At 40.4% G+C, this 69,107-nt stretch overlaps 1 long non-coding RNA gene across 1 annotated transcript; it reads right to left on the bottom strand.

The window, feature by feature from the left end:
* Nucleotides 1-11,416: 11,416 nt before the first annotated feature.
* Nucleotides 11,417-58,573, bottom strand: LOC140190784 (uncharacterized). Its single transcript, XR_011883685.1, has 4 exons — nt 58,487-58,573; nt 55,402-55,431; nt 18,869-18,930; nt 11,417-13,963 (listed from the first exon to the last, which is right to left on the bottom strand). It is a non-coding gene; the product is annotated as an uncharacterized lncRNA (long non-coding RNA).
* Nucleotides 58,574-69,107: the final 10,534 nt, after the last annotated feature.

Here is a 69,107-nt window from a genome sequence, read left to right as displayed (position 1 = left end):
TTGAAAACGTTCTCTCTACATTCACTCTATCCAGGTCTGTTAATGTTCAGAAGTTTTCTGAAAGCAGATTCAATCAGAAGCAGTAGTTTCTCATATCCATTTCATCCTCTTCAGAGCATCCTGTGAATTGATTCTTGCATATTCTCATGAGCAGTAACAACAGCCTATGCTATCTCCGGACCACTTCTTCTGTGTCTACTGTTACCTCCATGCTGTTATTCTGCTTATCTGACACCCATCCTTGGGGTGTGCTCCAAACGCCGCAGTTAAACATTTGGAAGATCAAAATCATCATCATTGGCCCTTGCCAATAACTCTGTACACCTGTAATTGATTTCCATGACCCTCCCTGAGCACTGTTTTATGTTGAAATGAACTGCTTCAAATCTTAGTGTCCTTTTGATTTTTACCTGTCCTCGTGATTCAATATCCTTTCCATCACAGACATTCCTCCTCGCTCCAGGGTCTGCCCTCTGTTTTCCCTGTCAATCATGCTTATCACCTCCTACATCAGTAAATCCAATGGTTTTCTGACTGATTTTCTAAACCTTAAGATCTTTAAATGTTCTCTCTCTTACTTTCTTTCTCACTTTCTGCCCTACACCAAATTCCTACCTTTGCTGATCTCTATAGGCTCCCAGTCTCTCAGTTTTGACACCTTACCACTGTATACTTGTAATCTCACACTCCTTCAGCTATTTCTCTTGAAGGACTCTGTGGACAGCTCTGCAGCTTTGACCCCAGAGAATGCACTTTCACTTGTTCTGAGTCAAACCTCTGGCATTTCTGCACTGAACCTCTCCATGTTCATTAAGACCTCTCTCACTATTAATCCTATAACTGTAGAATTAGTGTAACTGGGTGGTTAATAGTCAATGTGGACTTGGCTGGCTGATGGGCCAATTCAGTTCATGAGACTGCTCTCATCTAGCTGCTCTGTCAATATTTTAATTATTTGTTTTCAGGCCTTCTTCTTTGCCAGTCGTTTCATAACAAGTCTCAAATGTTCAAGAACTATCCAGATTATGGTAAATTAAGGTGGCAAAAGTAGGTAAAACCTGGCATCCTTGACAAGATGGTGCCAGCAAACAATGAAACAAATGGCAACAATCTGCAAACAGTTCATGAAACTACATCTTCTCCTTTCACATGTGATTCTCCCACTAAACTATATACATTGTTTTGTCAAATAAAGAACCAGTAATTTTCTCCGGCAATTTCGTTCATGCATCAACAGGGTGATCGATGTGACCAGGGCGCTTCAGTGAAGAATTGCTCTGCATGTAGCCTGCGGTGGACTAATGACACAGTGCTAAACTGAACTAAATGGAATACTATTGGACGCCTGGTTTGATGTTTGATACTCTTTGTGTTGCTCGCTCACTTTTTGCCGTTTGTGCAATTTGTTCTTTTTTCGTGTGATAGGTGTTCCATGTTTTCTTGAACGGATTCCATGGTGTTTCTTTGTTTCAAGACTGCCTGTGGGAGGGTGAATCTCAGAGTTGTATTCTGTGTACATACTTTGATAATAAATGTACTACAAATCCTTTGAATTTTGTATGCAGTCCAACAGTGGTGGTGGTCTGTACGAATTTTGTTGAGCCATTTTTAGATGTCCTTGGCTGCTAAAGGCAGAAACTTGAGGTGACCAGAAAGGTAGATGTCATTCTTCAATCTGCACACCTGGCAAGATGTAGAGATGCAGTAGATAAGTCCTATCTGACAGAAGTGGCACAGGTTGTACATGCTGATCGGCTTAGATCTGTACATAACTTTTGAGAGTGTTGTAATTGCAGATGTTATCCAATCATGCAGTAATCCTTATCCACAGGAATGTAGTATTTTGAATTGTGAATGGGGACATAGTCAGTCCTATAACTCATGCTTCCCAGACATATCCTTCATTGCAGGAATATTTTGATAAGAATAGAGGAGCAACATTAATGATTCTATAGCAAGGCAGCTCCAGGAAATGAAAACAAAATACAAGAATTATAATGCTCAAGAACTCTGAATTATGATCGCCTCACAAAACGGCAATTTGAAATGCAACACAAAATTACTTCCATTCCTTTGACATGGAGAATTAAAACAAACTTTGCCCATTCAGCAGTTATACACTTGGCTTTTACAGGCAATGTTTCAAAGCCCAAAGTAAATTTATTATCGAAGTATGTATATGTTACCATATAGTACCTTGAGATTCATTTTCTCTAAGGTGTTTACAGGGAGAAAAGAAATACAACATAATTTTGCAAAAAGCTATACATAAACAAAGACTGCCAAGCATCAATGTGCAAAAGAAGACAAACTGTGCAAATAAAATTAATACTGGGAACATGATTTGTAATATTTCCTTGAAAATGAACCTGCAGAATCACTTCAGATTCATGGAGAATGGAGTTATCTGCACCGATTCAGGAGTCTGATAGTTGTAGAGTGATAACTATTCCTGAACCTGGTGGCTTGGGACCAAAGGTTTCTGTACCTTCTACTGATGGCAGTACCGAGAAGAGGGCATGGCCTGGATGTTGGGGGTCTTTGATGATGGATGCTGCTTTCTTGTGGCAATGCACCATGTAAGTGTGGTGGAGAGGATTTTCCCTATGATGGACTGGGTTGTATCCATCACACTCTGTAGTTTTTTCTGTTCTTGGGCATTGGTGTTTCCATAGCAAGCCATGATCCAACCAGTTGGGATCTTTACCGTGCATCTATAGAAGTTCGTAAAAAAATTTTAATGTCATGCCAAGTCTGCTCAAACTTCCAAGAAAGTTGAGGCGCTGTTGTACCATCTTTGTTTTCACTTTTGTGCTGGTCTCAGGACAGATCCTCTGATATGTTGATGCCACAGAATTTAAAGCTGTTGATCATGTCCATCTCCGTTCCCTGGATGAGGACTGCCTCATGGAATTTTTGCTTCTTCCTCCTCTACTCTATAATCAACACTTTAGTTTTGCTGATATTGAGTGACTGGTTGTTGTGGCACTACTGAACCAGAATTTCAATCTCTTTTCAATATGCCAATTCATCACCACCTTTGATTCAGCCAACAACAGTGGTGTCATCAGCAAATTAGGTATAGCATTGGAGCTGTACTTAGCCACACAATCATAAGTATAAAGTAAGTAAGTTCATAGCCCCGTGGTGCTGATAGTGAGTGTTGAGGGGATATTGCTGCCAGTTTGGGATTTGCCAGTGAGGAAATTGAGGATCCCAGTTGCACAGGGAGGTACCAATTTCTAAGTCTTGGAATGTAGTGATGAGTTCTGAGGGGTTGATAGTGTTGAATTCTGAGCTGTGGTTAATGAAGAGCATCCTGACGTATGCATCTTCATTGCCCAAGTGTTCCAGAGCTGAGTAAAGAGCCAATGGAAATGGCATCTGCTGTTGATCTGTTGTGACAGTAGACCAATTGGGGTGGATCCTGGCCACACCTCCAGCAGGAGATGAAATGCTTTATGACCAACTTCTCAAAATACTTCATCACAGTGGATGTAAGAGCTTCTGGATGAAATTACTATGGAATTCTTCAATCTGCTCACCTGACAAGATGTGGCGATGCAGGAGCCAAGTCCTATCTGACAGGAGTGGCACAGGTTGAACATATTGATCATTAGTGGTTCGGCCTAGATCTGTACATAACTTCTGAGAGCGCTGCAATTGCAGGTGTTATCCAATCATGCAGTAATCCTCCTTATCCACAGGAATGTAGTACTGTGAGTGGGGAAATAGTCAGCCATATAACTCGTGCTTCCCAGACATATCCTTCATTGTAGGAATATTTTGATAAGAATAGAAGAGCAACGTTAATGATTCTATAGCAAGGCAGCTCCAGGAAATGAAAACACAATCCAAAAATTATAATGCACAAGAACTCTGAATTATGATCACCTCACATAATGGCAATTTGAAATGCAACACAAAATTACTTCCATTCCTTTGACAGGAAGAGTTAAAACAAACTTTGCCCGTTCAGCAGTTATACACCTGGCTTTTACAGTTTTGAAATTGCTATGGAATTAGTACTGAATGTTTTATTTGCTTAATAGAGTGTAAATATACTAGGAAGGAGCAACCTACTTGCTATATATCTTCTGACCCTATTTCCCTTCCTAAACATCCTCTCCAAATTCCCACTGTGATGATCAGAAAATTATTCATGCCCAACATTACAACCAATTTCAATTGCCAGTAGCACAGAGGTGGCTTCCAAAATTGTGGTTTGCACCAAATGAATAGCTGCCCTCTGACCTACATGCTTTCGGTAGAGCAGTGCCCACAGATTCTTTCTGAGTACAGTAATTAAAAATATAATTTATTTTAATTCAACTAAGTCATGTGTTTTTAATTGGTTACTAATATCCTGCCTTTCTTCTTAAAAATAGCTAGCCCTGGTTAGAATTTAGGGACAAATTCAACATCTGCAAGACAAGGGAGTCAATTGGCAACCATTAACAAAGCACAATCAAGGATTAAGAACACCTGTAAGAAATATAGTCTTTAAATAGCTACACTTTATTTATAGCCCTGTGGATGGCCTATATCCAGATTTAACATTATCCCACAACAACACTGCCAGAGTTCATCACTGGATTATTCTTCTCCTAATGATGGCAGAATGCAAAGGTGGAAGATTGCCAAAATAGGTTCCAGTCATTTGTGAGTCAACAAGTTGCAAAGAAATTGGCAGACCCCAACCCAGCAGGTATAGCTGCAGAATTAAAATATGCTTCATTGGCACCAGCTGTTGCTAGTGTAGGTACAAAGTCTGCTTAGAGACTAGTGGATGGAGCTACAGGAAGATATGCATTTAACAGCTTGCTCAAAGTTTGACATTATTACCGATCAGACAGTATCTGCTCTCATCTTCTCCAGGTTCCTTATAATCTCTACATTTTCACTTGAAAAGTGGATATTAAAACACCCATTCTGCTCTTGTTTGTTGGCTTACATCATTGCCTTAAATGAAGAAAGAGGAGATCACCAAAGCTTGTTTTTGTAATGCAATGCTTTTGACTCAGTAGAAAGGACCGTCTGGTCAAATTGCCCATTAAAAAGTATACTTATTATTTTTATTTCTCCATTTTTATTTTGGCCAATTTGGGGCAGCACAGTAAAGCAGTGGTTAGCTTAACACCACTGACAGTGTTCAATTCCAGCATAGCCTGTAAAGATCTGCTCCATTTCGAAGCGTCGAGGAAGATTGAAGCATCAAGACAAATGCAAAGGTGGTCAGCGGTTGCTCCCTATGGAGGCCACAGATCAACAGCGGTTAGTAGCTGGATTGGCGGTATGGTGGCAGCTCTTCACAGATGGATTGAGTTCGAGCAGTCGCTCTCCTTGATGCTGACGGGAGGATGTTTTCAAAATTCTAAGAGGTATGTGATTATTGGACTGTCATTTATACTGCTCACCTTCAATTTTCTGTGATTTCTCTCTGAGTGCCGACTGGTGGGTTGGGGTTCTGGGTGAGCGATACGTTAGTTTTTGTGTGAGGGAGAGGTTGGGAATTTCTGGTCTGATGTTCTTGTTAGTTTTTCTGTGTGGGTGACCTGATGGTTTTTATGTCTGAGAGAGGGGGTTGCAGGTTTGATGCTATTATCACTTTCTTTTTCGCAAGGGAGGTGATTGGGGGCTTTGATGTTCTTGTTGCTATTTTTGTTCGAAGGAGGGGTTTGGGGGTTTTTGATGCCCTAGCTGCCATGTTCCAGGGGGACAATCTGTGAGCTTTTTTGTGAGGGTGGGGTGTGGGATTTGGGGTTTGCGAGATTTGTTTCTTTTACCTTTACATGTGGGGAGGGGAGTTGAAGTCTTTTCTTTCAATGATTTTTCTGTATTTCGTGGCTATCTGGAGAAGACATATCAGAATTGTATTGTACATGCATACTTTGACAATAAAGTTAACCTTTGAACCTTTGACGGAGTTTGTATGGTCTCCCTGTGGCTGCGTGGATTTCCTCCAGGTGCTCCAGTTTGCTCCCTCATTCCAAAGGATAGTAGATCCCTGCTGCACCTGATGACCTTGTGATCTCTGTATCAGAGGCCGATGTTAGGCTGTCTTTAATGAGACTGAACCCCTGCAAGGTGGAAGGTCCCAATGGAGTACCTGGTAAGGCTCTGAAAACCTGTGTCAACCAACTAGCAGGAGTATTCAAGGACATTTTCAACCTCACTGCTAAGGGTGGAAGTTCCCACTTGCTTCAAAAAGGCAACAATTATACCAGTGCCTAAGAAGAATAATGTGGGCTGCCTTAATGACTATCGTCCAGTAGCACTGACATCGACAGTGATAAAATGTTTTGAGAGGTTGCTTATGACCAGACTGAACTCCTGCCTCAGCAAGGACCTGGAACAATTGCAATTTTCCTATCGCCACAATAGGTCAACAGCAGACGCAATCTCAATGGCCGTCCACATGGCTTTAGACCACCTACGTCAAGATGTTGTTCATCGACTATAGCTCAGCATTTAATACTATCATTTCCACAATCCTGATTGAGAAGTTGCAGAACCTGGGCCTCTGTACCTCCCCCTGCAATTGGATCCTCGACTTCCTAACCGGAAGACCATAATCTGTGCTGATTGATGATAATATCTCCTCCTCGCTGACGATCAACACTGGCGCACCTCAGGGGTGTGTGCTTAGCCCACTGCTCTACTCTCTATATACACATGACTGTGTGGCTAGGCATAGCTTAAATACCATCTATAAATTTGCTGATGATACAACTATTGTTGGTAGAATCTCAGGTAGTGACGAGAGGGCATAGAGGAGTGAGATTTGCCAACTAGTGGAGTGGTGCCGCAGCAACAACCTGGCATTCAACCTCAGTAAGACGAAAGAGCTAATTGTGGACTTCAGGAAGGGTAAGACGAAGGAACACATACCAATCCTCATAGAGGGATCAGGAGTAGAGGGAGTGAGCAGCTTCAGGTTCCTGGGTGTCAAAATCTCTAAGGATCTAACCTGGTCCCAACATATCAATGTGGTTATAAAGAAGGCTATACTTTATTAGGAGTTTGAAGAGATTTGGCATGTCAACAAATACACTCAAAAACTTCTATAGTTGTACTGTGGAGAGCATTCTGACAGGCTGCATCACTGTCTGGTATGAAGGGGCTACTGCACAGGATGGAAAGAAGCTGCAGAATTTTGTAAATCTAGTCAACTCCATCTTGGGTACTAGCCTACAAAGTACCCAGGGCATCTTCAAGGAGCGGTGTCGCAGAAAGGCAGCATTCATTATTAAGTACCTTCAGCACTCGGGGCATGCCCTTTTCTCATTGTTACCATCAGGTAGGAGGTACAGAAACTTGAAGGCACACACTCAGTGATTCAGGAACAACTTCTTCCCCTCTGTCATCTGATTCCTAAATGGACATTGAATCTTTGGATACTACCTCACTTTTTAAAAAATATATAGTATTTTTTGTTTTTGCCTGTTTTAAAAAATCTATTCAATATACATAATTGATTTATTTATTTATTATTATTAATATTTTTATTTTATTTTCTCTCTGCTAGAATATGTACTGCATTGAGCTGTTGCCGCTAAGTTAACAAATTTCCCGTCACATGCTGGGGATAATAAACCTGATTCTGATTCTGATTAATAGTCACCTTGGTGTATTTGGGCAGCATGGGCTCATTGGACTGGAAGGACCTGTTACTGTATTTTATCTCTAAATAAAAATAAAAACAAGAATAAAATTAAGTACTTATGGGATTGATCAGAGCCCAAGTAATATAAAATGAAATAAAAATTAAGTTTCACACACATTTGTTGTTACTGGAGTTTACTCATCATTATTTAAACTCAATGTGCAAGTACCAACAATTTCAAAAGAAAAATACTTTGTTGTGAAAAATGTCATCAAACATCACTTTTCAGACATTTTGGGAGAAGCAGTGATGGCCTAAGGAAGGGAAAGAAAAATACAATAGATGGATTATCACCACTAACTCAGAATTTTACAGTGCCTTTAATACTGTACAATATCAGAAGGTGCTTCTTTGTTGCGTTGCTAAATACAGTCTGGTAAAAGGCCACTTGTGTTGATGTTATTCCTTATAACCAAAAGCTTAGTTAAGGAGACTTCTTAAAGTAGGATGTAGAGATAGAGAGGCAGAGAAGTCTAGGGGGTGAATTCCAGACTCTAAGTGCTGGGCAGCTGGGGGCCAGTTGTATAGCAGGTAAAATTGTTTGCGTGCAACAGGTCAGAATATTGAAAGACTGAGATTTGTTTTAGTACAAGAGGAGATAAAGATGAAAGAAAGGGGTGAGACTGTGGAGGCAATTGAAGAGCTGGTGGGGAGTAAGGAGATGCCGTCAAAGGGATGGCATTACTTCGTACACAAGAATGAGTCTTTTGTTCACCTTTATGGGTTGATTGAAGGAGAATGGATAGTAAAGTTTAGAAGAAACAAAAACATTGTTTATAGTTTCAGGAACAGATGAATAGATGCAGTGTGAAAATAGATGTTTTGCAGTGAAGAATTAGGTCGTAAGACAAGGGCAGAAGTAGGCCACTTGGCACATCGAGTCTGCTCTACCATTCCATTAAGGCCGATTTATTATCCCTCTCAACCCCATTCTCCTGCTTTCTCCCCTTGATCTTTGATGCCCTGCCTAATCAAGAACTAATCAACCTCTGTTTTAAATACACTCAATGACTTGGCCTCCACTGCCATCCGTGGCAATGAATTCACAGATTCAGCACCATCTGGCTAAAGAAATCTAAGCAAGATTTATTAGAATGACAACAACCTTGTGCCTTTACCAACCTTTACCACCCTCTTGTCTAAAGCAATTCAACCCCATCTCTGATCTAAATGGATGTCCCTCTGTTCTGAGGCTGTGCCCTCTGGTCCTAGACTTACACACTATTGCAAACTGTCTTTCCACATCCACTCTATCCAGGCATTACAATATTTGATAGGTTTCAATGAGATCCCTCCTCATTCTTCTTAACTCTAGCGAGCACAGGCCCAGAGCCATCGAACATTCCTCATTTGTTAATCTTTTCATTCCTGGAATCATTCTCATAACCTCCTCTGGAATCTCTCCAATGCCAGCAGATCTTTCCTTAGATACAGGGCCCAAAACTGCACACAATACTTCAAGTATGGTCTGATCAATGCCTTATAAAGCCACGGTATTACATCCTCGCTCTTATATTTTAGTCCTCGTGAAATGAATGCTAACATTACATTTGCCTTCCTCACCACAGACTCAACCTGCAAGTTAATCTTTAGGTATCCCTGCACAAGGATTTGCGTCCCTTTGCACCTTTGATTTTTGAATTTCCTCCCGGTTTAGAAAATAGAACACACCTTTATCCCTTCTACCAAGTGCATGACAATACACTTCCCTATGCAATATTCCATCTGCCAATTCTTTGCTCATTCCCTCCATCTGTCTAAATCCTTTTACAGACTCCCTGATTCCTCAACATACCTGCCCTTCCATCTATCTTTGTATCGTTTAAAAATGGCCACAAATCCATCCATTCCATCATCCAAATCACTGACATATAATGTGAAATACAATGGTCCCAATACCGATCACTCCAGAACACCACTATTCACTGTCAGCCAACCAGAATTAATCCCATTTATTATCACTCTGACTCCTGCCAGTCAGCCAATCTACTATACAAACTAATATCTTTACTGTTATACAAGTAAAGAACATTCACTGACTCTCCTTTGTCTGTCGTGCCACCTATTTCCTCAGAGAATTCCAACGGATTTGTCAGGCAAGATTTCCTCTGAAGGAAACCATGGCCTCCCTTATAATGCACCTCCAATTACCCCAAAACTTCATTCTTAATAATGGACTCCAACATCTTCCCCAACCACTGAAGTCAGGCTAAGTGGCCTGTAATTTCCTTTCTCCTGCCTTTTCCCTTCTTAAAGAGTGGACTTACATTTGCAATTTTCAAGTCCTCTGTAACAATTCCAGAATTGAATGATTTTTGAAAGCTCATTACTAGTGCTTTCAGAATCTCTTCAGTCACCTCTTTCAAAACCATGGGGTATAGTCCATCTGGCCTGACTTGGCAGACTTGGTCTGAAACTGTCAAATGATATCAAGGATGTATACCTTTCAGCTCAGTCTCAGACAGTTGTCAGGAGAAGGACTGGGTCAGAACCCGGGGGAAATTGATTTCTAGCATGGACCAAAGACATTGACTTCTGTTCCCAATCTATCATTGGAAGAAATATCACTGAGAGCTGGAAACTGATGTGCAGTTTGATATTTTTTGCTTAGCAAATGGCTTGAGAGAACAATTACTACATATTAAAGGATTCTGAGGCAAAGACTTAGCTAGGAGCATTTCATCCAATCGCCCAACAACAGTTTTTTTTAATTGGAGGATCGGGAGAAGGTTGAGGTGCTTATTTGCTTACTTTCTGATCCATTGATCTTGTAAGACTTCTGCTTTGCCATTGGGTTCTCTGTGCCTCTTTGCTGTGAAGAATCAGAGGAACCTTTTGGCTTGTACTTTAGCGAGTCGCTTTTGCGAACAGATATCCAGGCACTGAGATTATGAAATAGCAGGAGGCCTCTGTCTTAGTGAAGATCATGTGTTCACTGTCTTACTGAAACTCTAGGAATGGAGAATAGTGTCTGTGTTCTGTCTCACTGAAGCCAAAAGGGCAATCCACCCTGTGATGGAAGGAATGAGATTCATACATATTCTGTGGTAGATTTCACAGACAGAAGATATGTAAAAGCCACATGTTGATTGAGGAGAAATGCTGTTAAAACAGACACATTTGAGATTGGGCCAACAACAAGTAATGTGAATAAATAGTTTTTATTATGTTTATTGTGTAAGTGAAAAATAATCAAGATTAACAATGGATGAGAAATATGAACTACTTGCAAATAACTGTTTCTCAAACATTTCCAGGGAAGAATATTACATGCCAGATTTCTACACATGGATTGTAGTAACCCTAACAGATTGGAGACATATATTTCACTTTTTGGCTGTGGGAAAGAACATGACAGTGGTGTTTAACACAAGCAGACTGTATTTGTAATATGGAAGGGATGAAGAAGCAATATGTTTCATACTTCACTCTATATAAGCTATTATAAAGTACATAGTTGGCTGTTATAAATGCCATGGCATATACTTGAAGGTTTGCAAGACACTTAGAAGTAGGATATTTTAGAAATAAGGTACTTCTGAACAAAAGAGAATAATTTTCATAAGTGAGATAAATAGCTTCTGTGGTGATCCATTGCAATTCCTCTTTAATATTCAATATACAGAAACCTGAATAACAAAGAAGTTGTTTCATTTACGTTGTTTTCACTTTAGCGCATATCTAAATTCATACATACATTGTAAATAAAGTAAATAAAGTATGCATCTTTTTAACTACTTAGATGTGATTTCTAGATAAAATGATACAATATTTGGAAAAACTCTTTCATAAGATAGCAAACTTAGAAATCTGCAGCTCAAAGTAACACAATTTGCATAATTGCCATATGCCAGAAGTGAAGCCCTTTCAATGAAAGAACTACAGTATGTTACAGTTCTGAATACATAAACTTAAACCATCTTGGCTTGACTGATTTGCAGTGAACTGCATCTTGAAGCCAGCAATTAATGCACCACCAGAGATAATCCTATGCTTGTGCTAAAGCAAGAGAAAGTGAGGAAAAAGTAACAGTTTCTGCCCAGAACATAAATTTAGATCTTGCCTATATATAAAGTTTTATTTCTGTGTGGATCAAGGCAATTTTATTCTTTAGAGATGCTCTCCATTATGCAGGACTGACCCTTGTTATTTATCTAGTCAGGTAACATTCTCACTATGGAAAGTCCAGACAGTGTTGCAGCAGAATACTGAAGTCCAATGTTTCTAAAAATTGGATTTTGACTTGGAGATTTTTTATTGGTCTCCAGGGCTTTCATTTTGGGACGTTATTTGTTGCAAAAGGCTGCATTCTATTAACAATAGCATTTTTCTCCAATATGTTTTTCATTCAGTTGTTCATTAATCTGTTTTCCATTAATTGCTTCTGGTAAACTGAACAATTTCTTAGGCAGTGTTATTCTTAGATTTTAAGGTCCTTCATATCTTTAACTCCTTCTTTCCTGTACAACATAGAGTCATACAAAAGTACAGCACTGAAACAGGCTCTTCAGTCCATCTAATCTGCTTTGAACCATTGGCCTGCACCGGGACCATAGCCATTCATAAATATATTTATTCAAACTTCTCTTAAACATTGAAATGGAGCTCACATGCCTCACTTGTGCTGGCAGCTCATTCCATGCTCTCACGACCCTCTGAGTGAAGAAGTTTCCCCTCATTTTTCCCTTAAATCTTTCACCTTTCACCCTTAACCCATGACCTCAGTGGAAAAAGATAACGACTTCTGAATTTGTATGGTTATGTGTGTATGGATTGGAAAAACAATCCTTAACACATATGTTAAAAGCTTTTATACTTGAAAACTGGATATCAATTAATTACTCCAGATTACATTTCTGTTGCTTTATTTTGATTGAACTAACTTCACTTCCATTTCAGTTCTGTTAATTAATGGTGCAATTGGTGAGTAGGATCCAACAGACATATTTATCCATGAAACATTAGAATAAGAGCAGAACACCCATATAAATTGAGCAATATTACCATTCTGGATGTTCCTAAAAGGCACAATAACAATCTTTGATTTGCTTTATAAGTCACTTGTTGTTGAAATCTTTCCTATTCAAAACCTTAAGAAAAAAAATTCAGTACTGAAAATTTGGAAGTTTTAGAGAAGCATTTCCCAGATTCTACTGAAGTTAACATTATTCATTGACAAATATTTTAAGCACTTAGCACTTATGCCTATACAGCAAAGATGAATAAAAGCGAGTATTACAGAATGCTTTCATCAGTGCGAGGTGACAAGAAAATCTTGGATGTATATTACAGCAGGAATATATAGGGGATAGTATTGAGCTCTACTGCTGCAAACAGGAGGAAACTACTGCGGCATCCACTTTTCATTCAGGAAATAGAAAAGCAGTCAGCTCATGAGAAGTTCCCTTCTATTTGACCAATATTACTAAATGCAGAAAGTTACTTTATTTCAGATAAATTTTACATCTACGTGACCCAAACGTGCTTGAATATTTAGTGAAAGAACACATACTTCTTTCCCTGTCAACTTCTTTCGCAAACAGGTATAATTTAACAAATAACTGATTATATGTCAAGTATATTATTCATACTTGTATAATACTTAGTATATTATTTAATATTATGTAGCACTGGAGGCATCATGATTGAAAACACCAGCAGCTTGTTGAACAGCTGCCTTAAGAATCAGTGGTGGGCTTTTCTCCCCCATTGACTTAGCTAAATGCCAAGAGGGTTGTTACCTTTCTTTGTCATTGCATCTTATGTTAGCTGATACAGACTTGCAGATATTAATGGAGAAAGAACTCCAACTTTCATGGCTCCATCATTGATATAATGTTTGAATGTGTGGCATTAGAAAAGACAGAGGGGAAAAAGAATAGTTTAGAAAATGATTTGTAGAATAGACTAAATATCTATAATCTACTATAAACATGTACTGATTTTGTATTATATTAACACTGCATTACTCCTTTATGTGGAGTAATATAAGCACAGAAAAGTTTCAGATTTGTACTTGCATACCTTTAACATCCCAGCAAAGGAAGAAGAGCTTTTATTGGTTCTTATTCTTCACCGATATAAAACAAGATATTCTGGAAACACTTACATTAACCAATCAAAATGTACTTACAAAAAAAAACACATGCATGTTAAAGCCAATTGTCAACCATGAATTATTTCAGGATAAGCTACAATAAATCTATTTAAAGAAATTGATTTAAAGCAACATGTCCACCAGATTTGAATTCCAAAGATGCTTCAGCATCAGGGCTCTGTATAAAAGTAGCAGTTTTTCTAAAAAGAAAGGCATAAAATTTAATTAATTTTTAGACAAAGCAAGCCATTGAACTTATCCATATGTCTGAGTCAGTTTTGCCATTAAACTTCAAACAACCTTTGGCTCTGTAAGCCAGCTGCCCATCAAAGACATGAATTTTAGGGGAGGTAATTTTTGTGAAAATGTGCTTGGGTGCCAACAGTCCTCCAAGGTGGCCTATCTGGGGTCTGGAGGTGAAACAGTTGCTGTAACCATGTTTCCTGCAAGATGTAAATTTGGGAAAAAAATGGCTACCTTGGGGCTATTCCTGGAGGTGCCTGTTACCATTCATTAATGAGCTCAGGCAGAATTCTAATGTCAAGAGCTGGTCTCAATTCCTTTTCAGCTGCTTGTGAGGAAATACTGTGGAGATTTTGGTTTCATGTGGTACTTCAAGATGTGCTCACCAGTTCATATTTACATGCCATTTAAAGCTATGGAGAGGACAACAAAAGCTAATCAGAAGGCTTTCTGGGACCAATCTAACAGGTGTTTATCAAAGATTATAGAATATTTATTCTGGGAATTCTTTGTGAACTTTATCAAAAATGAGTAGGGGAAATGCAGATCCCTATTATTGGATTCTTGTACAAGGCACTAGGAGAAAACAAGCAGTTCATCGAGGGAAGCTTGTTAGAGATTCTACTTAGTATGCAGGACAGAGATTCAGTTGCTTATTTTGCCCAGTGGTGTGTTTCACTCAGTTTTTTTCTTGGATTAAGAATGCTTTGCTCTCAAAAAAAAAAAAAAAAAGATTGAGAACAGTATGTCTATATGTATGATTTGTGAGATATCTCATGCATGACAAGACAGACATTACAACTAGGGCAGCGGTCCCCAACCACCAGGCCATGGACCGGTACCAGGCTGCAAAGCATGTGCTACCGGGCTGCGAGGAACCGATATGATTTGGCGATAGGAGTCAACTGCACCTTTCCTCATTCCCTGTCACGCACTGTTGAGCTTGAACGCATGCAAGGTCATTACGCATGCGTCATCCATGTCAGCGTGGGAAGGAGATCAACTCCTCGAGCTTGCAAATGACGGCGGGCTGAAAAGTATGTTTGAAATAACATCTCTGCCGGCATTCTGGATTAAAGTCGAGGCTAAATATCCTGAGATAGCCACGAAAGTACTGAAAGCATTGCTTCCATTTCCAACATATCTCTGCAATGAGTGCAACGAAAACGAAATTGCGGAATAGACTGGACATAAGGAACCCCCTTCGAGTATCGCTGTCTCCCATCACCCCTCGATGGCACCGTCTTGTTGCAGGGAAACAAGCACAGGGCTCCCACTGATTCAGCGATATTGGTGTGTTGCAATGATTTTATATGTTCATACGGGGAAAATATGTGCTGTGTGTTTAATATCCAAACGTTACTTAAAACGTTATGATGCTATTGACTTATAAGTGACTTATATAACCATATAACAATTACAGCACGGAAACAGGCCACCTCTGCCCTTCTACTCCATGCCGAATGCTACTCTCACCTAGTCCCACTGACCTGCACTCAGCCCATAACCCTCCATTCCTTTCCTGTCCATATACCTATCCAATTTTTCTTTAAATGATAATATCGAACCTGCCTCTACCACTTCTACCGGAAGTTCATTCAACACTTACTTTAAGCTCCCCTGTCCTCCCCTGATAATTGACTTATCACACTATACTCATGCGAGGGAAATATGCGCTGTGTGTTTAATATTAAATTCGTTAGATAAACCCTTTTAGAAACGAAACTGAGTGTATTAGCCGCTTATCACCTATATTCCGGTTGTGATCAACACCCCCCACCCCCCGTGCAGAATCGCCAAAAACGATTTGTAGAAAAAAATTGGCAGGTACACACATGTGCAGGTCATGCATGCTCACTCATGCCCGCACAAGGCTTCATGGTCATTGTAGTCTTTCTCGGGGTAAACACAACGTATTTGACTGCTACTTTTGTCCGTTGACAACCCTACCCCCCCCCCCCCCCCCCACCGGTTCGGCTGGTTTGCAAGTGTATTGTCAATAATAAACTGGTCCGCGTTGCAAAAAAGATTGAGGACCCTTGAACTAGGGGATCACTATGACCAGTTAGATCACTAAAATAGACTTGTTCTAATTATGTTCTTTCCTGTAAAAAGTGTGTTTAATTTATGTTCAGATAATATTTTCTCTTGTAAATGTTGCTTTAATGATGCCTATGATCTGCTGCAAGTTAAGTTTTTCATTGCACCGGTTCATACAGTTACTTGTTCATTTGAGTTTGACCTAATCATGATTAAAGTTTGGCTATTTAAAATGGAAGGAGGATTTTTTTTCTTTTCTACAGTGCAGTGTTGGTCAAAAGGTGTATACTAGTTAAAAATGGGAAGGGGGAGTCATATGGAAGAGAAGTGGGATTTAGGGTTCATGTTTACAAGCTTGAGAAAGCTAACAAAATATTGGGGTATGTTGCAAAATCTACAAGGCTTCTTGTCAACTTAGAATAGTATCCTTTGAATGAAATGTTAGTAATTCCACATGGAGGAAAAGAAATTTGGATTCGGTATTGTAAAAAGACGTTTTAGATGGAGCACAGATTCTCTAGGGTGTTCCCTGTTTGAGGAAGAACAAATGTGAGACTAGACTTGAAAATCTGAGCCTTAAAAAATATAGACATATTGAAGACATAATACAGGCTTAATTATAACTAAATAAAATCAGATTAAGAATGTGCAGGTTGTATCCAGTCAATGAATAATACAGAAAAAGGCAACATTGATGTTGCTAATGTAAAAGAATTAGCAGAGAGAATAGAGACATTGGTTTTATGCAGAGATCTGTGCAATGCATTATCAGAGATAGCAATTGAAATCGAGCCTACATTAGTGTTTAAAAATTGACTAATCATGCATATGGAGGAATATTAAATTCTGGGAACAGCAGAGGTACATGAAATTAGGATAAGTGGGTAAATTGAGCATGGGAGTGGGCTTGATGTAAATATGTTTTCTTGTTTTAAGCAACAAATGTCTATAGATGTGTGGTGGATAGTATATTGACTGGCTGCATCACACCTGGTATGGAAACACCAATGTACCTGAATGGAAAATCTTACAAAAAAAAGCGACAATGGCCCAGTCCATCATGGGTAAAACCCTCCAAACTATTGAGCCCATATACATGAAACACTGTGCAGGACAGCCGTATCCATCATCAGGGACCCCTGCTACCATCAGGAAGAAGGTACTGGAGCCTCAGGACTCACACCACCAGGTTCACAAACAGTTACTACCCTTCACCTAGTAACTTGTTAACCTGTTAAACTCAACTTCAGTTGCTCCATTCTTGAACTACTCCCACAACCAAGGACTCACTTTCAAGAACTCTTCATCTCATGTTCTCGATGTTTATTGCTTATTTATTTATTATTATTATTATTTATTCTTTTTGTATTTGCACAGTTTTTTGTCTTCTGCACACTGTAGTTGAACATTGCAGTTGGGCAGTCTTTCGTTGATTCTGTTATGATTATTCTATAGATTTTTTGAGTATGCCCGCAAGAAAATGAATCTCAGGGTTGTATATGTTGACATATATGTACTTTGATAATAAAAATTACTTTGAACTTTGAACTGTGTATGAAACCATCATTTTCAATAACCATCTATAAAAAGCAATATAACAACTTAGTATTTTTGAAAATTTGATGCACTAAAACTAAACTAATAGACAAGAAGAAAGCAACCAGACAAGTTGCTGATGAAAACAAAAGAAGGGAGAAAATAGAAGCAGGCGAAGGCCACTTGGTCCCTTGTGCTTCCCCCATCATTGAATAAGATCATGGTGGATCTTTTACTTCAGTGCCTTTTTCCCAAACTTATCCCCATAATCCATTGATTCTCATAATATCAAAAAAATCTATTAATTTGACGTGAGTATAGTCAGTAGCAATTATTTTGAGTAGATAATTCCAAACATACGACGTATTTTTGGTGACTAATTTTGTTCTCAGCTGTATTGATTGGCTAACTCCTTATTTTGGGGTTGTGAGCTCTGCTTCCAAGTATCCCAGCCAGAGGGAATATCTATCGAACCCTGTAACGATTTTGTACATAGCCATGAAATCACTCAGGAACACAAGGAAACAGGAGCAGGAGTAGATCACCAGGCTTCTCAAACCTTTTCCGATACTCAATTAATGCTGGCTGACCTAAGCTGGCTTTGACCTGCCAGTGTTCTTTGATTTTTCAAATATCTATTTATATCCATCTTAAATATGCACTCACTGCAACTTTATTAGGTACCTCCTGAACCTAATAAAGTGGCTACTGAATGTATGTTCATGGTTTCGTGCTGGTGTAGCCCATCCACTTCAAAGTTCAATGTGCTGTGTATTCAGAAATGCTCTTCTGTTGTAACACTACTGTTGTAACCAATGGTTATTTGAGTTACTGTTATCTTCCTTGAACCAATCTGGCCATTCTCCTCTGACCTCTCACTAACAACGTGTTTTCACCGACAGAACTCTTGCTCACTGGATGTTTTTGTTTTTACCCCACTGTTCTGCATGAAAGTCCCAGGAGATTCACAGTTTCTGCGATAATCATACCACCCCATCTGACACCAACAATCATTTCATGGTCAAATTTACTCAGATCACATTTCTTCCCCATTCTGATGATTGTCCTGAACAGCAACTGAATCTTTTGACCATGTCTGCATGCTTTTATGCATTTGAGTTGCTGCCATGTGATTGGCTGATTAGATATTTGCATTAACGAGCAGGTGTGCAGGTGCACCTAATAAAGTAAATACATTCAGTGGCTAATGATTGGGCCACCATCACCCTTAAGAGCAGATAATCACAAAGATTCAGTACTCCCTGAGAGAGGAAATTGCTACACACCTCAGTTGTAAATGGCTGGCGCCACCTTGTTCATGACTTTCTCACAAGTGAAACCTCTAATTCTGCAAAACAAGAGAATAGAGACACAGTCTGTTTAGTATTTCCTCATATGACAATCCCATGTTCCCTAAAATCCATATGGTGAACAAAATCTCAGTTTCAGAATAGTTCATGCATACCCTGTCATTTCTCGATACTGTATAATCAAATAGTTAACACTGCAAACACATAAGATGTTTAAAAAGAAATAGCTCAGACTTGCTTATTTCCTATTTCTCGAATACTTGTAAGGGCGTTCAATCTGTCATGCACCTTTGATATCCGCCTGCTTGAAACTTGGATTTATTTTCAATCCAGAATTTTGTCTGTCGTCTTCATCATCTACTAAATTCACTACAGAAATCTGCCAACAATTCTTCAATACCACCTCCTAAACACATGACCTTTGCCATTTACTCAAGAACAAGGTTGGCAGGTGTAACAGAACACCACCACCTGCAAGTTTTCCTTCAAGTTATGTACCATTCCAATTTAGAAATTTACCACCATTCCCTTTTCATCAGTTGGTTAAAATCCTGGTCTGGGAATAGCTTCCCTTCACCTACCACAGGGGTTCAAGATGCAACCAACCCCTGGACATGGAATAAGAAAGAATAAAATGTATGTTTTTGGAAAGTGAGAGGAGGACAATATGCATTGTCTATTTTAAGGAAGAAAGTCACCCTTGGTATTATGGAGAAACAATCAGCTTAAAATATAAAATTTAAAATTGCTTTTAAAACACCCCTGATTTGTGGAACTGGAGACAATATGGATATTCCCTGAGAATAAGCCTGAAAGTAAATGTATATTAAATAGATCTATGCATCTGAAGTCTTAAAATCTGAAGTACTTGATGAAAGTCATTATGTGATCTAATTTACTCATTGAAATATCATAATTCTGAATGAAATTGCAAGGACAGCTGAGAGGATCAGTAGGGTCTCACTTCCACCCATCTGAGATAATTACCAGGAGCGCTACATATACAGGGTCCTTAGTATTGTTAAGAATTCCTCCCATCCATCCCACACTCTCTTTGAACCTTTAACATAACATTAGGACAAGTACTGTTATGATGGAAAGCATCTTATTCCCCATGTGAGACTACTGAACTCCCTGCCACTACCCAGGTTTCATCATGAATTAAGTGCTGGTAGCATTACACTGTCTATTTTTTAACTTGTGTCATAAATGGACCTTATTCTGAAATGTATGTTATTATCTGTTAATTTTTTGTGATAATAATACTTTATGTACTATGTTGATATCTTGGTCCGGAGGAACATCATTTCATTTGGTCATACACATATTAATGGTTGAATGAAAATAAATTTGAACTTGAGTGTGAAAAGTTGAGATTGAAGCAAGTGAAGGATCTTGAAAAGTTCTGATTTCTGTTCTGGAAGTGATACACCATCCATAATCATTTTGAATACCAAATGGTCTCTACTCTTTTAGTATTGGACATATAGTTTCTGTTCTACAACACCTGTGAAAAAAATTTTCTCTTTTTTATGTAAATGTTACATAATAACATAAAACATAAAATGAAGAATGTGAGTTCTTCATGGTACATTTCTTAGTTTCATTATAAGTAAAGATGAAGAGTTGTCATATTTTACATAATTGCAAAAGTACATTAGTAGTTTAAATGTATGATATGACAGGCTTATCATTTCAAATAACCGTCTTCTAGTACATGTCAAACAACTACATTTGTGTTGGGAGCATACCAATGAGTAATTTGCAATTGTTTGATATATTCACCTACATGCACCTGATAAATGTGTAAAAGTACGGGACAGCATTTATCACAAAGTTCGGGCTTTGTGTTCATGAGTCAAAAGAAAAAGAGAATAATAAAAAACACACATTCAACCTCAACATGAGGGTACGGTCAAGAATATTTATAGTCGGATAAGAACTGCAGAAGGTCCTAACGCTATATCAAATGTTAACCAAGCTGACTAGCAAAAGAAACTGACACTCAACACTCAAACTGTTGCTTCAACTCAGAGCTAAACTTATTCAGGTTCCCTGGTCTTTGACATCCCAGATGTGCACATTAATACTTCATTCAATGGGAAGTTTTTAAAGTGAATTTTAAAAATGTAATTAATAAATAGCTTGAGTTTTAACATGATGGTCAATATAAATATTTTCACTGGAAAATCAAATAGCTCATTTGAAGATGTCCACATGTAGCAAAGTTCGTTCAGTAGCAGTTACATCCTTTGATGAAGTCCTTTGAGAAGATGATGATGAAACATATCAACTCCTGCCTGGGGTGTAACTTGGATCCACTCCAGTTTGCCACTGTCAGAACAGGTCAACAACAGATGTTATTTTATTGGCTCTTCAACTCTGGAACATCTGAACAATGATAATGCATAAATTAAGATTTTCTTCATTGACCACAACAGCTCTGCATTTAACACGATCATCCCCTCAAAACTAATCAATATGCTCCAAGACTTAAACCTCAATGCCTCCTTCTGCAAATGGATCCTTGATTTCCTCACTTGCAGACCCCAGTCAGTTTGGATTGACAACAACATCTCCTCCATCATCTCCATCAGCACAGGTGCACCACAAGACTGTGAGCCTGCTCTACTCGCTAAATACTTATGACTATGAGGCTAAGTACAGCTCCAATGCCATATTTAAGTTTGCTGATGACCCTACGTGTTGGCCGGATCACAGGTGGTGAGAAATCAACATATAGGAGGGAGATTGAAAATCTGGCTGAATGGTGACACAAAAACAACCTCTTACTCAATGTCAGCAAAACCAAAGAGCTGATTATTGACTACAGGAGGAGGAAACAGAAGGTCATTGAGTTAGCTCTTATCAGGGGATCAGAGGTGGAAAGAATCAACGGCTTTAAATTCCTTGGTGCTACCATTTCAAAGAATTTGTCCTGGCTCCAGCATGTAACTTTAATTACAAAGAAGGCACGGCAGCACGTCCACTTCCTTAGAAGTTTGCGAAGATTCAGCATGTCATCAAAAACTTTGACAAACTTCTATAGATGTGCAGTGGAGAGAATATTGACTGGTTGCGTCATGGCTTGGTATGGAAACACCAATGCCCTTGAAGGGAAAGGCCTACAGAAGTAGTGGATACGGCCTCCTCCATCACAGGTAAAGTCCTCCCCACCACTGATCAGATCTACAAGGAGCACTGTTGCAGGAAAGCAACATCTATTATCAAGGACCCCCCCCCCCAACCCCATCATCTAGGCCATGCTCTCTTCTTACTGCTGCTATCAGAAAAGAGGTACAAGAGCCTGAGATCCCACACTACAAGGTTCAGGGGCAACCATTACCCCTCAACCATTAGGCTCTTAAGGAGATAACTTTAGTCAACCTCACTAACCCCAGCACTGAACTAATTCCACAACCTGTGGCTCACTTTCAAGGACTCTCAGCTTATTTTCTCAATATTTATTTCTTATTTATTTACTATTATTGCTTTGTGTTTTTTTTCTTGTTTGTATTTCCACTGTTTGTTGCCTTGTTGTTTGTCCTCCTTTGTTGTGCTCTTCCCATTGATTCTATTGTGTTTCCTTGTGTTACTATAAAAGCCTGCAGAAAACAAATCTCAGGATTGCATATGGTGACATATATGTACTTCGATAACAAATATACTCTGAACTTTGAATTCAAACAACAGAAATACTGCAGATGCTGGAAATTCAAGCAACACACATCAAAGTTGCTGGTGAACGCAGCAGACCGGGCAGCATCTGTAGGAAGAGGTGCAGTCGACGTTTCAGGCCGAGACCCTTCGAAGACCCTTCCTACAGATGCTGCCTGGCCTGCTGCGTTCACCAGCAACTTTGATGTGTGTTGCCTGAACTTTGAATTGGTCAGTTTAGCAGTTTTGCCAGATTCTTCATGTAATTTTGCAATATTTAAGATTTTTGATTATCCTTTAAATCAGTTATTTTGTTTAATTTCTCACTGTTAGGAATGCTAATTGTTTAAATATTCATTTAATGTAATTGCAATACAAAGAAATTCTCTTGTTTATTTAAAGGAGTACAGTTATTGTTAACATGCACAATTTATTAGTGTTGTGATAAAATAAAACAACACACACACTATATATTTAGTGTGCAATGGCTTTATCAGCTTTTAATGTGTAGGGTATTATTGAAATTACTTTAGTTTTGACTCCATTGCTTTATGCCTTCATTTACTTTTACTTTTGACTCTACACTGTCTGTACCTTGCAAAACCGGCCTTTTGTAAGCTTCCACAGAGAATGTTGGGAAATTAGGGCCCTTTGAATTATGCTTAATCTTATTTGCAGTTCATATTTACAGTAATGTACTTCATGAAAGGACTATAGGAAATGGGATCGAAATTGAATTACTGTCTCTTTTTAAGGCATAGTTTGCTATGACACTTAACATTGTGGAAGTCACATAAAGATTTAAATCTTCAATAGCCAAATTGTATCCTGTAGCAGTTTTATACAGGATACAAAATTATCCTGTATTTCTCTGTGTAATGCAGGATAACAACACTATCAGTGTTCCCAGATGATCTATTGTGAGTATCCACTATTCCTGGCATTTTAAACAGCATGTATAATCTCTGTAGCCAGCTCTTAAAGGGATATTCAACAATAAAAGCCACACACTTACGAGTCCTAGGAGGAGTGTTGCCAATGAATAAAACAATCGCTCGCTGGTTATTTTGCTTTCTCTTTTTTATTTGTTGTGATTCCACAGACACTGTAGTTCAATTTGTAGATGAATTAATTATGACATTAAAATTCTGGTTCAAAGTTGACAAGTAAATTAATGTGTTTCCTTTTTTATTAAGCATTAATGATAATGTTGCACTTTTAAAGATTTCCGTCACTGCTTAAAGTGCCAATAATAATTACTGTATAGCTTAATAATAGATAATCGTAATTTTGTTGCAGGAACACCATATACCTGAAGAGTTTCCAGTTATAAAATACAGATTAAATTGTTGGAGAAAAGTCTCCTGAGATATAAATCAAAAATGTGTGGGGGAGGTGAGATGGAAAACAGTTCCTGTATTTAATACAATTGGAATTGAATGGAATTTATACATGCATTCATGAATTTTCACTCCTTCAATTTGGAATCAGGTGTGCTTGTATCTTCAGGAAAATCATTGCATCTTTTGACTTTTATTTCAAATATTCTAGATTAAAAATTTAGCTTCTCCAATTTTGGTAGCATTTTTTTAAAATTAAAAAAAAATAGCTTGCACTGCTTGTAGCCTTATTGGATAAAGTTTTTAAAAAAAGCAGATTACTTGTCATTTATAATTAATTTGCATTTAATTAGCAATTCTAAGTAGTGCGGGAAATGAAAATTGTCAAGGTTCACTTCTAATTGAGATGTGAACTTCATGTGAACTGTGAGTGTTTGATAATGATGCTGGGTTAAAAGCAGGAAAGTGCATCATTTTTATTTGACCACATAACTTTCCTATAAATAAGTGAGATCATCAGCTGATTAGACTACTACCATTTGTTCACCTGAAGCGGGGTTCCCAACCTGGGGTCCACAGTTAATGGTAGGGATTCGTGACATAAAAAGGGTTTGGAATCTCTGACTTAAAGCGTGACATTTTCTCTGCATATTGTGAGGTAAGCTGTAGGAATGACCAAGAGATGCATTTTTACAAATTTCATCTTGACTTGCGCACCTCTATTCTGAGCATTCACACAATCTGTTCACATGGGCCAATTTCACCATCAAAATGATGCTTACATCTGGCAGTCCTAGGGCGATATTTTTGTTGACTATCAATATGTGGTGCTATTTTTGAACATCACATCCAGATACTGTGCAAACTGAATATTTGAGTTAAAATTAATTCTTTTCCTTTCCAAAATCTGATACAAGACACCAACACATGTTTATATTAGTTACAATACATTTTATTTATTGATGAATAAAATTACACTGTGCTCCCTATGTTATTGTAATTGTGGAAGTTGTAGTCTTCTGCAACTGGTGTTACAGTATCAGTTCTGGAAGTCCGGTCCCCGTTATACTTGTGGGAGGGCTAAGACTTAACCTTCAATATTATAAATAATGAGGCTTTTGTTACATCTAAGAATGTGGTGAGTGAAGGTTCAGTCTGAACTTGGTGTGGAATGGATTTTAAAGATCTGGTGTATTTTTGTAAACTGTTGTAAACTGCTGCAATTTAGTAGGTCAAATTAGCCCAGGCCAGCAGTTCCCATTGGGTCTGCAGACCCCTTGCTTAATGGTATTGGTCAATAGTATAAAAAGGGTTGGGAAACACTGGTGTAGGCTAAGAAACTGGGTTTGGATAAAGATCAGGCTGGGCAATGGGCATCAATGGAAAGAAATACCTTGGTTTGCCGAAAACATTCTACGGCAAACAAAATGTATTAGTGTAGGTAACTTTGCTGTCATGGAATTCAGAAGATTCACAGAACATGGCAGCAAGGGAGAAGACCATTCAGCCCATCAGATAGTCACAAGGTCTTTTGAAGAGTAACATAGTTAGTCTGACTTGTCTGTTCTTCCCGTCTTCGGTGCAGTTGGCAATTGCTGCTTGTATTTCCCAAGGTGGTATTGTAGCTCTGACATTCCTAATTTTAATCTTACAAGTTTCCAGATTTGATGTTTTAAATTGGGCAAGTTCCAGGTATGTTGTGATTTTATTATGCATAACCAGTTCAAATCATGAAATTTCAAGGGAAGTACAAAAGGAAGCTTTTAATATTGTTGTTAAAAATAAATTCATGCTTTTCTCAAATACACTTGCAAACAGTAGAAAGATATTTGACATCACATGGTGTCAGAAAGCTATTTGGAAGATTTGAGGATGGGACATTAGTTCCCTCTGCCTGCAGCCCGGCTGCCAATTGCCACCTGCTGTGCATTGTGGAAGGGCTGAGGCGATGACACTGGTTCTGCATTAGGGTCCTTGCAAAAGCTTGGTGCAACCATGAGGCCAGCACAGAAAACACTGATAGGACACAGGTCAAGAATGCAACAACCTGGCCTATTTATTCATACTTTTCTTATGAGATGGAAGGTGACTATTTGGCTGAGAGCCCTCTACTCAATCTCTGTCCCTAATTATTATCTTTTTAACCTATTCTCTTGCACATGCTATGCCCCCTACCTCTCCTACCCCCCCATGTATAGAATCAGTAATTTATGAAGGATGACTGACCTACTGATCAGCCTGTCCTTAGGATGTGGGAGAAAACTGAAACAACCTGAGCAAGTTCACAAAGTCACAGGAAGAAAGCTGAAACTCCACATGGACAGCACTGGAGTTCAAAACTGAGCTTGTGTTGCTGAAACATGAGGCAGTCACACTAATTACTGAACGAATGTGCTGCCCTTTGCTTTTCTCTCTCCATAATTTTTGACCATTCCAAGAAACACTTCAGAAACTATTATGGATTAATTTTCCTAATATCTCCAGCCGACCATGAGGTGGAACAATTCTGGAAATAGAGTTGTGGAAAGATTTTTTTGGGGGGGGGCGCGGGGAGGCTTTGGAAATATTTGGAAGCAAAGATGCAAATCCTGAAACTTGTTGGACAGCCAGTCATTACACAACACTGTAATTTTGTGTGAGTCACATGCAGCAAATCTTTTAAACATGGGTTGGTAGAAAAATGGGAGACCAGCCAGAAAAAACTGGAAGTATCAAAGACAGATGTGACTGCTTCAGTGGCAATGAGCAGTGACAGAGGAGAAAGCAATTGGCCATAGCAAAGGAGCTGGTATGATGATGGAAGCTCACCTCAAAGCCTAATGCAATGGTTGTAAGCTGGGAAAACACTCTGAGAAGTCAGAAGCAGTGAAGGAATAGCAAGATGTTGTTCAAAGTTCAAAGCAAAATTTATTATCAGAGCACATACATGTCACCACATATGACCCTGAGATTCTTTTTCCTGTGGGCATATTTAGTAAATCTATAGAATAGTAACTGTAAACAATGAACAACAAACTGTCCAAATGTAAATATAAATAAATAGCAAAACATAACGAGTATGAAATAACAAGATAAAGAGTCCTTAAAGTGAGACCATCGGTTGTGGAAACACCAGAAATAGAATGACTGAAGTTATCCCCTTTTGTTCAAGAGCCTGATGGTCAGGAGGTAGTAACTGTTCTTAAACCTGGTGGTGCGAGTCCTAAGGCTCTTGTACCTTTTACCTGATGGCAGCAGCGAGAAAAGAGCGTGGCCAGGGTAGCGAGGATCTTTGATAGATGCTGCTTTTCTACAGCTGTGTTTTATGTAGATGTGCTCAATGGCTGGGAGAGCTTTACCCATGATGTACTGGGCCCAATCCATTACACTTTGTAGGATTTTCCACTCAAAGGCATTGGTGTTCCCATACCAGGCTGTAATGCACCCAGTCAGCACATGTTCCACCACACATCTATAGAAGCTTGCCAAGGTTTTTGATGACATGCCAAACCTCTACAGACTCCTGAGGAAGTAGAGGCACAGTCGTGCTTTCTTTGCAGATTATATGATGGGTCCAGAACAGGTCATCACAGATAGTGACCCTCAGGAATTTAAAGTCACTGACCCTCTCCACCTCTGATGCTCTGATGATTACTGGCTCCTTCCTGGACCTCTGCTCTCCCTCTCCTGAAGTCTACTATCAGTTCCTTGGTCTTATTGACATTGAGTGAGAGGTTGTTGTTACTACACCACTGACAAATTTTCAATCTCCCTCCTGTATGCTGATTCATCACCATCTTTGATATGACCCTCAACAGTGGCATCATCACCAAACTTGTGTATGGTGTTGGAGCTGTGCTTAGCCACACAGTCATAGGTGTAAAGCAAATAGAGCAGGGGGGTAAGTACAGATCCCCGTGGTGTTCCTGTGCTGATGGAGATTGTGGAGGAGATGTTTTTATCAATCCAGACTGCCTGGATTCTGCAGGGGAGGAAATCCAGGATCCAGTTGCACAAGGGGGTACTGAGGGGGCTGTGATGTGTTAGCTGGGAGATTTACACGTTATTATGGAGCTTGATGTACTTTCAGCAGCTGGATGAAGACGCCTCCTTGGTACATATAGTCACTGTGACAGCAAAGTTATCCAACATTAGTCCAAGTCTGAGAATTATCCAGGTCCTACCATCTGTTGGCATAAGTTATTCTGATATCAGAAGATTTGTGAATGAAATCAAATGCAGAAGTCGATCAGTGAGAAATTTCAGTCCTGATCTTACTTCAGAGGTTAACAAATTTCACGACACATGCCAGTGATAATAAACCTGATTCTGAATGATAGTCATTGGTAAAGCAGATCAAGGGCAAACATTTTGCCATGAGAAATTCTGGCAATTCTATCCTGGAGTTGCATTGAATAGCCCATATCCTTAATTTGGACCATTTCCCCTTTATCTCTCACTGCTCTTGACCTCAGGGTTTTAATTTCTATTTTGGATTTTATCTAACACTGCCTTGCTACCAAGTTGAGCTGTTACTCATCCAGGTTCCCCTCTGCTTTTGCACCTTTTGCTAAAGCCTAATTGGTATGAAACTGAGTGTTGCCTAATCTCTTTCAAATAATTGAATCAGAGGAATGAAAACAGAAAGAACAGGAAGGCTCAAGCCCAATAAGAAAATGGTATATGTGGTATAATTTCAATCAGTGAATATATACTCTATAAATATAATTAACACTTGCTATAAAGTACCAGAATCTAATAACGTTCTTCTATTGAATTTTTATTGTTGTAATTTCTCTTGGTGACTAAGCAATTCAGTAATTTGTTTGCATATTATGTCTATAATGTACAATGAGATGGGTGGTGAATAGAAATTACATTATTCATTGATATCCTTAACTCCATTGATATACTATTTATGTTTGCTCGTTCCCATGGTAACTCCACCTTTGGATATCATAGCTGTTAGTGTAACGCCACTTCAATGGCAGCAACCCAGGTTCAATTGCTCTGCTGTTTGTAAGGAGTTTGTACATTCTCCCTGTGACCATGTGCATATCTTTTGGGTACCCCAGTTTCCTCCTACATTCCAAGCACATATGGGTGAGGAGGTTAATTGGTCACATGGGTGTAAATGGGTGACCAGAAGGGCCTATTACCGTGTTGTATCTCTAAACAACACGGAGGCTGTCTACAAGAAGGGTCAGAGCCGTCTCTATTTCCTGAAGAGACTGAGGTCCTTTAACATCTGTCGGACGATGCTGAGGATGTTCTATGAGTCTGTGGTGGTCAGTGCGATCATATTTGCTGTTGTGTGCTGGGGCAGCAGGCTGAGGGTAGCAGACACCAACAGAATCAACAAACTCATTCGTAAGGCTAGTGATGTTGTGGGGATGGAACTGAACTCTCTGACGGTGGTGTCTGAAAAGAGGGTACTGTCCAAGTTGCATGCCATCTTGGACAATGTCTCCCATCCACTACATAATGGACTGGTTGGGCACAGGAGTACATTCAGCCAGAGACTCATTCCACCAAGATGCAACACTGAGCGTCATAGGAAGTCATTCCTGCCTGTGGCCATCAAACTTTACAACTCCTCCCTTGGAGAGTCAGACACCCTGAGCCAATAGGCTGGTCCTGGACTTATTTCCTGGTATAATTTATATATTACTATTTAATTATTTATGGTGCAACTGTAACAAAAACCAATTTCCCTCAGGATCAATAAAGTATGACTATGACTTGTGATGACAAACTGTGATCAGAAGATTGATGCTGATGAGAGAGATAAGGGAGACAAATGGAGAAATGTTCAAAATGTTAATGAGAGAGGAGAGAGATAACAGAAAAAAAACACAATTCAGAATATTGACAGACCGGTTGCTTTGAACCTGAACTGTTTGAAGTTTGATGGACAGGCGATACCCCAGCAGGGGGATAAAAAGAATAGGTTCGCTAAGGCACGACACACACCATGAGATCACGAGATAACGAGACCCTGGAAGAGCGGTGTGCCCCCACAAGTTGGTGGGAATTTGGAGGTCTGGTTCGAGGGAACTGACCATAGACTGACAGGGTGAAAAGGTATGATCGGTGGGAACCTGGTGGGTGTGTCCGCCCTTGCCTGGGTGCCGGGTTCACCGTGGAAGAACGGTCGTATCCGGAACGGAGGGGTCACAGTCGGTGACCACAGAAGACATAAAAGGGTCTGCCCGAAACCACCTGTGAACATCAAAGGTCTGCTTGAATCAAATTTGCATTCATTCTCTCTCTCTCTCTCTCTCCCTCTCCCTCTCTCCTCTCCCTCTCTCCTCTCCCTCTCTCCTCTCCCTCTCTCCTCTCCCTCTCTCCTCTCCCTCTCTCCTCTCCCTCTCTCCTCTCCCTCTCTCCTCTCCCTCTCTCCTCTCCCTCTCTCCTCTCCCTCTCTCCTCTCCCTCTCTCCTCTCCCTCTCTCCTCTCCCTCTCTCCTCTCCCTCTCTCCTCTCCCTCTCTCCTCTCCCTCTCTCCTCTCCCTCTCTCCTCTCCCTCTCTCCTCTCCCTCTCTCCTCTCCCTCTCTCCTCTCCCTCTCTCCTCTCCCTCTCTCCTCTCCCTCTCTCCTCTCTCTCTCCCTCTCCCTCTCCCTCCCTCCTCTCCCTCTCTCCTCTCCCTCTCTCTTCTCTCTCTCCCCCCACCCCAACGGCACAACAGCAATTACTGCGAACTGTACTAAGCTGAACTGAACTCTGCGTCACTTGAGACTGATCATTTTACCCCTAGACTGCGATAGAGCTTGGTTGGTTCCTATTACCCTAGTTCTGTGTACATGGGTGTTTTATCATTGCTAACCTGTTGCATTTATATCCTTACGATTAGAGTGTTACTTATTTCTTTAATAAAACTTTATTAGTTTCCAGTAATCCAGACTCCAACTAGTAGTCCATTTCTGCTGGTTTGGCAACCCAGTTACAGGGTACGTAACAGACTAAATAAACATTAAATAATTTTGCACATTCAGTAGTGGAGTGAACATACTTTCTAACATTGTATGGCAGCTATAGCTCCATCCTTATACCTTTGAGTCATAAAGTTGTAGATTTATGCCCCTCACAAAAATCCAGCATGATGAAATGCTAACACGGAATTGCAATGTTGAAGACATCATCTTTCACATTCGATGTTAAACTTAGCCACTATCTGATCTCTCAGATGGAAGCAAAGGATGCCAAGATATTATCTTGAAGGAACGTAAAGTATTTAACTCCATTCTTTAGTGAATATTTGGTCTTCAATCTGCATCATCGAATCACATCACCTAGATGGAAGCTTTTTGTAGTTAAATTAGTTGTTGCATTTCCTATATAAAAGGTAACTGCACTTCAGAAGGATTTTACTGGCTACAGCGTACTTCAGGGCACCCTGACGTACTGTATAAATGTCTGGCTTTCATTTCTACCAACTATACAGCTCATTAGTTGATTGGGAATTGGTAAATGGTCATTACCGTGTCTGTTGTGATCATTTCTTTTTCTCCCAGTATTGCTAATTGAGCTTCATTCCCTGGAATCATATTGTTTCATTCCATGTGTTCCTGTAGTTCCTTAATGGGCTATTGATTCAAGTAAAAGTTGCAGGTGTACTTTTCTCAGAGTACAATAGTTCACATGGCAGAGTCACAACATGTGGAGCTATTCAGAAATAATCTTTGGACAATCAGACATTTTACTGTATTTATAATTTTAAACCTGAAAATGACAAAGTACTGTTTTTAATTATAATGTTTACATGTTGAATGTAATAATCAATGCTGTCAAATGTTTTCATTAATTTGTTATGAAACCAAAAAGTTAATTTTGCAACTGAACTAAACATTACACAATTACCTGTGGGGTAGTTTATGAGAACATTTAATCAATTAACATTTTTCCTAGTTATTTTACAATGAGATAAGTTAAGCCTTCTCTTGATCTTAACTCTGATAAATGTGTACATTTGAACTTAAGCATCATTCATTTATTTAACCTTTCCCTGCTATAATGTGATCGAACCACAAACATATGCCGCACAATGTCAAATGTAATACTATGACTTTAGTGCAGCAATTTATATTTCAAACCTGGGAATCGGGAAACGTAGTGTAATTTGGATATTGCAGCATTGGTGAATTGAATTATTATTACTGTTCGTTGAAACAATAGAGCACAATCTGACAGTCAAAGCTGTGCAAACTTTTTTGCAAGTGAAGATGATGATGAACATAAAATCTTTTAATTTGAAGCATGTTTTCCTTTGGAAATAGTTCAGATTCTGTCAGCTTTACTGTCAAAATTGCACCCTTTGATCAGCAGACAGCATTCTTAAAGTGCTAAGACTTTCATACATGTTCCCATGATCAAAGACAGCTGTTAGTGTAACCTGCCAAAGGAATGGGTGAATTTGGGAATAGAACAGGGGGAAAAAAGATGACCTTTGCAAAGGATATTGTTCTTGTTTGTTCTCATCTTTGTTATTGAACTGTAGATTTTGCAAAAACAAAATACAATAGGTTATCACTGAGGTGTTTGATGGGACTGTAGCAGTTGCAATTGTTTTCTGCTCTCTGATAAAGGCAGTGCTTTTCCATAACATGCATTCTTTACAGATTAGAGACGTTGTAAAAGAAATAAATTTCTAAACTTATATTTCCTACTTAAACTTTGTAGGCAGTAAACTATTGGGAAGGAATGAAGTCACTTCGGATGAGAACTTAGAGGTACCTCGTGGGACAGGGAAAGGGGGGAAACTGTTATTTCTATGTAAAACATTTGTAACCAGTATGATGTGAGTTGTTCAAAGTATATTTTATAATCAAAGTACGTATATGTCACCATATACAATTCTGAGATTCATTTTCTTGTGAGCATACCCAGCATATCTATAGAATAATAACTATCAAGGAAAGATCAACCAGAGTGCAAAAGAAAACAAACTGTCCAAATGCAAATATAAATAAATCACAATAAATAACGGGAACATGAAATAATGAGATAAAGAGTCCTTGAAGTGAAAACATTAGCTGTGAGAACATTTCGATGATTGGGCAAGTGAGTGTAGTTGTCCCCTTTTATTCAAGAGCCTGATGGTTGAGGGTAGTAACTGTTCTTGAACCTGGTGGTGTGAATCCTGAGGCTCTTGAACCCTCTACCTGATGGCAGCAGCGGGAGGAGAGCGTGATCCTGGCTGGTGGGGATCTCTGATAATGGATGCTGCTTTCCCATGACAGCATTTCATGTAGATGTGCTCAGTGGTTGGGAAGGCTTTACCCGTGGTGTACTGGGCCAAATTCACCAGATTTTGTAGATTTTTTCCATTCAGGGGCATTGGTGTTTCCGTACCAGGCCATGATGCAGCCAGTCTCTATACTCTCCACTACTCATCTATAGAAGTTTGTCAAAGTTTTAGATATCGTGCCGAATTTCCGCAGACTCCTACGGAAGTAGAGGCGCTCAGTGCTTTCTCGGTAATTGCACTTACATGCTGGGTTCAGTACAGACCCTCTGAAATAGTAACACCCTGGCATTTAAAGTCGCTAACCCTCTCCACCTCTGATCTTCTGATGAGGACTGGCTCATGGACCTCTGGCTTCCCTCTCTTGAAGTCTATAATCAGTTCCTTAGCCTTGCTGACATTGAGTGAGAGGTTGATATAACACCACTCAGCCAGATTTTCAATCTCCCTCCTATATGGTGACTCATCACCACCTTCGATTCGGCTCTCAATAGTGGTGTCATCAGCAAACTTGAATATGACATTGGAGCTGTGCTTAGCCACACAGTCATAGGTGTGAAGTGAGTAGAGCAAGAGGGCTAGGCACACAGCTCTGCGGTGCACCTGTGCTTGACTCCGCTCCGAGGCTGTTTACCCCATTATCTGGGATGTCCATATTGTGACTGAAGGGCAAAAGTCCGATTCCTCAGCATCCTGTGCGCACCAGTCGTCGTGTTGCAATAGCTGTTTCAGGTATCACAACAATGGAGCGGATCAACCACGCGTACCACTGCAACTACAGATGGTGCATTGGAGCTTGTTTCGCAATGGTGCAGTTAGCACAGCCGCTGTCTCACAGCAGCAGTGACCTGTGTCCGAGCCTGACCACTAGTTCTGTTGACATGAAGTCTGCATATTCTCAGTACCTATTAAAGTAGTCACTGAGTGTATCATGGTCATAGTCTTCGGCTGCTGTAGCCCATCCACTTCAAAGCTTGAGATCTGCAATCAGAGATGCTCTTCTGCACGCCACACTGTTGTAACGTGTGGTTATTTGAGTAACTGTTTTCTTCTTATCAGCTTGAACAAGTCTGCCCATTCTCCACTGACCTCTCTCATTAGCAAGGCATTTTCACCCACAGAACTGTCACACAATGGGTATGTTTTTTGTTGTTCGCACCATTCTCTGTAAACTCTAGCGACTGTTATGGATGAAAATCCCAGGAGATCAGCAGTTTCTCAGATACTCAAAACACCCCATCTGGCACTAACAATCATTCCATGGTCAAAATTACTTGGGTCACATTTCTTCCTCATTCTTAACAACAAACTGAAACTTTTGAAAATGTCTGCATGCTCTTATGCATTGAGTTACTGCCACATGATTGACTGATTAAATCCTTACACCAGCAATCAAGTGTACCTATTAAAATGGCCACTAAGTGTATGTTTCGTCTGGGTGCTCGGATTTCCTCCCACATCCCAAAGGTGTGAGGTTTGGTTGGGTTAACTCACCGCTGTTATTTGTTTCTAGTATGGAGGTGAATGGCAGAATTTGAGGGAAATTGATGGGTTGTGGGTTTACAGGGAAAGAGCTCTCTTGTGCCCATCTGAGAGTACAGATGCAAACTTAGCTTCCTGTCTCTTTCAATACATAACAGTTGTAAAATACTAATTCACTTTTATTTCAAGGAGATTCTTAGACAATATCTAAATCAACATTTTCACTATAACAAGATAGAGAGGGATGCGTTAGCAGAGGGAAAATGTCCTGCACTTGAGTGACTTGGGTGTTTTTAACTTACCAAGTTCAAGTTCAACATTATTATCATCTGACGTGCATGTATACAACCAAATACAACAACGTTCCTCCAGACCATGGTGCCCATGCAAAACATATATCACACACAACGCATTTGACAAAATATTACCATAAGTCAATGAAATATGATTCCAAATGCATGCAGTGCGCAGAACAGTTAAACAGTAAACAGTACGTTAAACAGTAAGCAAATCGCTTCCTTGTGACGAGACCACAGTGGTGGCAGCGTATTCATTAGTCTCACAGCCTGAGGGAAGAAGCTGTTACTCAGTTTGGCAGTCCCAGTCCTGAACCTTCTGTATCTCCTTCCTGGCTATAGTGGATCAAAGAGATTGTGGGATGGGTGCTGAGGATCCTCAACAATGCTTTGGGCCCTTCATCTACAACGCTCCCAGTAAATGTCACAAATAGGGTGGAAGGAGACCCCAGTGAACCTCTCAGCGGTTTTTTTACTGTCCTCTGTAGAGTCTTGTGGTCTGATGCCTTGCAGCATCCGTACAACACAATGATGCAGCCAGATACAACACTCTAGATGGCGCTCCTGTGGGAAGCCTTGTTCTCCTCAAGAACTGTAGATGTTGCTGTGCCTTAACAAATAAGATCAGAAGACCACACGACATAGGATCAGACTTAGCCCATTTGGTCCATTGGGTCTGCTCTGTCATTTCATCATGGCTGATCCATTTCTTTTCCAACCCCAAACTCCTGCCTTCTCTCCATAACCTTTCATGCCTTCACTAATCAAGAACCTTTCCACCTCTGCCATTAACACATCCAATGACCTGGCTTCCCCAGCCACTTGTGGCAATGAATTCCACAGATTCACCATCTTCTGGCTAAAGAAATTCCTCCTCATCTCTGTTCTAAATGGACATCCCTCTATTCTGAGGTCGTGCCCTCTGGTCCAAGACTCCCTCACCATAGGAAACATCCTCTCCACATCCACTTTATCTAAGCATTTCAAAATTTGATAGGTTTTAATGAGATCCCCCTCACTTTACTAAATTCCAGTGAGTAAGGGACCAGAGCCATCAATTGCTCCTCATATGATAAGCTTTTCATTCCTGGAATCATTCTTGTGAGCCTCTTCTGAACCCTGTCCAATGTCTGCACATCCTTTCTTTAAAAAGGGCCCAATACTGCTCACAATAGTCCCAATGACATGGTGTTGTGGACCCAGGTTAGATTATCTGTTATGTACACACCAAGGAACTTTGTGCTCTTCAGTGTCTCTGTGACAGATCCATTGATGTCCAATGGGGCATAGACAACCTGTGCCTTCCTGAAGCCCAGAATCATCTCTTTTGTCTTGCCAACGTTGAGACTCAGGTTGTTGTTCTCACGCCATTTGACAAATCTCTCTACCTCCACTCTGTATGTTGACTTACCATTGTTGCTCATGAGGCCAACCACTGTTGTGTCATCAGTTTGGTGATTCGGTTTCAGCTGGATCTGGAGGTACAGTCGTACATCAGAGAACAGCAGCTGAGCACACAGCCCTGGGGGCACCATTGTTAGGCGTGATGGAGCTTGAGATGCTGCTGCAAACTCAAATTGATTCCGGTCTTTTCGTCAAGAAGTCCAAGATACAGTTACAGAGAGGAGTGAATGGCTAGGAAATTTTCTAACTTTCACATTTGCTATCCCAATGACAGAGAAAATCAGGTAAGTAGATTGTCATATATTAAAAATATATAAACAACTGAAATTTACAATTTCTCTATTCCCCTCTCCCCACCCCAGAAGGGTTTTAGGGCCCTCTGGTTCTTTTTGTATCAAAGATCCAACCAGCTTTCTTCTCCCAACACTCTCATCTGCTGGAGACACAAGAGAGACTGCAGATGCTGAAAAGCTGGAGCAACACACACAAACTGCTGATGGAAGCCAGCAGGTCAGGCAGCATCTATGGAGAGGAATGAACAGTCGGATTAAGCCTTTTCATCAATTCTAGCTTCTGCCGACTATTCATTTCCCTCCATAGATGCTGCCTGACTTGCTGAGTTCCTCCAGCATTTTGTGTGTGTATTACGTCTCCTGGCAGGACTTGTCATCCTCAGCAGCTTCTCTTTCAATTTCTCTTACTTTTTACAAATCAAAGCTAGGCCTTAGCTAGGCCCATTTATTGACTTGTTACAAAATTATTTTGGCACCACTCTATGGAATTCATTGCCACAGAATGCAGTGAAGACCAAGTCTTTGGATGTATTTAAGGCAGAGATTGATGGATTTTTGATTAGTAACTGTATTAAGAGTTACAGGGAGAAAGTGGGAGTTGAAAAAAGTATTTTCCACCAATAACAGAGCAGACTCAATGAGCCAACTATCTTCAGTCTACTCCTGTATTTTGTTATCTTATGGTCTTATCTCAGAGACAAACTATCTACTGACATTTATTATTAACCCAGTGACTTCCACAGCTACCCTGACTACACTTCTTCTGATCTAGTCTTCTAAAAAGATGACATTCCTTGCTCTCAATTTTTCAGTCTCAACCATGTCTCAAGGTAAGCCCTTCCGCTCCAGGACATAAAATGTCCTCTTTGTTCAGGAAATGTTCGTTCATTACATGCCGTGTTGGTAAGTGATCATGGGCATCCACATAAATAAATCATCCTTTATCATTTTACCCAGTGTCAATGTGATCCCACCATCACATCTTTCTCTCCCCAACCCTTTCTTCTTTCTGCAGATGCCTTTTCTCTGTGACTCCTGCTCACTCATTTAGGTGCAGTTGATTTGGCTTTCTCTATATCAGTGAGACCAAAAGTAGCCTAGGTGTCCATTTTGTAAAACCTGTGTCCTATACACAATCACCATCCTGATTTTCCGGTTGCATGCCATTTAGACACCCCTCCCACTCCCATATTGACCTGCCTGACCTTGGTCTTGTCCTTTGCCAGGATGGGGCCAAACACAAACTAGAAGGACAATGCTTGGTACTCTGCCTGGTAGCCTACAACTCAATGGTATGAATATTAAGCTTTTCAACTTCAGGTAACCTGCACTCCCTGTGGTTTTTTCTCCCTCTATCTGATCCATACACGTTCTGCCCTCCCTCACTTGGTTCCATATTCCCAATGTCCTTTCTTTAGCTTGTACCACTTAACACTTTCTTTTTTCATGTCAGATTTCAGCATGCACAATCTCTTGCTTCATTATTTACACTCTTGTCTTCATCTCCTCTCTCGCCTTTCCCCACCTGATTCCAAATGCCCCTTTTTTTCTATTTCCTTATTTGTCTCCACCAATCTGCTGTCTCCCAGCTTCTCCCCTGTCACCTCCATCTGCCCATCATTCCCCTTCTGACAAATCCTGCCTCACCCCTTCCCTCTCAGCTCTTAATACTGGCTATTACCTCTTTACTCTCTCAATCCTGATGCAGGGTTGTAACCTGAAATGATGTCTATCCCTTTATCTCCGCATTTCCTTGCACAGATAAGAAAATATCTGCAGATGCTGAGAATCAAAGTAATATACAAAAAATGCTGGAGGAACTCAGCAGTCCAGGCAGCATCTACGGAAAAGAGTAAACAGTCAATGTTTCGGGCCAAAACGTTGACTATTACTCTTTTCCATAGATGCTGCCTCACCTGCTGGGCTCCTCCAGCATTTTGTGTGTATCCCCGCACAGATGTTGCTTGACCTGCTGTGTTCCTCAGGCAGTTTGTTTTTTTTGCCCCAGTTCCCAGCATCTGCAGCCTTTCGTCTCTCTGAAATCTACAACCTTTTGGGAAATCACCTAAACATTCATAGGTTCTGCTATTGCTGCAAAGGCACTCAACAAAATGTCGATGAAATTTTATTGCATTTAATGTATGCGGTTATTATGTAGAACATAATGTAGCAGATCATTATTTTCATTGGTTTAGAAGATCTCATATATGGGATAATTGACCCAGGGGTATAAATTACTATGATGTGCTATACTGAAGAAAAGTTCTTATTTATAAATGGATGCTTGGTGGAATATTTTCTTTAAATTTACAAATGAAAGTGTATATTTAGATCTTATATTTAATGTTCAAAGTTCAAAGTGAAAGTTTATTATCAGAATACATACATGTCACCACATACAACCCTGAGATTCTTTTTCTGTGGGCATGCTTAGCGAATCTATAGAACAGTACCTGTAAACAGGATCAATGTATAACAGACTGTGCAAGTGCAAATATAAATACAAGGCCGTAAATAACAAATATGAATTAACAAGATCGGGTCCTTAAGGTGAGACCTTCAGTTGTAGGAACACCAGAAATAGAATGCGTGTAGTTAGCCACCTTTTGTTCAAGAGCCTGATGGTTGAGGGGGTAGTAACTGTTCTTGAAGCTGGTGGTGCAAGTCCTGAGGTTCTTGTACCTTCTACCTGATGGTAGCAGGAAGAAAAGAGCATGGTCTGGGTGTTGAGGATCTTTGATGATGGATGCTGCTTTTCTATGTCCGCTTTTCATGTAGATGTGCTGGGAATGCTTTACCTATGATGTACTGGGCTGAATCCACTAACTTTTGTAGGATTTTCCTCTCAAAGGTGTTAGTGTTCCTATACCAGGCCATAATGTAGCCAGTCAGCACATATCTATAGAAATTTGTCAAGCTTTTTGATGACGTGCTGAATCTCCGCAGACTCCATTTGTGTACATGTTCATCTTTTAGCTCTTCAATTAAGTTACATTTCTCTTAAGGAATCCATTTGAAGCAGCTTTATTATGTGAAATTGGTGATTATAAGCAAAATTCATCAAGCTATATATAGATCAGCAATTAATTGGAAGTGTAGTAATGAATTGGATTAGACAAATAGGAACAAACATTTATGATCTTTCCTGGCTGTTAGTACATTAAGGAATTCCCTGATGTGTAAATATTTTTCATTCTCACTTCCATTTGCCTAACTGTTGCCACACTGATGACAATGGGCAGTCACTTTTATTCCTGTTGTGGAATAAAACTGACAGCAGTTTCTTGCATCTACACATGCACAGCTCAATATAAAAACATTTAATATTGAACTGCATTTTTCTACAAGCTCCATTGCTGCAGCCTTTGATTAAGGAAATTGTGTGAATTTAGGGAAATTATCTACTGGTCTCTTGCAAAAAATGGATGAAAGATTGGAGTTGTTATATAAAGGAGTCAATGTCATAGTGATAACTTCAGAACAACCTCTCCAGTCCTGAAAACAGTAGTGCCCCATTGCCTCAAAAGAATAAAAAATTACCATGTTTCTACTTTTCCTTTTGTAAATACTATTCTCTGACTCATGCCTGTGTCACAATTTCTACATTATTTTCCTTTTTTTTCAGTAATTAAATGTGAATTATGTTTCCTGTTCATTACTACTTGTTGTACGTTCTTCAGGCTCAATGACAATTTATCAGTCCAACTGATGGAGAACCTTGTCCACATTGCTTTGCCATTCACAGACCCCACAATTTACCAGATGCATAATTTCTATGTGTGGTAAATGGCAATACCCTACTTATGATGATACTTTGCTATAATTCATTATTTTACAGCACACCATTGCCCAATGCTCTTTACTGAGATCTTAATAATTAACTGTTTGAAAGAAGAAGAGTCACAAATGTCATTTTAATAAATATTTCGAAGTTGCTTGCTTGGACATTGCATTGAAGACTGTAGCTGCATTTCTTTACGTAAACACGAGGAATTCTGCAGATGCTGGAAATTCAAGCAACGCGGTCTCAGCCCGAAACGTTGACTGTACCTAGAGATGCTGCCTGGCCTGCTGCGTTCACCAGCAACTTTGATGTGAGTTGCATTTCTTTATCTTCTTTCAGGTTCCATTTCTCTAAAGTGGATAGGACTACAATGACCACAGGAAAAACTGAGTAAGTATTGGATAGCTTTCTAAGTCACTGTTTCAACATCAATCTATGAGCTCTGTCAATAGAAGTTAGAGCATGCTGAATAACCCAAACAAAAAGAGGGAATAGTGGAAGTGTACAGTAGGACCAGCTTCAACAAAGTATTTACTGTCCCAGTGGTCATGAGGTTGCAGTCCACACTGATTTTTTTCAAGCTGGCCTTGAGAAAACTTGGGTGTGTCTCCATTAATGCAGCTCACAATGTGATCTGTGAAAATGGCATATCTTCCTGAGTTTAATATAGTTACTTTATCCTCCTATACACTCATAGAAAAATAGAGTCATAGAAAAATTCAACACAGAAGCAGGCCCTTTGGTCCATCTAGTCAATGCTGAACTATTTAAACTTTTCAGCAGTAGATACCTCACAGAAGTAAGTCATCCCCATACCAAAGGATGTTGTACGGAAGAAAAAAAAATTCTGATCAATTATAATGTCCAAGTACAAAAGATTATAAGTCTTTGATGACTGCATCATTTGTTTCAACCATGAGATACTTAAAAAGACAAATTCTTTTGTCCAGATACAAGAGTGAGTCAAAATGGAGACACAAGAGACTGCAGGTGCCAGGTTTTGAAGCAACACACGAAATGCTATAGGAGCTCAGTGGCTTAGGCAGAATCTAAAGAGGAAAATGGACAGTCAATGTTTTAGGTCAAGAACCTGAAACGTTGACTATCCAGTTTCCTCCATAGGTGCTGCCTGACCCACTGAGTTGCTCCAGTATTTTGTGTGGTGCTCACTGTTAAATAAAATGAATTGATCTTTGCCTTGAATATCCACAGCTTCCAGAGTAGAGAATTCCAAAGATATGCAACCATCCAAGCATTGACATAAATGGGAATTCTGACACTGCCCTAACTGTAGTTTGCTACACAAGGGGAAAACATTATTCCAACAAGCCATCTCAATATATGTGTGTTTCAATATAGTAACAGCTCATCTGTGTGAACTTTCATATGTTCAGACAGAGCCTATTCAACCTTCTCTGTTAGAATAATCCTTTTGTCGCAGGAGTCAACCCAATTACCATTTAATAAATTGCTGTATTTTTATCAATTCTTGAGACAATAATTGTATATAACTCTTCAAATGTGATCTCACGTTCTACAGTGTTCTATATTCATACTTTATAATCACATTGCTAGTTGTTCAACACTCCACAGTTTTCTTTCCTAGCTTCTGTAATAACCTTGCCCTGCCCTCTACTGTTGTCATTTCCACTTTGTTGTCTTTCTTGGTTATATTTTAATTTCATCTTTTTTGATTTCAAAGATTTAAGTACATTTATCATCAAAGTTTGTATGGAGTATACAACCCTGAGATTCAGCTTCCTGCAGACAGCCACGTAACAAAGAAACACCATGGACCCATTCAAAGAAAATATCAAACACCCAATGTGCAAAAAAAAACAAATCACGCAAACGCAAGAAAACGAGTGATTAACATACAAAATATTAAACATCAAACTGCAGAATCCTTGAAACAGTCTAGGGATGTTCAGTTTAGTTCAGTTCAATTTAGCACTGTGCCGTCTGTCGACCGCCGAGCCTGTCTGCCCCAATAAAAATCATGCAAAATACCAAAGATAAAAGGAGTAACCAGAAACCAGAAACATATATAACAAAAACTGCTGTCCTCTAAAAATGAGACCAATCCACAAATGTTGCCCAAAATTCAAGACTCTGGCACCTTTCGCCAGCAGCAGCGAGTGAGGGGGAGATATTTTAATTTCATACAGAGGTTTTATAAAGTCTGCTCTCCTGATTTTCATTTTAGCTTTCTTATGTTCTTCATTCTTTTTTTCACAGCCTTTTCTTTGTTTTCTGAGCATGCAACTTTATACAGGATTGCTCATCATATCTCATTTTGCCTCAATTGTTATTATATTTTAGGAAATATATTTTTCATAAATTCTGTTCATTTCACCTTGAAATATTATGCATGATTTATCTACCTCGTTAACTGTCAAAGCTTCCTTTTTTCACCATCCCTATCTCAATGCTCATACTCTTATGATATGAGTTTCCCATTTATTACTTTGATCTTTCTGCCATAACATTATACATTACAGCCACAGTTGTCTATAGACCTGAAAGATGTTTGAACTGACGTAATCGGCACTTGCCTGGTGCAGAGCTGTGAGCATGGACTGTTGGACTCAAGGTTGGCCCACTACTCTACTCTCTCTATAACCATGACTGTGTGGCTAGGCATACAGCAAATGCCATCTCTAAATTTGCCGACGACACAACTGTGGTCGATAGAATCTCGGATGATGACGAGGAGGTATAAAGGAATAAGATAGATTGGCTGATTGAATTATGCCACAACAAGAACCTTGTACTCAATGTTAGTAAGACCAAGGAATTTTGTTGTGAACTTCAGAACTGGGAAGTCAAGGGAACACACACTAGACTTACCAAGTGGTTAGCAGTGGAAAGGGTGAACAGTTTCAAGTTCCTGGGTGTCATCATCTCCAAAGACCTATCCTGGGCTCAATATATTGAAGCAATTAAGAAGAAGACATGCCAGCAGCTATATTTCATTAGGAGATTGAAAAGATTTGGTATATCACAAAAGGCTCTAGCAAATTTCTTCAGGTGTACTGTGGAGAGGATTCTAACTTTTTGCATCACCTTCTGATGTGGCAGGGCCACTGCACAAAATCAGAAAAAGCTGTACAGTTTTGTAAATTCAGCCAGCTCCATTGTGGGAACCAGCCTCCTCATCATCAAGGACATCTCATTATTAAGGATTCCAACAAACAGGACATGCTCTCTTCTCATTACTACCATCAGGGAGAAGGTACAAAAGCATAAAGGCACACACTCAATGTTTTAGAACATTTCATACTGTATTTCAGTGATCATGAACCTGATTTTCATTTTGACCCTCTCAGCACAAGGTCTTTCCAATTGTGTGACCCAATCACACAAAACTGAGCTGATGATTGAGCATTGAACCTCAGCCCAGATGCTCTTTAAATATTAAATCCTGGTACCAAAACATGGATACCAATTAGGGGGCAGCCCAAATCTTTACAGGGGTCGCACCTCTGCCCACATCAAATGGTCTTTCAGAGGCCAGGCATCTTAGGATTCATTCCAAATCTTGGTTCACACGCTCTGCCTGGCCATTGGATTGCCCCAATCAGCTTACAGAATCCCCTCCAAAAGCATGACGTGAATTGTGGACCGTGATTCGACACAACGTCCATCAGAAAACGGTGGATCATGAAAACCTGGTGCAGGACAATTTTGGCCTTCTCTGCCACAGATGGTAGTTTGTCCAAGGCAGGCCTTCAAAAAATGATCCAAATTACCATGATAACGGTCTTCCTCTTGGAAGGAAAAAGACCCGTGACAAAGTCCATGGAGGCGTGAGCCCATGGTCTGTCCGGAACAGGCAGAGGGTGAAGGAACCTTTGAGGTTAGGGGTGGGGCTTCTTGTTCCAGGCACACACCTCACATGTCTGCAAGTATTGATGGACCTCCCTCTCCTTTTCAGGCCCCTCCTATTCACTCGAGGGTCCTGATAATCCCTGGGTGAGAGGTCATTCTCAATGCATGCCTCTCTTAAAGAACTTGAGACTGGACAGAACTAGGAATGAACAGCTGATCCCGAGGGCCATTCTGAGGAATCTCCCCTTGCTATCAGCTTGGCTTGGGGCAAAATAATGGTAGGCTGCTCCCCTCATTTGGGTTCATGGAACTGACAGGACAAGGCATTTGGTTTCTGGTGCTTTGACCCCAGTCAATAGGTCAGGATGAAATTAAAACGGCTAAAGAAAAGAGACCACCTGGCTTGCCTGGAATTCAATGTCATGACCTTCTGAATATAAGGCAGGTTTTGCTGGTCTGTCCATACAATAAAAGGGTTCTTGACCCCCTCAAGGCAGTGATGTCATTCAACAGCTCTCTATTTGATGCCAACAGCTCTCTATTTCTGATGTTGTAGTTCACCTCTGCTGGGTATAGCTGCCTGGAAAAGAATGCACACGGGTGGAATTTATTGTCCGTTGAGAAAACAGTGCACTCACTCCGATGTCCACCTCCATGATGAAGGAAAGGTCCAAGCTGGGTGCAACCAAAATGGGAACTGTCATGAACTGCTGTTTGAGCTCTGTGAAAGCAGACTCTGCTTCAGTAGTCCAAAGAAAAGGGCCCATGGATCTCTTGGTTATTGCTGTCAGTGGAGAACCAGTGAGCTGATGTTTCTAATGAACTTTCAGTAAAAGTTAGCAAATCCCAAGAATTGTTGGACTTTTTTTCACACTGGATGGTTGTGGCCAATCTCAAACTGCCTGTGTCTTACTAGGGTCCATCTTGAGTTTGCCATTAGAGATGATGAAACCCAAAAACGAAACGGTGGTTACTTGAAATTCGGGCTTGACATGAAGTGCATGATCAAGAAGCCTCCTTAGGATATCTCTGATGTGAGGGACGTGCTCCTTCATGGACTTCTAGAAGATTAGGATGTCGTTCAAGTAGACGAAAGAGTACTTATGGAGAGCATCCCAGAGCATGCTGTTTATAAAGGTCTTAAACTGCTGGCATGTTCACAAGGCCAAAGGGCATGAGTAGATACCCACAGTACCTTGTCAGGGTGTTGAATGCTGTCTTCAACTCATCACCCTCCTTTATACGAACCAGATTGTATGCACTCTGCAAGTCTAACTTCGAGAATACTCTTGCCCCTTGGAGAATGTCAAAGACAGTGCTCCTGGGTGGAAGAGGGTAATGATTCTTGTCTGTAATGTGATGCAGCCCCCTATAATCAATGTAAGGCCGCAGACTACAATTCTTCTTCTGTACGAAGAAGAGGCCTGTGCCCTCTGGAGAGGTGGTGGGCTGAATGAATCTGCGGGCAAGAGCCTCCTTTATATTCTCCTCCACAGAGCCTCTCTCTGGGCCTGAGAGTGTGTATAATTGAACCCGTGGAGGACAAGTATCAGGCAGTAGCTCTATTGCACAGTCATAGGGTTGGTGCGGGGTAAGAGTCGAAGCCTTTCCCTTGCTGAAGATCTCTTCCAAATCCTTGTAGACAGAAGGAATTTCTACTGGATTGGGTGCCGCAATTACCCTGAACCTTCCTCTGAGGATGACTCCTAATGTTCCTTAAGTAGGGGGGTGATTTGGCTGAGTCTCCTCCATAGTCTTTAGTGAAAATGGAGGCCAAGTCAAAGTCCAAATCCTTGTCCATATCCTCAGACATCGGCAGTGACAAATGGTCCTTGTGTTCCTTGGACTAGGTTCCAAGGCTCTCCATCTTGGAGCCTTCCCCTTAGCAACTGGAGCCGTTTGGCTTAGCTGCAACCAAAATGGGAACTGCTTGGGCATATCCTTGGCTTGGTCCTGAACTAGAGCTCCTCTCTCTCTAGTTCCAGTGCACCTCTGACGGCACAGGGTCGATATTTGCATGGACTTCCCGGTTGGAGCCAGCTTGTCTGCCCTTGAAAGCAGGACTGGGTTTCCTGAAGGCTCCAGGTTACTCCGAACAGAAGTCTGCCCTGTTGGTGGCCGCTGGTCTCGGGAGAGTCTGAGGTTTGGAACACCAAGCTGAAGACATACCTTCTTGCAATGACTTGACCATGCAATGATCCTCCCTTCCTTCCAGTTCACGGAAGGGTTATGCTGGAACAGCCAAGGATGCGCAAGGATCAGGGGAATGTGAGGAAGATCAATGATATAGAAACCAATGTCCTCTGGTCCTCTATCCCCATCTTCAAGACCAATGTCTGCTACTGGATCTGCCCAGAACCAAACAGGCAACCATCCAGTACAGTTGTAGACATGGGCAGTCCCCAAGTCCAGGAAATTTCCAGCTGCCCCAGAGTCCAAAACAGCATTCACCTCTCATCGGTTCTTACCACACGAGATCTCTGCCCTCAGCGTGCCACCAAAATCTGTGAGGTTCGGAGCAGCGAGTTGTTTCTGTCACCATTCTCCCAACAGTTTGCCTACAGATGAAGTTTCGGACATTTGGCCTGCGGGTGATCTGCTTCCCTGCAGTAATCGCAGGCATCTCAATGCTGACGCTGGAACCTGAGCAGGAGACGAGCTGGCCATTGTTCAAGGCTGGAGCATGAACTGTGATGTGTTGAGGATGGGCTCTGATTGGGACTCTTCGACCTCTTGAGGTTGTCCCTCTCTCGTTCCATCAGGTGATTATTTAAGGCAGATGTACTGATCAATCAGAGCCTCTAAGTCCTCTACTGGCTCCCCCAAGGCAAGGGTATCCTTTAACTTGCCTTGGAGTCCGTGGCAATACAGGGTGACCAAGGCCTCCCTGTTCCAGCCACTCTCTTGCACCAAAGTCGAAAGTCAGTGGCGTAGTCGGATGCTGACTGGCTGCCCTGACGGACCTTCATTAGATGGTCCGAGGCTTGGTTAGTTCCGGCGGGATGAAGGAATACTCTCCTCACGGCGGCCTTGAATTCCTCTGAATCCGAGCAAATCTCCGACCTTCGCTCCCAATGCGAGGTGGCCGAGGCCAGGGTTTTCCCGGTCAGGAGAGAGATCATGAAGGCCAACTTTATGCCCTCCATAGGGAATTGGGCCAGCGAGTGAGCACCAGCGAACATTGAGGAAGGGAGCCGTGTCAAGAACCCGGTCACCACTGAACCTCTCCAGGGTTGGAAGGTGGATTGGCTCTACAGGCTTTCTCCCTTTGATAGATGGCTCACTGTGCCAAGGACGCCGTGTCTCTCCAGGCTCTGTCTTGTAATTTTCTTGCTATGGCTGGCCACAGCTGTCAAAAGGCTTTGATACCCCACTGGGTCCAAGTTGGCTCAATCATACTGTGACAAGAGACCTAGGTGAATAAAGACGTGGAGAATAAAGACGCATACGTAAGGCTCCTTTTCATTGACTACAGCTCTGCCTTTAATACCATCATTCCAAATAAACTGATTCCTAAGCTCCGGAACCTGGGCCTTAGCACTCAGATCTGCAGTTGGATCTTCAACTTCCTCACAGACAGGACCCAGGCTGTAAAAATAGGGGAGAAGCTCTCCTCTACAATCACTCTGAGCACCGGTGCCCCACAAGGCTGTGTACTCAGCCCCCTGCTGTACTCACTTTGCACCCATGATTGTGTAGCCAAGTTTCCATCAAACTCAATATATAAGTTTGCTGATGACGCAACAATTGTAGGTCGTATCTCGGGTAATGATGAGTTTGAGTACAGAGAGGAAATTAAGAACCTGGTGGCATGGTGCGAAGACAATAACCTATCCCTCAACGTCAACAAGACAAAGGAATTGGTCGTTGACTTCAGAAGGAGTAGTGGACAGCACGACCCAATTTACATTGGTGGTGAGCAAGTGGAACAGGTCAAAAACTTTAAGTTCCTTGGGGTCAATATCACAAATGACCTGATTTGGTCCAATCAAGCAGAGTTCACTGCCAAGAAGGCCCACCAGCACCTTTACTTCCTGAGAAAACTAAAGAACTTTGGCCTGTCCCCTAAAACACTCACTAATTTTGATAGATGCACCATAGAAAGCATTCTTCTAGGGTGCATCACAACCTGGTATGGAAGTTGTCCTGTCCAAGACTGAAAGAAGCAGCAGGAGATCGTGAACATGGCGCAGCACATCACACAAACCAATCTTCCGTCCATGGACTCACTTTACACCGCACGCTGTCGGAGCAGTGCTGCCAGGATAGTTAAGGACACGACCCACCCAGCCAACAGACTTTTTGTCCCTCTTCCCTCCAGGAGAAGGTTCAGGAGCTTGAAGACTCGTATGGCCAGATTTAGGAACAGCTTCTTTCCAACTGTGATAAGACTGCTGAACGGATCCTGACCCGGATCTGGGCCGTACCCTCCAAATATCCGGACCTGCCCCTCAGTTTTTTTGCACTACCTTACTTCCCATTTTTCTATTTTCTATTTATGATTTATAATTTAAATTTTTAATATTTACTAATTTTAACTATCTTTAATATTTTAATATTTAATATTTGTAATCAGGGAGTTTGAAGCGCAGATTCAAATATCACTGTGATGATTGTACGTTCTAGTACTAATTGTTCGGCAACAATAAAGTATCTGTAAACAGGTGAGTATGGTGAGGACCCAAGTGCTGGAGTATCCAAGACTAGCATCGAGGCATGATACAAGACAGAAATGAAGACAGGGTTCTAAATTAGATGTTAGACTACAATCCAAAACTGAGCCGACGATTGAGCACCGATCTTCAGTTCAGGTGCTCTTTAAATATTAAATCCTGGCACCAAAACAGGGCGGCCTGAATCTTTTAAGGGGCCACGCTGGCTGTCCATATTCCGGAGAGCTTGAGTATCTAAACCTTGGGAGCTGCTGTGGTTGGGTACGTGTTGTAACACTGTTAAATGTTAAATAGACTGCTGTCTTTATTTAAAATTAAACAAAAGCCTTCCAGAATAATGACAGGCATTGAGCTGAAATCAATTAGAAAACAATGTAAACTCAGTCATTCCCCAGAAAGGGGCTGGCTGGCTACTGGGTACATCTCCTAGCTCAGCATGTTCACACTCCAGCGGAATTATGTTGAAGGGAAATTTGGAAAATCCCAGCAAACTGCTGTGGGTTCACTTGTGTTGTTAACTCTGTTTCCAATGTTAACTCGGTTACTCTTGCCACAGACACTGCCTGACCTGCTGAATGCTTCCAGCAGTTATTTCAAAATTCCAGCACCTGCAAGTTTTGATTTTACTTCCCAAACATCTAGACAGTTAGAGTTATATTTGTAGGCATTTTTATTGAAGAATATGGACTTTATTATTCCTATTACGTCTCTTATCCTCTTCAGTTATTTCTCACTGTACGTTAAGCAGTGCTTGCAGTATTTGAAGGGTCCAACAGGTGTGGAAGTATTGAATTGGCTGTAAAATAAATCCAGCCGCCTCCTCCCTTTCACTCTCCGTCCCTCCCTTTTTCTTGATGTTCTGCTGCTCACAAAAGCTTCAGCAAACATCAGGTGTAACAATTTCGTTGGCACAATTACTGGATGATTATTGTGTAATCTCCAAATTATGGTTGGATAGGGGTCATAATGGGCTATTAAATAATTTCAATGAACACCTTGCACCAGACAGATTTTAAACGTAATTTAATTTTATCAGCTTGCTCTTTCACACCTAATTTACATTAGCAGGTCTTGAATTTCAATTCTGTTTTTTTAATGATAATTTAAAATTATTGAACTTGTTTTAGTCTCTCACTCTAAATCATCAAATCCTAATTACACAAGAGTCGGCGTTGTCCTTTAGTGCATGTCGTATTCGGTTTTCCGGAGCTTAGATCTGCATGCAAAGTGTCTATTATGAGGTCAAAAGGCAGTGCAGCTTGCAGTTTGGCTTCTTTGACTAAGCAGGATCATCTGTTCCATGATTCATATTTACCTTTAAAGGTTGAAAAATCATTAATGTGTTGTGACATCTACTTCTTTCATCTCACATAATTGAATCAGATATGAAGCAGCCACCCTCCCATTGCCCTAGGATCATCAAATACATCCAACAATGCTTAATTATTGTGTTGGCATTCAAGTATGCTTTCAATAATAGTTCAAAATTTTCATTTGGTTCAATGAATATTTCAAAATGTATTGTTTTTCTAATTGAAATGATTGTATCATTTGGAAGAAAAACTTGGCATTTATTTTCATTAAAACAATGAATTAAACTGGTTCTCCAGCCTCAGAATGTTTTAATTAATGACTACACTGAAATTTGAGTCTGTTAAAGGCTTCCTGTCTACAACTGCTGTATGCAATACTCCTGAGTATTATATGTAGCTAATTACTCAAAGCACCAGCTGTTCTCTCTATCTGAAGCAGCCGTGTTATCATAAATCCTGGGTAACTTGCTCAGAAAGCCTGGATCTTAACCTGCCCCAGATATAAAGTGGAACTTTATAAGGAATGCTTTTTTATTTTCAATCATTGAAGTTCACGCGTAATTTTCTTCATTTAACTTTTGAAACCAACATGAAATCCAATTTGATCTTCTGTGGTGCTTAGAAGATAATCATTTTGACTAACTGTTCTGCCATTTATCAAGTGATTCATAAAGTCTTATCAGATCACAGTGAGATATAAGTGATGTGATAACACAAGTGTACTGTAACAGTTGATGTTGATTTCTTTATTTGTATATAAATCATTACTGTATAAGAACTGGAAAGAAAATTGCATCTAAGTAGCACCTTTCACTTCTATAGAATGTTCCCCAGTGCTGACATTTCTTAAGTTTAGTACTTTATAATAACATGCATAGGTTAGTTAATTTGAGTATTACAAGGCCTCATAATTATCAATAAAATAAAAACGAGAAGTTAATTGGTTTCTGCTCATGCTGGTTGAGAGCATGCACTGCCCAGGATAGAAGAGAGTAGGTTACTGTGCTTGGATAATTTGGGATGTCTTGCATCCATTTGAAAAGATAGACAAGGGTGCAGGTAAATTGAGTCATACAGTCATAGAAAAGTACAGAACAGAAACAGGCCCTTTGGCCCATCTAGTCTGTGCTGAGCCATTTAAATTGCCTACTGCCATCGACTTGCACCGGGACCATAGCCCACCATACCCTTACCATCCATGCAGCTATCCAAACTTCTCTTAAAAGTTGAAATTGAACTCATATGGATCACTTGCACCGGCAGCTCATTCCACACTCTCATAACCTTATCAGTGAAGAAGTTTCCTGTCATGTTCCCCTTAAACTTTTGACCTTTCACCCTTAACCCATGACCTCCAGTTGCAGTCGCACCCAACCTCAGTGGAAAGAGCCTGCTTACATTTACCTTACCTATACCCCACATATTTTTGTAAACCTCTATCAGATCTTGTCTCAATCTTCTACATTCCAAGGAATAAATTCCTAATTTATTCAGACTTTTCATATACCTCAGGTCCTTCAGACCCGGCAACATCCTTGTAAATTTTCTCTGTACTTTTTCAACCTTCCTCACATCTTTCCTGTTATGTGACCTAAGCTTCACACAATACTCCAAATTAGACCTCACCTAACTTAAAACTGGACAGGATGAAGAAGGAAACCAGAGGCAGATGAATCTGTGGAGTTCATTGCCACAATCAGAATCAAAATCGAGTTTAATATCACTGGCATATGTCATGAAATTTGTTAACTTAGCAGCCGCAGCAGTACAATGCAATACATGATAATATAGAAAAACAAAAGTAAATCAATTACAGTAAGTATATATATATGCATGTTAAATTAAAAAGTGCAAAAACAGAAATAATAACAAAAGTGAGGTAGTGTTCATGGGTTCCATGTCCATTTAAGAATCGGATGGCAGAGGGGAAGAAGCTGTTCCTGAATTGCTGAGTGTGTGCCTTCAGGCTTCTGTACCTCCTCCCTGATGGTAACGAGGGCATCACTCCTTGAAGATGTCTTAGATACTATGGAGGCTAGTACCTGTTCAGATGGAGCTGATAATTTTACAACTTTCTGCAGCTTCTTTCAAGCCTGTTCAGTAGCCCCCCCCTCCCATACGAGACAATGATGCAGGCTGTCAGAATGCTCACCATGATGCATCTGTAGAAGTTTTTGAGTGTCTTAGATGACAAACCAAATCTCTTCAGACTCCTAATGAAATACAGTCACTGCCTTGGCTTCTTTATAGCCGTATCAATATAATGAAAACAGATTAGATCCTCAGAGGTCTCGACACCCAGGAACTTGAAATTGCTCACTCTCTCCACTTCTGATCCCTCTATGAGGATTGATTCATGATCCCTTGTCCTACCCTTTCTGAAGTCCACAATCAGCTCTTTTGTCTTACTGGTGCTGAGTGTAAGGTTGGTGTTGCAACACCACTTATCTAGCTGGTATATCTTGCTCCTGTACACCCTCTCGACTCCACCTGAGATTATGCCAACAATGGATGTATCATCAGCGAAGGCTGATCCGTTCCTGATTAGTAAGGGCGTCATAGGTTATAGGGAGAAGTCAGGAGAATGGGGTTGAGTGGGATAATAAATCAGCCATGATCAAATAATGAAACAGACCTAATGGCCCCAAGGACATAATTCTGCTTCTATGTCTTATGGTCTTAATGCTATCAATCAATACAAATTGTGCTTTTCTTTCCTCCCCACAACCAAAGCAGCCTTCTAACAGGTTTAAGATCTTCTTACAATTGAACAAATCCTGCCTAGGGGAGTGCAAATCTATTCAGTATTCCCTCCTTAGTAAAAAAAAAAAAATGCACTCAATTCAGGAATTTCCTCATTATAGTAAAACTATACAAATGAGCACATCCTGTCTGAAAAGTTAATTAGAATAACCTCCAGAGGCAGACTGCTCAGATGAAGAATGAGGGTAGAATCTTGGCCAAAGTTAGACTGAAAATTATATGAGGTTTATGGCCTCTTTATTTAATAACTGCTAACAATATACACGTGGCGGCCACTTTATTAGATATTTCCTGTATGTGTATATTTGTGGTCGTCTGCTGATGTGGCCCATCCACTTCAAGATTAGACATGTTGTGTGTTCAGAGATGCTCTTCTGCACACCACTGTTGTAGCACGTGGTTATTTGAGTTACTGTTGCCTTCCTGCCAGCTTGAACCAGTTGGGCCATTCTCCTCTGACCCCTCTCATTAACAAGGTATTTTCACCCACAGAACTGCCACTCACTGTATGTATTTTGTTTTTCACATCATTCTCTGTAAACTCTAATGACTTATAAATGCATACCCCAGGAGATCAGCAGTTTCCACAATACTCAAACCACCCCATCTGGCGCCAACAATCATTCCACAGTTAAAGTCACTTAGATTACATTCTTCTCCATTCTGCTGTTCGACCTAAACAATAACTGATCCTCTAGACCACATCTGCATGCTTTTATGCATTGAGTTGCTGCTACATAATTAGCTGATTGGATATTTGCATTAACGAGCAATGTGCTTAATAAAGTGGTCACTGAGTACATACTAAGGAAGAAATTATCCCTGTTTTTTTTGTTAAATATGGTAATAACATCCTACCACTATCCCACAATCAAAACTGTGGGCAAAGTTAAATCTAAACATTTATCTGCTGGAGCATTCATTTCTGACGTACCTGCTAGGACTTCGAACCATTTATCCTTTCAGCTCTGTACTGAACTTTTTGTCACATAGCTTCACCTTCTAAGGCAGCTGGAATGCAGCCAGCATACCAATGAACAAACAGCTGTCTTCTGTACCGCGTATTTCCTATGGATTCACTTGACTGTTGATGTGTCCTAGAGATTCAGTCTCAGCTATGTGCTCAGTTTCTAAAAGTTCTGTTTCAAGGCTGCAGGCAGCCCATGTTTTAAAAATCAAGCAGACATTTGCTCTTTTACGCTGTGTCATTCCCTTATCTGCTTCTAGAATGTATGAATCAAGCATAATATTTTTTGGCAGGTTGCAATGAATGTACTGAAAAACAATTTTTAAGTAAACATTTAATTTATGGAATTCCAAAATATTCTATAATCTCTGCATGTTCAGTACAAACTTTGGATTTTTCTGTCTCCTTCCTTAATTTGATATGCTGTAACTGATATTTGCATTCAAGTCAAGTTTATTGTCCTTTAATTTTTTAATGTATATAATCATATAATGTATATAAAAACGAACCAGGATGTAAAGCACAGTAGTACACATAATAGACATGACGCACAATAACTTATGAAAGTGAGGATAAAATCTACAGATGAATCACATTGTCCTTGTACTGTGAGACTTCAAGGTACTCTGGCTGGTTCCACTAAACTTTATTAAAGCCACTTTGCTTTGATTATTTCAATAGCAATTCTTTTGTTTGCTGGGAGAGAATTCCGTAAATGAGAGACAGCTCAAGATGTCAGTGTCTTGTTTACTATTTGTTAAGAATATTATTCCAACTAACAATAGAAGAGAAATAAATTACTAATTGTGTAGATACTACAAAACTACTCTACTCAGATGGAACCATCACTCACAGTACTGGAATATATTACGTTCTGAATTTACCTAAATGTAGTGTGTCCTTGGGATGATGTAGCTGACCTGACTTCTTAAACTTCTGTAGGCTATGTTGGGAAGATAGTAGAATATAGAACATGGAAAATCTACAGCACATTACAGACCATTCGGCCCACAATGATGTGCTGACCATGTAACCTACTTTAGAAGCTACCTAGAATTTCCCTATTTTTCTAAGCTCCAGGTACCATAGTGTTGAGGAAGGAAGTTGAAGCTGTTTACTCAGTGATGCTGAAAGAATGGAGGTACGTCTTCAACTCAGCATGGATGTGAAGTTGGAGATGGTGGTGTTCCAATGTTGTCTGCATCTCCTGTCTTTCTCAGTGCGACTACTGCAAGTACCATTTAATTCTAGATATCTTTAATCATAGCACTGATCAGAACAAAATTCCACACCATGAACCTGTGTGTGGTATATTACATCATGTCTTTATCTCTTGGTGAATACAGCAATATTTTCCCATTTGTTGACATGACCATTGCAAATATCATTGCTGTTTAATTGGGATGCAAGATTACACTCCCTATGGACATGTACTTGCCTAACAGACATACATTTCAGAAAAATAAAATTCACTTTTGCTTACCCTTGAGTAGCTCGACAACTGTGTGGACACCTTTGAAGAAACAACAATATAGTTATCAAGTAAATATCCGACAATATTTGCTATAACCCGTCTCCCCTGGCGATCAAAAATCTGTCTGTCTTCAGCTAACTCAAACCATAACCCTTCAATAGATTTAGCATTTGTGGGAAACAGATTAATGTTTCAGGTTCAAACCTTATATATTATAATCTTCCTACTACTTACAGATTTTTAGAAAATATAGGTTAGCTTTACTTAAATACATGTTAACCATTGATTTCTCGAGATATTGTGTAAGAAATAGAAGTTGGAGTCGAATTTAAGCCCCTCAAGCCTGTTTCATCATGCAATATGATCATACTTGTGTCCCACCTCTACCCTTATGTTCCCTTCCTCTCCACAGTTTTCTTCATCTCAGCCTCAAATTTATTTGACAATGTTGATATCCAGAGACCCCTGGGTCAAGGAGTTCAAAGGTTTACTACTAGATGGGGATTTTTTTATAAATGAGTTTGGATTTTTTCATAGAAATAACACCTCAAGATCAACATTTCCTAAGGAGGTAACATCTAACAGTATAGATGGAAACTCACGTTTTCTGTACACTCCATAATCAGATAAACAACCAGCTTTGTGCCCTTTGAAGCAGGGGTTCATGCAAGTATTCTGCTTTAAGTGCTTATTAGCTCCAACAACTGGGGATGAATCCTAATGTAGGGTGTTGTCTGCATGGAGATTGTAACCCTGTGGTTACTTTCCACATCCCAAAGATAGGTAGGTTAATTGGTAAGTTATAGACAGGTGAGAGGAGATCCACAGTGGTGTTGATAGGTATGTGAAGGAGTATGGGAATAGGACTGATGAGAGTGCTCTGAGAGCTGGCATAGACTTGATGGGCAGAGTGGCCTAATTCTATATCATTAAAATAATCTCATATTACTGTAATTATAAATATTATTTTAACTGAAGTGTTCAGAGCTCTCAAAGAAACTTTAAAAATAAACACAATAATGGGCCAGCACTATCGTGGGTAGAAAATTGGACAGCTTTTGAAAAATGGATATGTTACTGTTAAATGTTTAATATTGCTCTATTTACTTTATAGCAATGCTGGTTAGCAGAGTTTTGGATTTTAAACCCTTGATAGTTTTGAAAATTATATTACTCAATACATTATATGCTGCAGGTTTTTGAATGTTTGAAAGCAGTGGGATGTCAGATCAAGCCTGGGTTTACTAATTTAGACTGCATGAGCAGTTGCTTTAACTCCTCACTGTGACCTTTGCTATTGGTGTGCCTGAAAAGATTTACAATCTTTGAATTTCTAATGCGGCTTCATGAAAGATGGCCGAGGCCTCAAGGTATCTAAGGCCACTGGTTTCCACGTTCATAGTCTATGCTTTGATTGCAGTCCTGCCCAGTTGGCAGAAGGTTATGTGTTTCCCTGAAAAAATACAAAAGCAACATGTGTTATGAAGTATGATTTTAATATTTTTTTTAGGAAAGGGAAAGAAAAACAAGACTGTGAAACATGTGGTTGTATTTACAGACCCGAAGTGTTTCATTGACTTTAAACATAAGTGATCTTCAGCCAGGGTTATAGTAATATTTCTGTTTTCTCTATAAGCAAATTGTTTGCTACAATAAATGTCATAAAACTAGTTAGATATTCATCTTATCTGTGACTTTTAAGTCAGAAGGTATAATAGCAAGGTAAACATTCAAAAATTCAATTATCACATACAGGAAGTTTAGTGAATTGAATAATAAATAACCTGTGCTTCCACTGAGTTGGGTGAACTATTTGAAGTTTATTGTATATGACAAGGTTAAATTTTCATTTCTTTAAGATGTCATTAATGCACTATTTCCTAAGAAGACTCCAAATTCTTTTGGAAGAGGCAAGGACTCCGAAATTCCTGTTCATTGATACATATATAAAAAAAATCAATGCTCTAAAGTTGACGATGGGTTTAATTAGTCTTGGATCAAAATTGTGTTCATTCCTAGACCCCTTAGAAGCCAAAGAAAATGTCAAAGAGAAGGTCAGCACTTGATTTTCTGCCAGGGATTTTCAGAATTAGACTCAGGTTTAATATCACGGGCATAAAATACGTCATGAAGTTTGTTGTTTTGCAGTAGTATGTAATTCATAAAATTATAAAAACTATAAATTGCTATATATATATATTACGTAGGTAGTGCAAAAAGAGCAAAATAGAAACAAGTAGTGAGATAGGCTCATGGGTTCATCGTTCTTTCAGAAATCTTACTGAGGATGGGAAGATCCTGCTCCTAAAACACTGAATATGTATCCTCAGGCTCCTGTACCTCCTCCTTTATGGTAGCAATGAGAAGAGAGCGTGTCCTCTGTGAGGGGGGTCCTTCAGTGGTTCAAGTTAATGTTAGAGAATGTATATAGTGTATTACCTGAAATTCTTATTCTTCACAGACATCCACAAAACAGAAAATACCCCAAAGAATGAATGACAGAAACATCAGCCCCCCTCCCACCCCACGCACAAGCAGCAGTAAAAACATTGACCTTCCCCCTTCCACTTCTCCCCCACTTGCACCAGGAAAAGCACTAACCCCACCCCCCGAACCCCACCATGCAAACAATAGCAAAGCCCCAAAGAGACTTTGATCTAGAGTCCATCAAAAACTACAGTCCATCCCAACACTTTGGTATCTCAGACAGGCTGTCTTTCACCAGCAAGGGAGAGAGAGATCACTCCTGCAACAACGAGAGCGGGAGACCAGCCACTCGCTGTTTCGATGCTGCAATCTTCCATGTTGCTTCTCTGAGTCCCCCGACTCGAGGACCAACAGGCTCTCGCTCACCATCGAAGGGAGAGATTGAAAGGATCACCCTAGGACAGGAAACCTCTTCCGATAGCAATGTACGCCATCTGCTATCTCGGCCTCTTACGTCGCTGCATTCGGCGACATCAGCAAGGAAGTGGTTCATCCACGGGACTGCACCCCAAGAGCGCACGTCTTCCGGGCTGCTCCCAGAGATATCAAAACACCAAGCCGCACGGCAAGTTCAAGAGCAAGAACCCACCGCATCGTGATCTCCCACCTTTTTGAAGTGTAGCCTTTCGGAGCCTCACTATCATTGTTGGCAATGTCCAGGAAATTCAATTCTCTTCATGTTAATTGACAGAAGTTCATGAACACTCTCAAGGCTGAGTTCTGGGGGTAGTAGGGAAGACAGATAATTACCAGACTGATAATTCAGAAGATTAGCAATTTAGAAACCCAAGTTTGAATCCTACTACGCCAACTGCTGTTTGGAGTTTTAAAAGAATTAGCATTAGTCGAGATGACCATAATGCTTTTGGATTGTAATCAAAATACTGATGCCTTCCAGAGGTTGGAAATCTATCTATTGATCTGTAATGGAGTACAAACCTGTTAGAGTTGCTACACATGCTCTATAAATCATGAACAACATATACAACATTTAATAGGTAGAGCTAAGTAATCCCACAACTATTGAATCAGATCCTACAAAATCTAGTCATGAATGATAATTAAACAGCTAATGGGAGAAGAAGGCTTTGAGAACATATATATCAACAAGAGTGTGATGGACAAGGATGAAACACTTGCAACCACATGGAGACAGAAGTATCAAATAGATGATCCAGTTTAGTTCCCTCATGACACCTCCACCATGACAGAAGCCAGTCTTCAGCTAATTCAATTCACAGATGCTGCCTGGTGTGCTGACTGTTTTAATATCTTCTGGTTTTTATCTCATACAACTGTAACTGCTTTTATTTAAGTTGAGGATATCAGATTCAAAATAAATTCTCCAACTGAATTTGCAATTTTGCCACACTAGAATCATGTTATCATGTTATAACTTTCATTAAGAGAGGATTAATTAATCCTGTCTCTAAAATTGGATCTAAAATATCGGCTCCCTGTTTAGCTCCACAGTATTTCACTCTGAGGAATCTTCCCAAATACAGGTATGATCTGCACAAAAAATGATAGGTTACACATGATCCTGAGGGGGACCAATATCTTTACGGGCAGGTTTGTAGAACTGTTGGGGAAGGTTAAAAATAAGTTGGCAGGGAGCTGGGAATCAGGTTAAAGATGGGCCGTTGGTATATAATTAAATGTAATGTGTAGTGAGACTATGAGGAAGGACAGGCAGATGATAGGGAGAAATTGCAGTCAGTGGAATGAGTTGTAGTGTAACATAGGGACAAAATCAAAAAAGGGTAGTGAATGAAGATGTTATATTTGAATGTATGCAGCATATGGAATAAGGTAGCTGATCTTGTAGCGTAGTTAGAGATTGGCAGGTATGATGCTGAGAGGGTTAACTGAGTTGAGCCTGAAAGAAGGTAACAGTTGGAAGTTTAACATCCAAGAACACACACCTTATTGAAAAATCAGGCAGGTAGGCAGAGGGGTTGGGCTGGCTCTGTTGGTAATCGTCATCGTCGTGGCTATCCCTCAAGGTCGAGGATGATGGTCTTCGTTCTGAAGAAGTGGCCTACAGAGTGAAGGTGCCTGTGCGTGTATTTGTTTAACGTGTACTTGATGTTGCACTCTAAGAAGTACACGATACTTCACAAACTAACCAACTGATTCCAGTGGCATGGAAACCACGACAACTGGAGCTGATGGATTTGTTGCAGCCTTCATTTGCCTTCGCAGCCGTTGAGTTTGAAGTAACTTCATCCGCCTGTTCCACCGTTGAGGTCTTGGATGGATTGTTCTTTGTCTCGACCTTACTGCCATGGGTGACCCTACCAGGAGCATAACTTTAGACAGCATTTCTCTTGGGATCACAGGATGACACAAGCTTCTCCACCACGACAAGGCAACAATCCACGGAGAGGTGTTGGTAATAAACTGAAATCAGATCATTAGAAGAAGTGACATTGGATCAAACGATGTAGATTCCTTCTGGGTAGAGTTAAGGAACTGCAAGGCTAAAAAGACCATGATGGGAGTTATATGAAGACACCTGATCTGTAGCCAGAATGTGGGATATAAATTGCAATGGAAAACAGGAAAAGCATGTGAAAATGTAATATTATGATAATATTGGTAGATTGGGAAAATCAGGTTGGTGCTGGATCCCAAGAGAGGAAACTTATAGACTACCTATGAGATGATTTTTTAGAGCAGCTTGTGGAAATTAGGGAAAAGGCCATTCAGGATTGGGTATTGTGCAATGAGCCAGGCTTGATTATTGAGCTGAAGGTAAAGGAACACTTAGGAGGCAGTGATCATAATATGATCGAATTCATGTTGCAGTTTGAGAGGGAGAAGCTAAAGTCAGATGTATCAGCATTACGGTGGAGAAAGGGGAATTACAGGGGCATCATAAAGGAGCTGGCCAAAGTTGATAGGAAGGGTAGACCAGCAGGGATGATGGCACAACAGTAATGGCTGGTGTTTCTGGGGACAATTCAGAAGGTAAAGGATAGATATATACCAGAGATGAAGAGGTATTCTAAGGGCAACCATGGCTGATAAGGGAACTCAAAGACAACATAAAATTAAAATAAAGGGCATATTATAGCAAAATTTAGTGGAAAGTTAGGGGTTTGGTAAGTTTATAAAAACCAACAGAAGGCAACTAAAGAAGCCATATGTGGAGAGAAGACGAGATATGAAGATAATCTAGTCAATAATATCAAAGGGAATACCAGAAGATTTTTTTTTCGGATATGTGAAGAGTAAAAGGGAGATGATAATGGATATTTGACTGCTGGAAAATGACACTGGGGTGGTGGTAATGGAGACAAGGCAGTGGCAGATGAGCTTAATAAGTATTTTGCATCGGTGTTCACTGTGGAACACAGAGCAGTATGCCAGCTATGCGAGAGTGTCAGGGGACGGAAGTGAGGTGTAGTTGCTATTACTAAGGAGAAGGTACTTTGAAAGCTATGAAGGTAGATAAGTCATCTGGACCAAATAGACTGCAATCAAGGGTTCTGACAGAAGTAGCTGAAGTGATTGTGGAGGCATTAGTAATGACCTTTCAAGAATAACTAGAATCTGGAATGGTTTGAGGGGACTGGAAAACTGCAAATGTCATTCCACTCTTTAAGAAGGGAGGGAGGCAGAAGAAAGGAAGTTATAGGTCAGTTAGCCTGAATTTAGTGGTCGGGAAAATGTTGAAGTCTATTATTGAGGATGAGGTTTTGAGGCACTTGATAAAGTATGCCAAGATCAGCATGGTGCCTTAAGGAGAAATCTTGTTTGATGAATCTATTGGAATTCTTTGAGGAAATAACAGGCAGGATAGACAAAGGAGAGTCAGTGGATGTTGTTTAATTGAATTTTCAGAAGGTTGTTGACAAGGTGTCACTCATGAGGCTGCTTAACAAGATAAGAGTCCCTGGTATTATAGGAAAGATACTAGCATGGATAAAAGATTGGCTGATGGGTAGGAAGCAAAGGATGGTAATAAATGGGGCCTTTTCTGGTTGGCTGTTAGTGGTGTTCTGAAGGGTTCAGTATAGGGGATGTTACATGTCAATGATTTGGATGACGGAAAGCATAGTGTGCTCTGCTGCCATTGCTCGCAGTGTGTTCTTTAGACTCTGGACAAACCTTTCTGCCAAGCCATTTGTAATGGGTGGTACAGTGCAGATGTAACATGTCTTATTCCATTCATCTGTGGGAATGACGTCCGCAACTAACTGTGGACTATTTGCACTGACAAACAGTTCTGGAACATCAGTCATTGAGAAGAGGCTTCTCAACGCATCAATGGTGGGCACGGTTGTAATGGAGGCTATTAGGAATACTCCTGGCCACTTTGTAGCTGCATCCAATGCTACCAAAACATTTGTGCCCATGAATGGTCCAACAAAGTCCATATGAATCCTCTGCCAGGGCAGTTCAGGCCATTCTTGGCACTTTCTGGATGTGCTGGCACCAAAAACAGTGTATTGCAAGCAGCTCAATCTGCTGACCTACCCCAGCTTCGAGCCAGCACTTTCATTTTGACCACGTCTGGATAGTCGGCAGGTAGCTCCTCCTACACTTTAGCTCTCAGCTTAGATGGTAGAAGAATTCTCAGTCCTCAGATAAGGCAACATTCGTCAAGGGCATGCCCATCATGGCACTGGTAAAAAATAGGAAACTTGAATTCCTTCTGCATATTCCAGCCATTTTGGGTGGTCATGTATATCTGAGACAGTGTGGGGGTCTTTTCTGATTTCCCTGTTGATCATCTCTGGCGTAATAGGGAGAATACGTCAAGAGGAGGGTCCTATTTGTATATTTTTCAGGTATTTGCTTTTCCAAGGGTAAACAGGACAATCCATCAGCATTTCCATGATTAGCTGTCCTCTTTTATTTGAACTTGTACTTGTGTCCTCTGAGAAACAGATCTCATCTCTGCATTCATGCTACTACTGTCGGTGGAATACCCCTCAGTAGACTGAAGATAGACACCAGTGGTTGATGATTGGTAATTTTACAACCCAAATCAGACTTAAGGCCCCGCTGTCGATCTATGGATAATTTTTCTCTGCAGCGGTAAGGGATCGTTATGCAACAGTATGGGGCTTTCACTTCCAGCAATCATAACATTTGACGTGACTGCAGCTACACCATAAGGCAAAACATCACAAGCAAGCTTCACTGGACAATGTGGATCATAATGTGAGTACAGTGTCTACCACCACCATTTCCTTTGCCTTTCGGAAAGCCACCTCACACTGCTTTGTCCATTGCCATTTCTTCCTAATCAGTAACAATGAGTTTGAGGGGTGGAACACAGTCCCCAAGTTTGGCAGGAACATGTTATAATAATTTACAAAGCTTGAGAAAAGACCACAACTATGACACATCCTTTGACCTTGGGGCGCCCACCACTGCTTGAATTTTCTCAGCACGCTTGTGTAATCATTGTTTGTCAATGATGTGACCAGAGTAAATGATGCTTGGTTTAAAGAATTCATATTTGTTGCATTATACTCTGAGACCATAATCTTCCAATCTTTCAAACACTTGAGATTTTGGAGATGTTCCTTGTCGTCCTTACTAGTAACAATGGTGTCATTCAGGTCACACTAAGTGCCTGGACAGCCTTCCATCACCTGGTCCATGGCTTTCTGCCAATGTGCAGGTACAGATACCATGCCAAAAATAAACCTATTATAGCAAATAATCCCTTTGTGAGTGTTCGTGGTGAGAAACACTTTGGACTGCTCTTCCATCTCCATCTGTAGGTATGCCTCAGCTAAGCCCACTTTACTGAAGTGTTTTCCTCTAGAAAGGTTTATAAAGATATCCTCTATCCTGGGCAGAAGGTATTGGTCTACGTAAAGAACTGGGTTGACAGTGACCTTAAAGTCACCACAGATTCTGACAGACCCATTCTTCTTGGTTACTGGGACCAATGGTGCTGCACATGGGCTCCACACAACCTTGGAAAGAATTCCTTCAGCTTCCATGCAATCTAGCTCACTGGCTACTTTATCAATGATGGTAAAAGGAACTGGATTGGCTTTGTAAAATTTGGCAAGGCATTTTCATTTAACACTATTTTACCCTTGATATGTTTAAGCTTTCCAATTCCATCCCTAGATGCCGCAGTGGCATCATCTAGTATTTCTTAATTTGTTTTCATTTGACTGTATTGCAGGGCATGTGTCACTCAAATGGTGGATTGATCTCCAGTCAAGGTCAGGCAGCATCTATAGAAAAGAGTAAACAGTTGACATTTTGGGCCGAGACCCTTCATCAGGAATCTTTATCAGGATTCATGAGACCTGATGAGGGATCTCAGCCCTAAATGTTGACTGTTTACTCTTTTCCATAGATGCTGCCTGACCAGCATTTTGTGTGTGTTCTCCTTGGATTTCCAGAATCCTAGGGTTAACAAAGACTGATTCATGTGTCCTATCTACATCTTATGGTCTTATATATGCTGTCCTCAAGGAGTATTTTCTGTTTGATATGTTATTTGGGTCATTTGTACTTGCACTATGCGGGGTTGGTATATCACTATGAGCTACAGTATTTTCCCATGCGACCTTTCTGTTGACTTTGAAATAAACAAGTTCCCAGTAGCCAGATCCACAGAATGGCACAGAAGTCAAAGCCACTGCAAGCTATTTTTATACAAGGATAGTAAATCTCTGCACAGATTGTTCACAACTCGTTATCTCTTTCATGAGTTTTCTGATTCCTGAAGCCAAGAACATAAAGCAGTCAACACCTTCATCTTGGGGAATGTCAATCCATATCAAATCTTCAATAAAATTCCACAAGTGATGTTGCACGTTCTAAGACTGTCAACCTTTATGTATGAAATGTTCATTATTTTAACAAAAGAATAAGGCTTATTAATTTTAGACAGTTCATGTTTTTCCCCAAAACTGTAACAGAAGAAGCTCATACAGATGAATTCATTGGAAACCAAGTAAGGAAGAATTTCTTCCCTCATGGAGTTGAGAAGCTTGGGAATTCTCTGTTCCTTACAGCCATTGATGCAAGATTGAGAAGTATATTCAAGGTTTGGAGAGACAGGTTTCTGGAGCCTAGGTCAAACCAAGGGCTGTCAAGAGCCAGCAGGAAGGTAGAGTTGAGGCCAAGGTCAAATTGGCCATGATTCTACTGAATGGTGGAGCAGACCTGAGGAGCCATATGATTGACTCCTGTTCTTGTTTCTTATGTCAATGCACAGCATGTTTTCAATACAATGGACTAAATTCACAGTTTAATTGGCCATTCCACCGGTATCTTAAAATGGACTTAAAACAAAGTACAATGGTAATGTAAAAAGTTTAAAATTTTAGAAACACTGATTAATAAACGATACTGTGTAAAATTCTCTTAAATGAAGATTGCAAGACCTTGCAGCGGATAGTGAGTTCAGCTGAGAAGATCATCGGGGTCTCACTTCCCGCCATTACAGACACTTACACCACACGCTGCATCTGCAAAGCAAACAGCATTATGAAGGACCCCACACACCCCTCACACAGACTCTTCTCCCTCCTGCCACCTCGCAAAAGGCACCAAAGCATTCGGACTGTCACAATCAGACTATGTAACAGTTTCTTCCCCTAAGCCATCCAGACTCCTCAATACCCAGAGCCTGGATTGACACCAACCTACTGCCCTCTACTGTGCCTATTGTCTTGTTTATCATTTATTGTAATGCCTGCACTATTTTGTGCACTTTATACATTCCTGGGTAGGTCTGTAGTCTAGTGTAGTTTTTGTATTGTTCATGTAGCACCATGGTCCTGAAAAACATTGTCTCGTTTTTACTGTGTACTGTACCAGCAGTTATGGTTGAAGTGACAATAGAAAGTGACTTGACTTGACTTGAATACAGAATGCCTATTTTCTCTTCTGAAAGTAATGATCTGCTCACAAAATTACTTTCTAAAAAATTTGCTTTCTTTCAAAGCCATTTATTCTTGAAAAATTATCATTTATCGAGGAAAACACACCTTTTCCCAAAGAAAGGAATTTAAGTCTTTTCTGCTCCTAGCAGAATTAGATGATTATTTAAGTTAAGCCACCCCTTAGCATAGTTTTACTCACTGATCATAGTGGCAAGATATTGAACTTAAAGGGTATACCTGTAAGCAATTTCTTCTGCCTCAAAGGAAAGGGTTTAAATTGCTTAGAAAGCAGAAGGGCAAAAGGAACCCTGCGGTCAGTGTACTTTGTTTCAAAGGTATTTTGATTTGGTGCTGGAATGGTCAATTAATCTTTATAGGTAGTCCCTTGAGGAAGGGCATTGTCTTTTAAGGGTTGTTTGTAGTATAACAGATTGATTGGTGAGTACTGAATGTTGATTCAGAGAAATGCTCTTTGAATGGAAAGGGAATCTTGAGAGTGCGTATCAAGCCTGCACCATATTTTGACTTACATGCGCCCAGTGCCAGGAACCAAAGGGATATTAAAATAACATGTTTAATAGAAGTCTGCAGATTGCAGAATTATCCTTCTAATCCCGCAAAGGAGGACAAAGCCAAAGTGATAGTGTTACTGTGGAAAACTATCAGATGAGAATCTTGAATAACCAAGTTATTACACTTTACAAATTACAAGGGAAAAGTGGATTGCCACATTGCCATCAGCTCCTATGCCAGAAGCAAAGAAACGAGGGCTATCTGGCAGGATGACATCAAAGGACCACAGGATATGGAAGGTCAGTCAATAAGGAGAATGATACAGAGCTGATTCGTCAGGAAATGGTTGTAAAGCTGATCGAACAGCCACATTCGTCAAGACATGTTTGTAACTAATTTGGGTAACTGTAATAGCCCTATGGACTCACTTTCAACAGCTCTTCACCTCATGTTCCCCTTATTTATTGCTTATTCATTTAGTATTATTATTATTTCTCTTTTTCTTCGTATTTGCACAGTTTGTTGTCTTTTGCACATTGGTTGCTGGTCCATCCAGTTCGGTGCAGTCTTTCATTGATTCCATGGTGTCGGAGAGTGCAAGGAAGCTCGTGATGATAAAGCTAACGGCATGGGCCAAACAGCAGAGAGAGCATCCGGTTGGCTTTGGCTGCAAAGGGCCGACCGTCGGGGGCAGAAGACTGTTCACCTTCTGCTGTCCCACCATCCCGAGGATGTTCCGGGTTAGGGGATGAAACGTCTGGACCCGGCTGATGACTCGATGGTCCAGCAGCAGAAACATCACAGCTGTTTAAGGTAATTGTGTTTCTTGGACTTTCTGAGTGTGCCTGCAAGAAGACCAATGTCAGGGTTGTATATGGTGACATGCAGTATATGTACTTTTATAATAAATTTAATTTGAATAGTTTAAGAGATCTGTAGCAGTGATGACGGTATTGGTATTATTTACAGGAAGTGTAACACATAGTCTAAATTAAGTCATTTGATTTTTCTATGTTGCAATTGTGGAGCCCAAACTTTTATGAAGGGAGAAAGGGCCGGAAGGAATGTGTTCAGTATGACTTTGCATTTCAAGGCAAATACTTGTGATTACTGTGTACATACATCTATTGATGCTTCTGGACACATCTTCAGTGATGTTCCTGGAATCATTGGGTGTTTCGGGTCTTTCAACATCATACAACCTCCTCCAGGTGACCCAGCCGGGGCTGATCAGACCCCAGCTTGTGTCCAGATGGCTAGCTACTTACGACTCCATGGCTCCCCTCTTTTGAGCCACAGCCATCTTGAGGCCCTCTCTGCCGCATCGGTGGTACTGCGGATGGCTCTGCTCTTCCTCTCTCCCTCGATGCCCAAAATGCTGAAGGCTCTAACTAAAGAACGGGCTACGAATGCCCTACAACCAACCTCCACTGGGAGACACCTTGCTCTCCATCCAGCCTGCTGACAGTTGCTGACCAGTCCTGCGTACTTGGAGAGCTTCCTTTCAAAAGCCTCCTCCAAGCTATCTTCCCATGGGACTGTCAGCTCCAGCAGCACCACTTGCTTAGTAGACTCAGACATTAGGACAATGTCTGGTCGCAGGGTGGTGGCTGCGATATGGTTGGGGAACTTCAGCTGCCCTTCAAGGTCCACCAATAGCTGCCAGTCTCTTGCAGAGGTCAGAATGCCTGCAGATGTCCTTTTGGCAGGTATTGGCTGCTCCCCAGCTCTGATAAAGGCAATGGTCTGCTTGGAGGGTCGGGACCACTTAGCCCACTCAACTCCTGCGCTGACGGCTTCAGCGATGGTCTTCAGGACCTGATCATGCCTCCACCTGTACCGTCCCTCACCAAGTGCCCTTGCACAGCCGCTGAAATTAAATGAATTGATTTCTGAGCAGATAATAAATATATGCTGGAGAAATCAATATAGAACAGCAAAATGCATAGGAGTATTTTTTTAGGTAGAGAGTTCTGTCCCTAAAAGACTTTGAAGGATTGGAGGGCTCTGTGAGATAGGAGAAACAGGCAATGGGAGAATATCATGTTCACAAGGAGTGAAATTTAGAGTAAAATACAGGAGAAAGAAGCAAGAGATCCATGAGCCTGTCCTCATTGGGGAACAGAGACAGGCATGGTCAGTAGCCTTAAATTCCTTGGTGTCAACCTATCAGAGGATCTGTCCTGGGATCAGCACGTAAGTGTTCATCACAAAGGAGGCATGACTGCACCTCTACTTTCTTCAAAGTTTTAACACCAAAAGTTCTGACAAACTTCTATAGTTGCACAGTGGAGAGTGTCCTCACTGATTGCATCCTGGCCTGCTCTGGAAACACTGATGCCAGGAACAGAACAAGCTACAGGAAGTAGTGGATGTAGCCCAGTATATCACAGGCAACATGCTCCCCAGCATTAAGTACATTTACATGGCAGGCTGCCACAGTAAAGCAACATCCATGATCAAAGACCCCCACCATATAGGCCATGCCCTCTTCTCACTACTACCATCAGGCAGCAGGTACAGAAGGCTTGGGTCCGTACCACCAGGTCAAGAATAGATATTACCCTACAGCCATCAGGCTGCAGAATCGGTGTGGATATCTTCATTCATCGCTACTCTTAACTGATTCTACGATCGACAGACTCACTTCAAGGTACTTAATATTATTTTTATTTGCAATTTGCCTTCTTTTCACATTTATCAGTCTATGCCTGTTTATCTACAGTTTTTCATGAAAATCTGTTGTTTTTCATTTTTTCCTGTAAATGCCTGAAAGAAAATGAATCTCAAGGTAGCACATGGTAACATATATGTACTTTGATAACAAACTTACTTTGAACT

The sequence above is a fragment of the Mobula birostris genome, chromosome 31 (assembly GCF_030028105.1).
Source record: "Mobula birostris isolate sMobBir1 chromosome 31, sMobBir1.hap1, whole genome shotgun sequence".
Lineage (NCBI taxonomy): Eukaryota > Metazoa > Chordata > Chondrichthyes > Myliobatiformes > Myliobatidae > Mobula > Mobula birostris.
Note: the sequence above shows the minus strand (reverse complement) of the source record. Positions and strands in the feature narration are given on the sequence as shown.